This window comes from Carassius carassius, chromosome 43, assembly GCF_963082965.1.
Source record: "Carassius carassius chromosome 43, fCarCar2.1, whole genome shotgun sequence".
NCBI classification, from domain to species: domain Eukaryota; kingdom Metazoa; phylum Chordata; class Actinopteri; order Cypriniformes; family Cyprinidae; genus Carassius; species Carassius carassius.
Window position 1 is genome coordinate 8,231,257 of NC_081797.1, and position 72,089 is coordinate 8,303,345.

Consider the following 72,089-nt stretch of genomic DNA (forward strand, 5'->3'; position numbering starts at 1 on the left):
CTGGTTGCAGGCCCAGGAAACTCAATAGAGGTGGGCGTTTAAAACCGTGAGCATCAAACCTCAGATCCGAGTATATATAACATCACACTGGGGAAGTATTTGAAGTGTGAAGCAGACTCTAATACACAAATTTTTCTCCAAAAGCAAATTCAGATCATAAACCATGAGAACGTCTTGTGTTCTGGCGTTCGGACTGGTACTGCTGATCGCCTGGATTTCTGAGAATCAAAGTAAGTTTAAAAGAATTATTTGCATATTTATTAAGGTGTACACAATTTACAATAACACAAAAATAGCGTTGTTCTACCAAGAAATCAATAATTTTTAGTATAAAATATGTTGTTTTTTGTTTAACCAACAGCTCAAGCTTCTCCAGTCTCTGAAAGGTGTCATTTCATGTTCATAGATTATACATTCATTGACTATATATATATATATATATATATATATATATATATATATATATATTATTTTTTTTACCATATTTTGTCACAAAAATTTTAACAAATAGTAAATGTGAAACTTTTCCTTCAGGGTTTCAACATCTATAGGCAAATTTTGTGTACAACTAGACAGTGCTCTGAGAAACATTAGCTTTATCATTGAAAATGCAGCATTTGTATCCAAAACAACGTTTAATATTCAGAACCATTTCCTTTCTAACTAGTTCCATTTTTGTTTTATTTCATTGCTGACAGAGATAATGTGACGAGACTGGCAAAATATCCAAATCTCCAAAATATATCCTGGCAAACCACCCAACCAGCCCTCTGCTAACACCCATGTCAGCCAATAACCACCAACAAGCGCCCTACCGAAGAAAACAGATCTGTTCCCAAAGACGAACACCCTAATGAAGAAAACAGATCTGTTCCCAAAGACGAACACCCTAATGAAGAAAACAGATCTGTTCCCAAAGACGAACACCCTACCGAAGAAAACAGATCTGTTCCCAAAGACGAACACCCTAACGAAGAAAACAGATCTGTTCCCAAAGACGAACACCCTAATGAAGAAAACAGATCTGTTCCCAAAGACGAACACCCTAACGAAGAAAACAGATCTGTTCCCAAACACGAACACCCTAATGAAGAAAACAGATCTGTTCCCAAAGACGAACACCCTAATGAAGAAAACAGATCTGTTCCCAAAGACGAACACCCTAATGAAGAAAACAGATCTGTTCCCAAAGACGAACACCCTAATGAAGAAAACAGATCCTACCCCAAAAACGAACACCCTAATGAAGAAAACAGATCCTACCCCAAAAACGAACACCCTACCGAAGAAAACAGATCTGTTCCCAAAGACGAACACCCTAACGAAGAAAACAGATCCTACCCCAAAGACGAACACCCTAACGAAGAAAACAGATTCGTCCCCGAAGGAAGCCACACTCCCAAACAATTCATCAATAGTGGGGTGTTTATGTAAGTTCTGTTCTCCAAGCATGGTTCTAGATCAGAAAATGGTTCATTATAAGTGTGAAGTGTTACAAAGAACCGTAAGAACCTTCTGCTGTTTTCTGAAGGAGCTGAGTTGTTGTTTTGTTATATTTGTCAAGTATGGTTTTATGCTCAAGTTTTTAGTATCAAGAAAAAAATAAAACACATTTAACAACCTCAAAAACAGTGTTGGACCACTGATAATACTGATAAGAACACATGACAACACGACCAGTATCAGCATAACATCTCATGTTTAATATTGTACAGTTAGGCAGAAAGAATAACAGTTGAAGATATAAACATGAAACAGAAAATTGTATACATATACAAACAACAATAATAAGAAAACAAACATGTCTAGAGCCATGTTCAGGTCTACCGTTAAAAAGGAAAAGTGATGAGTGGTTAATGAAAAATTTTGTAAATTCTTTTTCCCAGAATACTGTTCTACTAAAACCTTAAACGAAACGTACTTCAGAGCATCTGTGTGGATTAGCATTCCACGACAGGAAGAACGGAGTGTTTTCAAACTTGCATATTGACAAACCGGCAAAATATATAATAGTGTGTGATCACATGAGGCATACAGGGACTCTTTATTGTCCTTTGCATCGAGAGTTTTGTGCACGTTGCTGTCTATATACGCTGTTTGGCATGTGTTAGACCTGGAGCCTGCGTGTTATAACTCTAAACCATCCGACAGAAACTAAAGAGCTCTTCCATTCTCATTTCTATTTGGAATGTAAAGCAGGTTTATTATAAAGGGTAATCTGGCTAAGTATGGCTAAAATAACATCGGTTTAGATATACTGAACTCACTCAGGTTAAAAACTGACCATCAAGCCCTGATCTAGGACCAGCCATAACAACTAAAAATCCAAGTCCCAACTATTAAAATGAAACAAACTGGTCTCAGATCAGTTTAGGAATAGGTTGAGGGACATCTGACATAATCGGTTCACAATAAAAAAAGAAAACAAAACGAGCAGAAACAGTCTGCAATTTTAAGGCAGAATGTTCGAGCAACATCCTATAATATTATTGTAATTATTTTATATCCACCCATATCAAAAAATGACTATTGTTATTATTTATGTTGACAATCATGACATTTTGTATTACACCATCTATGGTAGGGACACAATTATCTACGTACACAGCCAGGAAATGGATTTTAAAAACATTGAAAACTGTTATTGTCATAATTTAGCTGTGCAATAATGTTAAAACAAGTCTTTAAATGTTTATGACCCCAAAGAAACACACAAGTCACACACACTAGCTGAAATCAAAGACCATAAACCATCTATCCTTAGCGTTGCTTTTCAACACATGCATGCTTAGCTCTGTAAAAACTCGTTGCACTTGCTTCCGTCCGTCTGAGTCATCCTCCATCGCACCCATCCAAACCTACCACGAGACCTTCTTCACACTAAGATGTGTTGAAAATGTCAGAAATGATCCCAAACATTAAGTATTGTTTGTAATGACCAGAATATAAGGTTTCAAAGGAATGTTGGTTGATATTCTCATTCTAATCAAAAGGTTGAGAACATGCACTTGACATACTGGGCATGTGGTATAATGTTATAGTCATCCAGAAGAGGGCGGTACATTTGTGTGTGGATGTGACTATAAAAATACCCTATATTTTCATAGCTTTCATTCATGCAAAGTGTACCATAGCACTCCTGCTTGTGTTTCTTATGGGGTCATAGAACATTACAGCCTAAGAAGAGATGCAAGGAGTTTCTGGTTTTATAAGGAATGGAGCTTCATGATGCCTTAAAAGATTTTTCCTTTTTTCTTGTTCTTTTCCATAGTCCTGATAAACACAAAAAGACAAAAACATTGGTCAAGAAATTTAATAAAATAGTATATTGTTAGTTATAGATGCTGAAATGTAATTATTAATATTTTTACATTACTGGTACTTATTTTTTTTTTTTAAACATGAATACTTTTCTTTTTATGCCACCACTCTTATGCTTTGCAGAAATATACACTACTATTTACAAGTTTAGAGTTTTAAATAAACAAATGCTTTATCAAAAGTGACAGTAAAAGACATCTATAATGTTACGAAAATAGATATTTTAAATAATTGCTGTTCTTTTGAACTTTTTGAAAAATCCTGAAAAGCAAAAACATACAGACCACAAACTTTTAAATGGTAGTTTAATGTAAAAACTGAAAGTTTATTAAGACATAATCCATAATATGCAGACTGTCTTGAATATCTCTTAGGGAATTTATTAAACCATACCTGTAATTAAAATAACATTGTTTAAAAAAAGTATTCATTCATTTTAAATACACTAAAATCACTATATTAATTTTGTATTACACTTTTTTAGAATGCAAAAATTCTGAATTCGGATGTAAGAGACAAATGCGACAGTCAGCTTGCTTGAATCTACTGCATGAGTGCTGTATTTATAAAAACAAAAACAAAAAAATCATTTACTGAATAATTTAGGGGCAGAATAATACAGAGAGCAACAGAAAGACTATTTTAAGAGAAAGCACTGAGGAAATGAGAGTCTCACTTTGATGCATCAAGTTTCTGCTGCTCCAGGATGCGTTGCTGGGCCTCCCAGTTGGCTTTTTCATCCTCAAACTGGCGCCTCTTCTCCTCCAGCTCTTTATACTGAGCTTCTAGATTCTTCTTCATCTGTTCGTGACGCCGCTCCAACTGCATCAAAGATGCCCAAGGATATTTGTGATATTAGTCATGACAGAGTGCAACGGGGATAAATGCGGAACTAGAAACCAAACGCAAGTGTCCTCACATACACACCTCTGCCTCAGAGTCCTTCAGTTTTTGCTTCTTTTCTTTGACCTTCATCTCAAAGACCTGCTCCATCTCTGTCTCCATCTTCTTCATCTTCATCACATGCTCCCTCCTCTCCTCCTCCATCTGGGCCAGGGGACTCCTACAAGAGACATCTCAACAAATTTAGCATTACATAAGTCTAACCATTAGATCCTCTGCAGTGAATGGGTGCCGTCAGAGTGGGTGAATGGGTGCCGTCTCTAAACAGCTAATAAAAACTTCACAATAATCCACATTCAAAGGGCTCATTTTTTTTTACTTGGAAACAACAGTTAAAGGTTAAAATTGACAATGATGGATTTGTTTCTTACAAAACATGGAGCTTTTGATTTACAAGATGTTAACCGTGGACTTGATTGTTTTTATGAACTCTCATTCTGACGGCACCCATTCATTGCAGAGAGGTAAATACATTGAAACCTGTTCTGATGAAGAAACTAACTTATCTACATCTTGGATGGCCCGAGGGTGAGTAAACTTTCAGAAGATGTTAATTTTTGGGTGAACTACTCCTTGAAGATGAGACTTTTTAAGAATTTTTAACCACTAAACGACACAGTTTGCAGGTTTGATCCCATGAAAGGGTGATTCAGGATCTCAATAAAACTGTTCAAAACATTGAACTAAAAACAGAACTGTTCTCCTACTTTGTGAGCTGGCCCTTGTTCTTGGTGGCATCAACCCCGTTGCAGGTGACGGCTGCTAGTTTCTTGCTCCGGTAGTTTTCATAGTGAACATTATTGGTCACGTCCTTCAGGTCCTGCATGTGAGTCCTGCAAAGGATTGTTTGATGACAGGTTAAACTTTGATTAAAACTTTAATTCAGTTTTTCACTTTCAATAACTTGATTCTGGACACTTGTCAGACCGACCCTGAATAGAACAAAGTGTTAATTCATAGTTTTCTCATGTAACACGTCACATTGTCTCTCACCTGATTAGCATATTCCTCAGGACCGTGAAGTCACAGTGCTCACCATTCTCCACTGAAACAGGAAGAAACTGATGTTTTAAGCTCTGTAATATCACACTGACTTTCAAACCCTTCAAAACTTTCAAATCTATAATATTAAATCTCCAGCTTTCGTTTAAAAATGTCAAAATGTAATCTTTAAAGCATCTAAACAAGAACTACTTGAATATTGATATGCAGGGCTACAACATATGCTGTAAAACTGTTAATTGTAACAATAAATGTTGACACGAAAATGCATTATTTTTGTGGATGTATGCAGTTATGATAGACACTTAATATGAGATTGGACCTCTATTTTAATAAAATATGCAGTCAGAAACAAATGTTAATAGGGATGCATGATTTATCAATAACATATCAGTTATCAGCTGACTTTTTTATTTTGTATTTACCAGTATTGGTCAATATTAGAAATGTAATTTTTCATGCTCATTTCACTCTATTTTTACATTTACATAACCTTTGCATCTATAGTAAATCTGTAAAGTCATAATTATGAATCATTATTAGGGTTTCCAAATGGGTGGATCATTTCTGATAAATTTCCAGAAACTTTCCAAAAGTCCCTGGAATATTCCAAAAAATCCTGGAAAGTTTCCACATTTTTTTCCAAACTAGTAGTTTGTAACTCTAGTAGTAGAATACCATACTATTTTTTTATTTGAAGAATACTAAAAGCTAAAACAAAGTTTAAAGTGCTTCAGTTAAATTATAAATAATGTTGATGCTTAATTTAACTTAAGCATTTTAAACTTTATTTTAGCTTTTAGTATTTATTCTTCATTTATTTCGATAAAATAGAATGGAATTCTACTACTAGATATTTATTAATTATTGGTCATAACACAATGAGTAAGTTTATACAGTATTCTTAGTTTACTTAGACTAAATAGTGCACAATTATACCTCTAGCCATTTATCAATTATGGGCCATAACATAACATAATTAATGGGCTGATCATATCAGAGAGAATTTGAGTATCAGTGCATCCCTAATAAAAAAAAACATTTAAAAACAAACATAATACAGTGTCAAATTACACATTTACAAGCAAACAGGATCAGACATTGAGGTTGTTGACGGAACAAAATTAATCAGGTAACAATATCAGACAAACAAAAAATCAAAAGACACAGGTCAGGTGGTTGTCAAATTAAACGAAAAACATAATTTAGTAGTTAAACATCAAAATGGTTAAACTGTCACAAAAATAAACAGCAGGTTAGCAGCAGTTCAGACCGCTGTTATGTGATCATACACAGGTGTGTATGATCAAACACGGTTGTAATCACATGGTATTCTGGAAAAGGAAAGTTTTCTGAAAGATGGTTAAAGGATGAAATGTTTTCTGCAAGTCTAACCTGCACCGTTACAGCAGTTATAGAGCCCTACGATGCTTACCAAGTGAGCATCTTACCTATAAGGAGAACTCATGCTGATTGACCGCCCCACATGTCAATCATCTGCTACAACCACCTACCTGTGAGAGAGCAGTTGGAAGGGCGGGACTAAAGTCTCTCCTGAGGGAACGCCCACACCAACCTGTGATTCATGGGCTACTACGACTAAAAATGGTGTGTTGTAGGAAGGGTTAGATGGCATAGCGATGACAAGCAGAGAGACCAGCCAAATGGAGCTAGGAGGAGGAGCAGGGGAAGGGGATGGAGTCAAACATCTAAAGGGATCATGGGATTTGTAGTTTCCTCTTTGATGGGACAGCAAACTCCTGATGCTGACAGGTATTGATGGTGCCTCCCTTACATTGGGTCGTATGTTAAGACAACGTTGATCAGAGGTTAGAATGGAAACATTAGCACTCAGCCAACCCCGCATCAGAGTTCTGAGGCAAAAATGCGTATAAATGATGATGTCAATGTACTATAAAATTAAATTATCTATGTAAAGGGAAAAAAAAATGTTTTGACCTCAGGGGAACATTTTGTATCCCTCAACGTAATTAAATCCAAAATGGGGGTTGGAAAGAAGTCATGGGATGCATGCATGTCTGGATGCAAGGTTTTGTTTAAACATATGAGTAGGGCTGGGTGATATATCAAATATTTATGATGTATTTGCAATGATTTTGTTGGAAAAAACAAATTAAGCAACATCATAAATATTAAGGTCATCATATATATATATATATATAAATTTTTTTTTTTTTTTTTTTTTTTGTGGCCATTTAGAAGAAAAAAAATCATCCTCTTTTATAAAAACTATATTTCCAAACTAAAAACTATACATGTTTTTATTATATTTTTTATTATTGTATGAAGTTATTTGTAATCATGCACATGCACACACACTTTATAAACATTACAAATTACATTATGTAACGATATACAATAAAATAATTTGAGTCCTTGGAAAAAATGAAGTATACGTGATATAAAATTACATTATTTGTATTATATATTACGGAAGTTCTAAGCGGCCATGCATTATAATTTTTTTTCCTTTTTGTTTTCTCGTTATAACGACTTAATTTTCTCGTTATCTCGACATAACGAAAGTTGTTTTCTCGTTATAACGACTTATTTTTCTCGTTATCTCGACATAACGAATGTTTGTTTTCTCTTTATAATGACATGACAGTTTAACTGTTGCTATAGTAACGAACTCAACTTTGACAGGCATCTGATGGACAACCATGCAGGTGCTCTTACTGTAGCATATATTTCAGCAAATTTTGCTTCGCCTAGGTAATAACGTCTACAATAATGTACATAAATAAAGGCTGATCAATCACTGTTGATTTTTCCAGAGACAGTACACCAAACGTTTTGTTTTTGTAATTAACATGTTTAAATGGCAACACCACAAACACAGACGGAGTGTCTTCAAAAGGATGCAGAACTATTCTAAGATCTTGAGCTGCTTGGATTAAACTCACTTTTAATTTTCCATTTATTTGATATAAAATTATATATAATTTGTCATTTTTATTAGTCATTATATGCTGTGGCAGATATCATGTGCGTTACAAGCTTCTGTTTGAAAAGATCGTTCATGTGCAGTGTATGTGTGTGTGCAGAAAAAAAACGATTACAACATTATAGAACAAAACTGAATTAAATTAGCCAATGCATTTTACATATACATCACATTTCTCATCAATATGGTTAACAATAAAGATTAATAAGGAAAAAAAGCACATCACAAATAGCCTACATCGTTAAATCCTGTCCTACTGTAGATAAACAGAACATTCCCGCTTATTAACTACCTAATCATGTGCCTAAAAGAAGCACAAATAAAGATATAGGTGCAAACAGAATACAGTGACATCAACCTTGGTTTTGGTAAGCAGTTATTTTATGACCCAGAACGCGTTGGTGAAACTCATGCATCTAGCAAGAACTTAATACACAAAATAATCATGTTGATTAAAGCATTTAACATTTATGAATTAATTAAATGTCAGTAATGAACAAGACTGCACAAATTATAGCGATCACGAGGAAGGTCCGCGTACAGTAAAGTGAACAGTGTACAACACCCCATCAGTTATACTCAGGTCTATAGTGCCACCTGCTGGCGCAGTTTTGTAACTTATTAGAGAAAATTAAGTCGTTATAACGAGTAAACGACTTTCGTTATGTCGAGATAACGAGAAAATTAAGACGTTATAAAGAGAAAACGGCTTTCGTTATGTCGAGATAACGAGAAAATGAAGTTGTTATAACGAGAAAACGACTTTCGTTATGTCGAGATAACGAGAAAATTAAGTCATTATAACGAGAGAACGAGTACTGCGTCTTAGCTAAGACGCTACGGGAAAAGTCTCTTTTCACGAAATACTGAAGCAAAAAATTATCCTTAATTTTGTATTTTTGTAAAGCGCATTTGCAGCAGTACACAGCCATAGGCGAGACGGCTCGTTCGCTCATTGGCTTGTTCTGCGGCAACTGCACAGCCTATCGAGCGCGGGCTGATGCAACATCAGACCAATAAGGGCGCTTCGCGCCCTTCTTGCCACTTCCCGCCGAAACGGGTGTGGCCCAACCTATAAAAGGAGCTCGAAAAGGCTGACTCACCTGATTTATTTCATCGCCGAAGCGAACCAGAGTGAATCGTACGCACGGCAGAGAACGCAGTACTCGTTCGCTCTTCTAGAGAGAACCGAGGTTACGTTTAGTAACCGAGTACGTTCTCTTACGAGAGCTCTCTCGTACTGCGTCTTAGCTAAGACGCTACGGGAACCCGATGTAAAACGCCGTGCGCGCAGGGATCACACACCGATAAACCTGAAGCAACGCCCAGGATTTACAGTGCACAGTCACCTGAGGGACTCACAGAGAGTCCGGGACAGAAAAAAAAAAAGGGGGAAAAACCCTCCGTCCCATATCTAGCAGCATCCGTAGATGCGGCAATATGACATCACACAGCCGAGGCAAGGCCTGACCAATGTGGCAATGCGGGTCTTACGCAATACTGCCCATATAACAGTCGGCAGCGCCTAGCGCTCATGAATTCAGAATTCCCCTCAGGGCCCTGATTCTTCTATACCGACAGCAGCCTTGCTTGCAAGGCGGGAACCTCCAGGTTATAGAACCTGATAAATGTAGACGGCGAGGCCCAACCCGCCGCCATACATATATCCTGCAAGGAGATCCCAGTAGACCACGCCCACGACGAGGCGACGCCTCTTGTGGAGTGTGCTCTGACGCCCAACGGGCACTGAAGGCCCCTGGAAGCGTAAGCTAACGCTATGGCGTCAACTATCCATCTGGATAGAGTCCGTCTCGAAACAGTCATTCCTTTGGAACGTCCACCGAACGAGACAAATAGCTGCTCCGTCTGCCGAGAGGCAGCAGAGCGAGACACATAAGCTCTTAAAACCCTGACAGGGCAAAGAAGACTCGAGTCTCCATCCTCCCCTGACACCGGCAGGGCAGACAGGGCAATAACCTGAGCCCGAAACGGTGTGTTGAGGGATTTCGGCACATAACCGTGCCTAGGTTTGAGTATGACCCTTGAGTCATTGGGCCCAAACTCCAAGCACGACCGGCTCACCGAGAGCGCGTGCAAATCACCCACACGCTTCACAGAAGCGAGAGCCAACAAGAATACTGTCTTGAACGACAGATGCTGAAGGCTAACCGATTGGATAGGCTCAAAAGGGGGACCCTTCAAGGCCTCCAAAACCGCCGCGAGGTCCCACATAGGGACTGACGGATGTCTGGGAGGATTCAGCCTCCTAGCTCCTCTGAGGAACCGGATGACTAAATCGTTCCTTCCTATTGACTGACCGGACGCCGTTTCAGAAAACGCCGCGATGGCCGCCACATAAACTTTGAGCGTGGATGGGGCTCTGCCCTTATCCAACAGCTCCTGTAGGAAGGAGAGGACCTCCGTCACCTCACAATTAAGGGGTGAATAACCTCGAGCTGTGCACCAGCTGGAGAACACCGACCACTTCGAGGCATACAGACGTCGTGTCGACGGAGCTCTAGCCTGAGTGATGGTATTTAGCACTCCCCCTGCGAGATCAGCGGGTAACCGTTGAGTGCCCATACATGGAGGGACCACAACTCCGGTCGAGGGTGCCAAATCGAGCCCCTGGCCTGCGAGAGGAGATCTCTCCTCAACGGTACCGGCCATGGGGCGACATCTGCTAATTGCATCAAATCTGGGAACCATGGATGGTTCTTCCAAAGAGGTGCCACAAGCAGTATTGAACATCTCGTTTCTCTCACCCGTTCTATCACCTGCGGAAGGAGGGAGACGGGAGGGAACGCATAAAGCGGGCAGCACGGCCATTTCCGTGACAGCGCGCTTTCGTTCTTGGAAAAGAATGTGGGGCAGTGAGCGTTTCCGTGGGACGCAAAGAGGTCCACCTCCGCCATGCCAAATCTCTCCCACAACAGCCGAACTGTTTGCGGGTGTAGAGACCATTCTCCCGTAGGGACATTGCCTCTGGACAGCCTGTCTGGACCCAGATTCTGCAGTCCAGGCACATGCACCGCTCTCAGCGAGCGCACGTTGCGTTGAGCCCAAATCAGGAGGCGTTCCGTCAGCCTGTACAGGTTTCGGGACCCGAGACCGCCCTGGCGATTTATGTAGGACACCACGGACATGTTGTCCGAACGGACTACGACGTGGTGATCCTTGATATGGGGACAAAAGCGCGTCAGCGCATTCTCCACTGCCAGCATTTCCAGGCAGTTGATATGATGGAGCTTTTCCCGTTCTGACCATAGGCCAAAGGACGGTCTGCCTTCGAGCAGCGCTCCCCATCCCGAAGTGGAGGCGTCCGTCGACACCATTTTCACACTTTGGGGAAGTCCCCAGGCTTACACCTGATCGGTACCAGCCGTTCGCTGTCCAAGGTGCTAGAGCCGCAACACAGCTCTGATCGACCTTGAAATGCAGCCGGCCAGACGCCCACGCTCTGCGCGGCACCCGAGCCTTCAGCCAGAACTGCAGGGGGCGCATGCGGAGCAGGCCCAGCCGCAGAACCGGAGATGCTGAGGCCATGAAACCCAGCATCTTTTGACAGTGTTTGAGCGACACAGTCGCGCCACAGCGGAAAGAACTCGCTGCACGCTGAATGCCCATCGCGCGCTGTGGTGACAGCCTTGCGTCATGGAACACGAGTTCAGAACTATACCCAGAAACAGGATCGTCTGACTGGGGTTCAGCGAACTCTTCACCCAATTGACACTGAGGCCGAGCTTCTCGAGGTGATCGAGTAAAACGGCTCTGTGGTCCATGAGCTCCGCTCATGATCGGGCCAGAACCAGCCAGTCGTCCAAATAATTCAGCACTCGTGTGCCTCTGAGTCTAAGAGGAGCGAGCGCTGCATCCATGCACCTCGTAAGCGTACGAGGAGCTACGGACAAGCCGAATGGCAGGACTGCAATCTGGTATGCCTGGCCCTCGAAGGCGAATCTCAAATATCGCCTGTGGTTTGACGCTATCTGTATTTGAAAATACGCATCCTTCAGATCTATTGACATGAACCAGTCCCCTCTGCGAATCTGCGCGAGGAGCTTCCTGGTCGTGAACATTTTGAAACTGTGTTTCATCAATGCCTGTTCAGCTGTCTTAGATCCAGTATGGGCCGGAGACCCCCGTCTCTCTTGGGCACCAGAAAGTATCTGCTGTACAGCCCCCCCTCGCTTTGAGACACAGGTTCTACAGCCCCTTTGCTCAACAGTTTTGATATTTCGGCCCGAAGTATGTGTGCTACTTCTGTTTTGACCGTAGTTTCGACGCGCGCTGAAAAGCACGGTGGGCGTCGAGAAAACTGTAGCGAGTAGCCTCTCTTTATAATGCCTAGCACCCAATCCGAAACCCCTGGAAGCACTGACCATGCATCTGCATGAATGGCTAAGGGCTGGATGCGAAACGCGCTCTGTTGACTGGGCAACGGCGGCGCTCGAGTGTGCTGCGCATCTGAGGCGGGGAGCGCGCTGATCACAGCGGGCAGCGGGCTTAACCGACTGGAGGGAGGCTGAGCGGGTCCCGTGGGACTCGATATATCTGCGAGTAACCGTGGGCTGCATGTGTGCACTTTTACCACTTTCAACTCGCTGTCTGCCTGTGCAGAATGTACGTGCACGGGTCTCATTTTTACAGAAGCCCCGCGCCGTATGTGACATAGTGTATGTGGGCACTGGGAAGTGGGCACGTTTACTATGCGGCGCGCTCGACCGATCTGTGTCGATCTTATGTGCGCTAGCCCTGTGTGCAGGGCTGTGCTTACATGTGGAGATGGGCACTGGGTAGTGGGCATCGTCACTGCATTTATAGCACCATCGGCCGTGGCCGGACGAGCATGCACGGGTTTCGTTTTTACAGAAACCACATGACGTGTGTGACATAGTAATTGTGGGCACTGAGGGGTGGGCACGTTTACTATGCAGTGTGCGCGACCGACTTGAGTCGACATTATGGGCGCAGGCCCTGTGTGCAGGGCTATGCTTACATGTGGAGATGGGCACTGAGGAGTGGGCATCGTCACTACATTTATAGCACCATCGGCCGTGGCCGGACGAACGTGCATGGGTTTCGTTTTTACAGAAACCACATGACGCGTGCGACATAGTGATTGTGGGCACTGAGGAGTGGGCACGTCTACTATGTAGTGCGCGTGATCGACTTGAGTCGCTTTTATAGGCGCGAGCCCTGTGTGAAGGGCTGTGCTTATATGCGGAGATGGGCACTGAGCAGTGGGCATCGTCACTACATTTATAGCACCATCGGCCGTGGCCGGGACACCAGAAATTACACCTTTTTCGGGAAATATCTGGGTAGCCGTGATAACGGTTTTCGTGTGCAGGCAAGCGGGCAACCGTACAGGCTTGCGCATTGCAAACAACGCTGAAACAGTCACAATCTCTGGAAACTGAAACAGCGGCGCGCTTCGGTGACAGCCCGGCCGCAGCGGAACTCGTACACCGGCGCTTCGATGAAGCAGCCATCGTGTGTAGTGCCGACGCAGCGTCATGCAGCATGCGTAGATGGCTTTCCCAGGATGGCTTCGGGGCTCCCGGCCTCACCGTAATCCTCTGCCGCGGTCCCCGCGGCGCGGGGCGACGGCCAGTAGAGCGAGAACGGGGGTCTCAAGCTGCGTTGCTGAAGCTGTTGTGATAACGGCTTTTGTGTGCAGGCAAGCGGGCAACTGTGCAGGCTTGCGCATTGCAGAAAACGCTGAGACAGTCACAATTCCTGGAACTGAAACAGCGGCGCGCTTGGGTGAGAGCTCGGCCACAGCGGAACTCGTACACCTGCGCTTCGATGAAGCAGCCATCGTTAGTAGTGCCGACGCAGCGTCACACAGGAGGCTTTAGATGGCAACACCGCTTTTGCCGCCGTCCAGCAGAGGGCGGACAAAGGTGCGTCGCTATCGCCTGTTCCACCGGCGGAAGTGAGTGGTAGTTCCTGTTTTTAGCATCATCAGTGTGGAGAATGCTAGTGAGACAGACGAACGAGTTCGTGCTGAATATGGAGCGTTCCAAGCCTTCGCCACCTCTTCGTGAAGCTCAGGAAGAAATGAGGCGGGCTTTGAGAAGTACGCTCATCCGAAAGGGAAATACCATCCAGCCGGGAACGAGAGGGGGGGCGCTGGTGCAAACCACTCGCGGCCGAGACACATCGCGGCCAACACGAGCATTCGCCCCGGCTCCTTCTCGATGTCAGCTCGTCTGCTGGGCTTCTGAGCAGAAGGCGCGAGATCCTCGGAGCTCGCCCAGCCATCACTGCCCGAAGCCAGCAGAGAGCGCGTGTCCTCTTCCCCCGACGCGGCCCTGAGATCGACTTCCTCGGACGACGCGCCGGCAAACAGCGGGCGCTGCCCACCGGGAAGCGATGCAGGGGGGGCCGGTGAAGCAGGGCGAACCGGCGAGCTCGGTTGAGCTGAAGACGGTTCCGGAATCCGCTGGAAGCGATGCTTTTACGGCGCCTCAGCGCAGCGGAGAATGCAGGCTCAGAGAAAAAGGCCAGGCGAGTCCTCAGAGTCACCATGGCAACAGCTCGCAGTGGGGGCATCCGCCGTCAGCGAGCGAGCGCTGCATGATCTTCACCCAGGCAGGAGACACAGATGACGTACCGGTCTCCCTCGCTGAGTGGGGCTCTGACGAGCCGCAGGAAGGCATCTTAAAAAAGACGCGAGCTCTTTTACGAGTGTGTGTCGCAGGGCGAGCACACACACACACATAAAGAACAGCTTGTATATAACAGGATTGAAAGGATATAGGCGCCGGATAGCGCAGCAGGAACGGCAATGGAAGGCGGCGATGCCAGCAGCTTCAGAATGGCTCGTCCTGCTGATGTGCTTTCTCAGACGGCGCTTGCTTCCTCCGTGATCCAGCGATGCGTGAGCTTCGCTGAAGAGATGAAAAATCAGGTGAGTCAGCCTTTTCGAGCTCCTTTTATAGGTTGGGCCACACCCGTTTCGGCGGGAAGTGGCAAGAAGGGCGCGAAGCGCCCTTATTGGTCTGATGTTGCATCAGCCCGCGCTCGATAGGCTGTGCAGTTGCCGCAGAACAAGCCAATGAGCGAACGAGCCGTCTCGCCTATGGCTGTGTACTGCTGCAAATGCGCTTTACAAAAATACAAAATTAAGGATAATTTTTTGCTTCAGTATTTCGTGAAAAGAGACTTTTCCCGTAGCGTCTTAGCTAAGACGCAGTACGAGAGAGCTCTCGTAAGAGAACAAAAAGGAAAAAAATTATAAAGCATGGCCGCTTAGAACTTCGGTAATATATATATATATATATATATATATATTATATATTTTTTTTTTTACTTTAACTTTAATTACTAAATTATACTTTTTATTAAATCAGAAACATTTATTACCTATTGGTCTCTCACACTCACATATATACATACATTATATATATATATATATGTATGTATATTATATACCTACACACGCCCACATATACGGTAGTTTTCAAAAGCTCAGATTAAAATATATTATGCAATAACACATTTAAAATGTTTATTTTTTGTAATGTATACTAAATTATTATTTTTTTAAACCTCAACAAAAGTATGCAAATTTTTGTCTCGCACTTTGACGCATTTGTACATATCAAATATTAGCAAAACTCCATCTCAAATTTTGAGCTGTATTTTTCAAGCTATATCATCCAGCCCAACATAGAGGGTGATTAAGAATCTATAAACATGTTAGAGAGCAGTGTTGCTCTATGTTCTATGGGGGCTGCATCTTACAGGTTTCTCCATTTCTCAAAAGATTCCGAGCAGCAAAAAGGTGAAAGAGGAAGGAGAGGGAGAGGCCTTAACGAAGAGCGTATAAATGAAAAATGGTTTTGTTTACCAATAATGCCCTCTGTCAGTCATGGAAAAGAGCAGACAGAAAGAAAAAAAAGAGAAAAGAAAGAATGACACGTAAACAACCGAGGGAAAAAAGACACACTCGCTCACCACACAACAACATTTCCAAATGAAAAAGCTTTCAGGGAGGTGAGCTTTGTAAAGAAAGAAATGTGGGGGAAGTAAAACCACAACAACAAGTCATTTGTGGCCTATGATGAAAAGAGGGGTGGAGGGCATTTTTTTCTCTGGAAAACCTAACACCTCATCGACCTCCCTTTTTCAGAACCCCTCAGGTTGGACATTCGACCTGAGAGACAAATTGTCCAGCAAGCCCATGCACTTGTTTCACACGCTCTGGAACACCCCTGTTCTCTTTAGAAATGGTACAAACTCATATGGGTCATGCTGATGCGGCACGTACCTTCTGCCACACCCCAGGGGTACTGACGCCCTCTAACCTTCCTGCCATTAACTTCGATCACCACGTTGCTACCAACCACGGCCAGAGGCATCTTCTCCTGTTGGTACAAACCACAGTTAATTAAAGTGAGCCGGTATCGACCGCACACTGAAAGTGAACAGACACAGGGGGTCTGCAAGTAGATTCAGACAGGTCAGTCACTGGTTCTGCAGCAGTTTGCATGTTGTCAATAATAACCTATATATATATATATATATATATATATATATATATATATGGATTGACTCTTTACCTTTATCTTTCGGATCAGTTTGCTGTCCTCATCGTCCTCTGTGTCGGGAAACTCGTAGATCTTGATTTTGTGCTCCTGGATCTCCTTCATGATCTAATGATGAGAGAACAGTAGTATTTGTAGTACTTGAGAAAAATTGTAACATGCAAATCATCAGCTGTAAAATGTAATAATCACACACCTGTTTCTTGAACAGCTGGCACTCCTCTGGCGTGAGAGTATCGGCCTTGGCGATGAGAGGGATAACGTTGACTTTGTCATGAAGACGCTTCATAAACTCTATATCAAGAGGCTTCAGTCTGAAAAAAAGATTCAGAATACAAGTGATTTGTGTCTAACAGTTTACACTTGTTTTGGTGCACATTATTATTATTTAGATTACTTAATTATTTTCAGCAAGGTACTGTTACAGTAAATAAAGTGCAGTTCAAAATGGCAAATCTATACTACGACAATATAATATTTTTATTTAAAATATTCATCTTTTAATGTTGATACAACTACTGATTTACTACTTAATAATGAAAGTCAAGTAAAATAAATAAATGCATTTAAATAAAGGGTAAATAAACAATGAGTAAATAAAAAATAAAAGTTAAAGTATAAATAAATAAATGAATTAGTGCTGGGCAAGTTAACGTGTTACCGCGTTAATGCATTAATTGATTAATGCCAACAATTATTTTAAATCACGCGTTAACGCAGTTCTTAATTATTATAAGTCCGTTGCTCACTGGCTGCGAATACACATAAAGACAAATCATGGGTCACAGGAGGGGATGCTCCCGATCAAATTATTTAGGCTAACCATCAACATTCACAAACCATTGTCCACTGTTATTTTTAACAAGAAAAGAATGCAACGAGCTCATAATCATGACTTTATAAGTTCGAAAAAGGAAGTTTCCGTTTCCGATAGCACGTTAAGACAGCAGAGAAGTGTTGAATCATTGTTAACTTTGTGGATTATTATTTTGAGTCGTATGGGACGCATTAACAAATGCTTTACAGATCTATCGCTTTTGCCACTCAGAAATATTCACGCAATAATGTTGCAAGTATCAGAAGATCTGCACTTCAATGCAATTAATTGTGATTAAATCACATACAACAATGCAATTAATCGTGATAAAACAGTTTAATTGTTGCCCAGCACTAAAATTAATAAATAAACGGATGACTATTCCAGTTTTCTCTTAGGGGTATAAATGTATATGCATAGCATATATGACATAGCATATAGAATACAGTATAGACAAATATAAAGTGGTTTATGATAATATAGGTTACTGTAGTATAGTGCATTATTGAAATAATTTTAGAACTGAGTGAATACATAATCCTGAAAAGTCTTAAAAAGCAAAAGCAGAGAGACCACGAAAACATGGAACAATAGGGAGAAAAAAAAACATACTAAAGCATACGTTTTCACATAGTTTTGCACATGGGTAATATAAATATAATAAACAATGACAGTAACGCTAAGGAGAAGTAAAACATTGGAGAAGTCTGCATAGCTTACACATAAACCAAACATAAAAATGATCTGTGTCCTTTGAAGTGATGCAATAGAACTGAAACACTGAAGAACTGAAGGCACTAGAAATGGGCATGAATAAACAGACCAGAGCAGAGGTACAGAGCCGCCGCCACCACACAGCACTGAACGTTTTCTCATCGTTTCCTTCCAAACCAGATGAATTATGTCATGGAGGGAATGAGGGCTTCACTCTGTCTCCCTTTGCATCACTTTCGTTTGGGATTCCAGACAAAGAAGCTGTTCTCACACTAAGCAGGGCTTGTGTGTGTGTGTTTTTTTTGTGGCTTTGGGGGCCAGCTGAGGGGCTGTTTATACATTTCAGGAATGTCAAGATTGAGGATGCAACACAAAGGTCACAGAGATATGAATGTTGCTTCATGGTGGCGTCTCAAAAAGAGAATGCAAGAAAATAGCTGTTTGTAGACATAAGGCCACGAGGTCACACTATACTGTATGTAAATATGGAAGTACAGTGCTTCGTTTGTCTATTCAGAGAAAATAGATGATAAATTACAAACTCAGTGTAAGTTTCTTTCTCATGTTGAACACAAAAGAGGATATTCTGAAGAATTTTGAAGGACCACAGAGTTGTTGGTCCCCATTGACTTCCATAGTAGGGAAATAAATACTATGGAAGTCAATGGGAACCACTAAATGTTTAAGTGATTACCAGCATTCTTCAAAATATCTTCTTTTACATTCAACATAAGAAAGGTTTGGAACAACATAACGGTAAGTAAATGATGACAAAATTTTCATTTTTAGGTGAACTATTCCTTTAAATCCACAAAACAACAGACAACTGCATTAAGAAGATAAATAAAAAACACCCACTATGACAAAAAAAAACAAAAAAACGCTGTAATAAATTTCCCACCTCAGTAAATTTAATTACAAATCTAATTTCTGATATTAAAATATTTAATAAAGTAAAATAAAAAAATCATACCTTTTTTTAGCAAAAATTAGCCAAATAAGCGAATCATTTTGAAAAATAAACGAGTCAATGCCTATCAAACGTCAAGCCCATTTTAGTAGGCATTATGTAAGGCTTTTGGATCTGGGGGTGGGTAGTATGCATCTCCATCTGTGTTCACATGTCCTCTGTCTCTCCATTTCACCAATTAATGCATTTCTTTCAATGCACGGTCTGATGCTCTGATGCCTTCATTGTACCACAGTTGTACGGTATTCATGCACAAAATTCCAACATCATCCCACTCCTGAGCAAAGTGCAAAATGTGTAAATCAGGACGTGTGTGTGTGTGTGGTGTTTCTATTTTAAGCTGGTTGATTCATTCCAGGCTTCGTTTGTACATGGTGCAGTACCCACCCGTGACCAGAGGGGGCGATGAAGTACAAGCAGCAGTGCACCCTGTTGTCAGGCATTTGCCTCCTGTTTACCCGGGATTCAGCATTGAGGAAGTCTTCAAACTTACTGTCGATGTAGTTGATGACGGGTTGCCAGCTGGAAGAATTGATGAAAAGCAAAGGCAGATGCAAAGATTGAGAAGTCATTGCATCACAACAGATTTAACATAATCTTATCTTTTGACTACATCTAAGATTCTGAAATGCCCCCAAAATTCTTAAACTCACCAGTTGCTGTTGTCCACCGCATCTCCAAAGCCTGGTGTGTCGACGATGGTCAGCGTCAGCTGGACGCCCCCCTCCTTTATCAGCACTTTAGACTGTTCGACCTGAAAGCAGGACCACAAGTTGTCACCACAGGATATGTGAGTTAGCCTGGGACAGCAACCTTGCCTGTTTGTTCCAAATTCATGTCACAGGCACAACATCATTGCTAACTAACTCAAACCACAAACATGTAAGTGGAAAGATTGGTTAATACTGGTTCGCGCAAACAAATTTGTACTTTTGCACCTGCATAAAACCTAAAGGTCACAGATGACCCTAGAACATAAACATTGATTAATGTTAGCTGTATGTCATACAAAAGATTCTAATAACAACTAAGCATTTACAAGGTAACATGGTCAGCTAGTTTACTGTATTAAAAGGTGCATCTTAAAATTCACCGCTGCTGCAACATACAGACATGTTCGTGTTTTTAAAATGACGTCAAGTTATAAATCATCATCCTTCCCCTTGCTAGCAACAGATGTTATCTCGCGAGAGTTTCTGCGTCATCATCTACATTAGTTGCATTCGAGGTTAGGTCAGTGTCAGGCACCAAGGTGAGACACTGAAATAGTCATCTCCAATGTCACTATGATTCAGCTTCATCATCTCCTGAAGTTATTTCAGCTGCTTTCAGTAAAAAACGGCTTATTCTAACAGGTCTGGTTTTTTTTGGCTGACCTTCTTTTTCTAAAACTGCACATACATTAACACATGCACTTTCTCGCTAACAAAAAACAACAATCATAACCTTTTTTTAGTTCTTCAAAAAGAGGAGAGAGTGCGAGAGAGAAAATGGAGACTTGAGGAGAAGAGGGTGAGAGAAAGTGAAAATGAGGGTAATGGAAGTGGAGTGAACCTTAATAAAGCTCTTCCATCCTTGCTTGTGCTACGATGTTTATGAGGCACATCGGGCCACTTCAGTTTGCAACAAGACAGAAAAATAAATGTAGAAACACAAAGCCACAAAAATGTCAAGACTTTCATTAGACACAACTAGAGTGGCCCTTGTGTGGCAGCTATGACAAACACTGCAGATTGTTTTGGAATATAAATATGCTCGCCGCTGACTCTATGTCCTGCCTGATGTGACCACAGAGGACTAGACAGCCACACATCACCACATGGCCCTTGGCCAGGCTGACAAATTTATACCACGGGCATTCATTGTGGAACAGCTCAAGACAAAGTGTATGGCAGAAATTATCTTGCCCCCAGGGAAAACGCCAGAGAAGGTTAAATAGGGTCTGAAGAGGAAAGAAAATTTTCAAATGTCAGATTTCATTTGTGAGATCCAGGTAAAACTATGTCAAGTGGTGAGATCAAATCTAAAATCTCTAGTGGTTTTGTGGTAAAAAAAAAAGTGCCCTCTAAGATGAATCTTCCACCAAATTCCAGTGCGAAGGAGCAATGTCCCTTGGTTTAACATCACCTCTCCAAACAAGAATGGATTTGTTTAGATGTTGGGTGACAGATGCCACAAAAGCTGGATTCAAACTGTAAGATGATGTGGAGGCTCTGTTTGATTGATTTCTGCACAGCTGTGAGAAAAGCAAATAACCCTAAAATAAGCAACACCCAGAACTTGATCCATGTGAATAGATACAATATGCTGAAAACACAGGCTTCTCATATAAAAAGAAGAGTGGAAATAAAGTCACATTTGAAGCCGTGTTCACGGTCCCGTGTATGTGAAGTCCGTGAGGCTGTAGGGTGTCCCATTTGTCATTTTAGGTTTCAAAAGGGATCTCAAAAGTGTGTTCAATGATGCTGTATTGACAGCTGATTTGTATTCAACAGTCTATGTGGCATTACATCATTAATGTGTGGACTTGGAGGAGGACCGTATGGACTTAGGATGTCACTGGGGACAGGGTTTTACACCGCGGCTGCAAGAGACAAATACGTACATTTGCTGGACCAGTTATGATCAGATTTTATTGGTGATTTGATGCCTAATTCTGCTCCTGGAGGGCCAATGTCCTGCAGAGTTTAGCTCTAACACACTTGATCGTAAATTTCTAGTAATCCAGAAGACCTTGATTAGCCAGCTAAGGTGATTTAATTAAAATTGGAGCTAAACTGGAGAGTAACTTGGAGCAGGAGAGTGGCATGTTAGGAGCAGAACAGGACATCCATGTGTTATTGCAAAATAAGTATGGCAGACAAGTTCTTAATTTCAATCTTTGCCCATTCAAGTAGACAGGAGATGTACATGAATGGATAGCTTTTTTAAGTTGGACACAAAGTGAAATAACTTGTCTCAGAAAGGACATGTCATGTCATCCAAGCTTGACCAAGGTCCAAAACAACTTGGATCCAAACCTCAGCAGTGAACTTAACTTACTCATGATGTCAACAAAGACAGAGTTTGTTCATCAAGATAAAGGAGAACCGAGAGTGTCTGCACTAAAAACTCCAGAAAGGGCCGGGCCGCCTCGGAATATGTCCCATCTCAAGGGTGGTGGGAAAGTCATTGCCGGGTGTTGGGTTTCGTGGGAAAATTCTTGACCTTGTACTGAACCCTACTTGCCTCCAGAGGAATCTAGACCCCTCCCATCCTCTTCAAAAAACACTCCAATTGAGTCACTCCATCATACTGCAAGCTCTTTTTTGTGTATCCTCCCCCATTTCTGATGTTCCAGCCTCAGCATCTGTCTGTGCCTTGTTTATCGAATCCATATAAGGTCAAACCTCTGCTGTCTCTTTCTTCTGGGAAGTCTGGGAGCATTTGCTCTGGCCTGGGACCTTCAGTAGGCAGGAATCAGGAATTTGTGATTGCTTGAGCCTGCTTGGTGCTCTGCATTCTAGCTGTCTCAATGCACTTGCATGTTGGTTGACTTGAAATTTCCAAGACAAAAAGCAATTGAGTGCGTGAGTGTGATTAATGCAATAAGGCCCAATCTTTCCTCATAGTCATGCAGCTAATCTAACAAAAAGCACACAAAAAATACATTTATCAAAACTATGTTGCTCAGCTAAGTAGAGCAGTGGGTCCCAACTGCATGTGTAACCTCTGGATAACGCAGAGTGGATTTCTTTTCTTCCTCAACTTGCTGATAGCACCCCATAGGCCAGTTTCGACAACAAAATCCCCTCATACAGACCAGAATTGGTTACTGCAGCACAAAAGCTGAGGCGTACAAGAAAAAAGTATTGGTATTCTGTGTTATACAAAAGGTTACATAGTAGCACAGTTCATCTCAAATGGTACACTTTGTTCACAACAAAAAAGGTTGCCAACTCCTGGTCCAAGGTAAGAATAAGAAATCGGACCTCAGATGCCTCCCTGTAACATCGAGGCTTCTATCTCTCACATCTGGCTGAAAGGCAGTGGAAGATAATGGTGGCTGGAGATAAAGGGTCAAAGGTATGGGAAGAAAGACAGAGAAAACTAACAGAGCTAGTGTTAGATAAAGGGAAGACCACAGGACCAGTATAAGGAGTCAAAGTTCAGTTAAAGAGGACATACCTGAACAGTCTTCTTGATCCTTTGAGATGGGCCAGGGTAGTCTTTGGAGTACAGGTCTGTCAGAAAGAGGGAATTGATAAGCGTGGATTTGCCCAGTCCAGACTCACCTAGAACAGAAAAGCGGCAAACAAAAAATGTTAAGTGGCTGTGCTTAACTTGTGCCAAAATGAAATGCCAAATGCAAGACAGATGGAGACACCCATACTTAAAACAGGAGGTGATGAATATGAGATTCTCTACAGATCCTCACAAGCTTTCTCACATCCAACCACCCACACAGAAAGACACAATTAGTTTGTTGTTTTTGAGCCAACCAATGGCACATGTGGGACACTAGCCAGAACTTCTTGAAGACAGTAATCAAATGACAGCAGATTCATGGGTATATTGGGAAAGCATTGTGGACAAAGTGGAAGACTGAGAGAGAGAGTGCTCTTTTATTCTAAAGTAATAATACAACATTGATAGCTCCATTCCCTCTAGCCAACTCCTCACTTCTCTTTACAATTGATGAGCAAGAGGCTGTGTCATTCTGAACATCTCTTGAACTGGGGGAAGGGAACGCTTGGGCTCATCTGGCAGAAAATACCACCAATGTACACCATCTTCACCTAGTCAAATACACATTCTCACTCCAAGTTTTTGACACAAAGCTTGATCCTAGGCTTCGAAAGGGGGTGTTGAAAGCTCCTTCTCTCAATAAACAATCTTCCCACTGACAATCCTCTGCTACTGAACCTACATATCTTGCCTTATTAATTTACTACACCAAGCCTAATGTGGATATTTACCAACTGTAATAAGAAACCAATATTCAGTAGTAAATAATTTGTTTTGTTCATTGATATCTGAATGGAATATTAGGATTGATTAGAACAGCAAGCAAATTTGCCAAAGTATGAGCAGTTACCAGTGTGTCCTATGGAGCCAAAATGGTTCAACATTTGGACACATACACACTTAAGATTCTCTGTGCTATGCCAGAGATAACACACAGACACCAAACCCACCCTCTGTCTTCTAAGTAAATTTATGCCTCCTTGCCTCTGGCTAAAAAGACTTTTTACCAAACAAGACAGAGGACCTGGACTGTGAGAACATCTATGTGTGTGTGGTTGGGGGGCAAGATGAGAGGACATAAGTAACCTGAAACTGAGGTGACCAGTGGAAGAGAAGGAAAGGGGGGGGGGGGGGGGGGGAGACGGAGTAGTGTTAGTGTCTGTCTGCACTTACACTGGCATTTTAATGGAAGCCATATACCAGCAACAAGACCATTGGGAAACAACAATTTTTTCCCCCCACTAACATATGCAGGATATAATATGTTACCCAACGATGACTGTTGAATACATTTCAAACTTAAACTGATTGGTTTATCATGTACAGCAAGTTCCCTATATTCAAGATGTACATGATTAACTAGAGTTATTTTTAAAGATTTATTTTTGGTGTTTTGTATTTATTATGATATGACAGTGTCAGGTCCTCGAGCTGGAATTCGAACTCAGGACACCCGTAACATAACGACATTATTTGTGGACGCACTGCCCACTAGGCTGTTTTTTTATTATAATTTATATAGGCTACTATTATATTGTTTATAAATATTACAAAATAGATTATATATTTTCAGTTTAAATTTTGTTGTGTGCTCGCAATTTTTTTTATATTTCTATTAAGTTTTAGTATTCATTTCAGTTAGTTACTAAAGCAAATTTTCTAATTTTAAGATTATCAAATATTTATATATTTTTCAGATGTATTTCATTTATCAAAAACTATGTTTTATAGTTACATTTAATGATAAATCAATGGGTTAAAATGGTAAAAGTTAGATATAGTCGGAAAACTAAGACAAAAATAAATTTTACAACCAGACACAAAAATACTTTTCATAAATATAATAATAAATTGCTATATAATAAATAATTGTTATTGTTGCAGTTTACTTTTGATTGCATAACTGATTGGTTAAAACCACATAAAATGTTTCTGAAAACATAAATCAAAATAAATAGCAGATTTGTTTGCTCAAACAAAGGTTAGGTTTACAGAGGTTAGTTTAGGCTAGTAAAAGCTTGTGCTTTACAGAAACCACGCACTAGTATTAGTAGACACCCTTGCAGCAGATGCATTCATGAAATCCCAACGCCACTGCTTTAACGGGCGTGAATAAGTAGATTAGCCTCCAGCTCCATATATCTCTAACGCCATTTCTCCCTCTCTTTCCCTCTCACCACCTAAGGGCAAAACCGGACCCAATTAGCCTCATCCCCTCTTTTAATTAAATATCGGTCCGCATGATCTCTGAAAACGAGATGCTTCAGTCACACAGCAAGGATCCAGGTCTAGTTCACAGTTGGCTGACCTTTATCAGACTCACGGATGAATGGAGTGAACTCACCTCCCTGTCTCGTTTTGGACCCTTTAACGTCTTTCTTTTTCTACTCCAGTCAAAAGAGATACAGCACATGTGCTTCTCCAGCGAAGATAAACAGAGACACTGGAAAACCATTAAACAGAGGAAAAAGTCTAGCATTGCTAATAGAGCGGATCAACCACATAGTCCAGATAAATAGACCACATTTGCACACTGGCTTTACGCTGAACTACACCAATACAGGCTATATGGGGAAGAGACATTTCAGAATAAAAGGGGCATGCTAGCATCATTTCCTGACTCCGTTTAACACAGTTTGCATTTAGCTTGAAAAAGTGGGGGGCGAATGGTATTCAAAACTATTTTAAAATCACCAACATTTCATGCAGTATGTTAATAAAATGTTTTTTAAAAACAAAATAGCATTAAAATTCTGTCACCATTTACTCATTCTCATGTTGTTTCAAAGTAAAATGATTAAAATATATAGTAAAATATGCTTAAAAAAATTAAAGAACTGTTAAAAAAAAAATTTACTTTCAAAATTATTAAGTTAAATAGAAATAGAAAAAAAGACATAAATGCATTACAAAAATTACTAAAATTTCAAATGAAAAATAATATAACTTTTTAATTAATGTGGTTTGGTTTCCAACATTCTTCAAAGTATCTTTTGTGTTCAACAAAAAAAGAAAGAAAAATACATACATGAAGGGGAGTAAATGATGACATTTTAATTTTGTGGTAAACTATCCATTTACTAATTTAGAAAAGTGTTTTAACATGGATTGTTAATAATGATACTTAATTGATAATCAATTAATCAAACTTCCCTATTTAGATTGAAAGATTACTTCTCTACTCTTATTAGTTGCTACTACCCTAAATCAGTGGTTCCCAATCCTGGTCCTGTAGCACCCCCAACACTGCACATTTTAGATGTCTCCCTATTCCAACACACCTGTTTCAAATCATCAGCTCATTAGCGAAGACTCCAAGAACTCAAATGTGTGAGTCAGATAAGAGAGACACCAAAAAACGTGCAGTGTTGGGGGTTCTCCAGGATCAGGATTGGGAACCACTGCCCTAAATGGATGGGTGGGTGGGAGGACTGGGAGGAACAAACCTTCCAAGAGATTCTGCACATTCTTCTTGACTTTAATTTTTAACCTTTTCCTGTCCTCACACTCTGGGCCAGAAAGCACCCCAGGGCCCATTACTGGGCTCAGATATCCTGACGATTCCCCACCTCCTCCTCTTTTCCACTGCCCTGCCCCCATCCAATCCCAGCAATCCCATCTCTTGCTGTCTTTTCTGCACGCTCACTCACTCACTCTTTTCCCCTCATAAAAGGGGCTCAAGCACTGCTGCCATACATTTGCTGAGCATTTTAACAAACAGATAGTGGACAGAGAGCGAAATAGACGCCCCACTACCCCAACACATAAACAAAGTTGAATTGCTTGAGCAAATAAACAGCAGGAAAAAGTATTTTCATTTGAACAAGCCAGAACAAATTAGAGCTTTGGGATCAAGTATTTAGTACAGTTACTGAATGTAAAGGACGTGAGAATGCAAGTGTGATAGCAAGTGTGTGTTTAACTGGTTTTCAGAGAGGGGCTCCTGTAGTGATAAGATCCATTGTTCGGCAACAAAGGTCAGAGTTCATCTCCGAACAGCCTGAGATAACAATCAGCAATGCTTTGAAAAAAAACTCCCATGGACACACACAAACACACACACACACACACACACACACACACAAAGTAACTTTAAATAGGAAAATCAATCTGACCTACATAGAAAATAAGATCCATGAGATGACACGTGTGATGTTATACACTGCACATGCACACTCACATTTACATTTAATCACATGCAGATATGGTGGAAATGAGTTAGATGTTCCCCACCGGCAATGCAAGACTCTTAAACACACATAATTCTGCCCTAAGCTATATGGACTGTTTCTGCCACATGCATCAATTTCTGTTTTGAATCTGTAAAATTATATACAACCGCTTAAAGAAATGCTTCAGATGGTCAAGTAATGGTTGTCCAAAAGCCACTCTTCTCATTCATAGCAGCCTTCACACAATTAAACGTCAGTATGTTAACCACATGGACCCTGCTTAATCACAATGCAATGGATAACTGGCAAATCAGAGCACACCTTGCTTTTCAGACCGATGAGTTTTGTAAAAATCGGCACGTTTCAGAAAGGCGGGGCATAGAGGAGAAACAATAATGTACAGTCTTACATCTTAAACTGCATAAACATTGCATTACACCAAATACACAAAATGACCCCTCAAAGCTTCATTTTCATAATAATTAGCAAAGTGGACTGCACTGGATTACGGTCCAATACGGTCAAAGGTCTCTCCAACTCATGATGCTCATCAATGGCTTCTGTAGAGTTAGAGACGATTTGCATAATGGTGTTACTCATACACTCATAGCCATCGAGAGCTGAGAACCTCAGAAGTCCTGCGCAAGAGACATCAACTTAAAATATCCCCCTTTTCAACTTGAACGAAACTATAAAAGTGTTTATTTGAAAATCCAGAGATACGCCAGTGTTTGTTTGTGCGCTGGCGGATACATTAGCATGTGTGGGCTAAGACTGTCTGACAGGCTTAGCTCTGTGACCGGGTTGTTAGATGACCTGTTGGCAGGCCAGAGAGAGGAAGCTTTGGCTTCATAATCCAGGGATTAAAATCTCCTCCCTGTGTGTGTCCGTGTTTCAGGCAGGGACCTACCTTTTATACGGACGTAGAGCATGCTAATGTATGAGAAAAGTGGCAGCTCTTACCAGTAGCTACACTAGTGCAGCCACACCAGACAAATTCTGCGGTGTTGTTGAAAATATCTCTGGATGACTTGGAATTCAATGAAATGTCAGATTTTAAAGGGATAGTTCACCCAAAAATAAAAATTCTGTCATTAATTGCTCACCCTCATGTAATTTCAAACCCGTAAGACCTTTATTCATCTTTGGAACACAAATTAAGATATTTTTGATGGAATCTGAGAGCTGTCTGACCCTGCATAGACAGCAACGCAACTGAAATGTTCCCAAGTCCAGAAACGTAGCAAGGAGATCTGTAAAATAATTCATGTTACATCGGTTGTTAATCCACAATTATATGTAGCTACGAGAATAAGAAAAGAAAAAGACTTTGTTCAACAATTTGTCTTCTCCGCATGACCCTGGTGTGATTTTGGAGAATATCTGCTGGACGTAGGCCGTTTTGTGTAAGCTGCGTCACGCCAGATCCGTTTGCTATGTTGTTGTGATTTGATCTGAACGGAAACAGCGTATTGACTTGACGATGAACGAAGGTCTTACGGGTTTGAAACGACATGAGGGTGAGTAATTAATAACAGAATTTTCATTTGTGAAAACTCATCACTTAAAACATCTCAAGTTTTGTCCAAACACAGCTGTTGGAGTTGTTACTGTGAAGGAATGCAAACAGCGCAATTAACGATTTTTTTTCTATCTATTGCTTGTACAGGTGTCAATTCTACCACACAGACTGAGTAACAGTTAATAAAACAGACTAAACCATATTCTTAAAACTTCAAGGTTTCATTTCACTCCGTGAATCTTTTTGTGGCCTGTTCTTACACCTCAAACACGCCTCAGATAACTCAATTTGAAAAACGAACCTCTAAAACTCTTCACATTTTCCAACGGTTTCTCCCTGAAGAAACATTTTGCCAGCTGGTTTGAGAGGGAAAGCTCAAGAAAGGAAATGCTTGTGAAAAAAAAAAAAAAAAAAAAAAACACACACAAGGGGGAGAGAGAGAGAGAGAGAGAGGACAAGAAGCAGATTTTTTCCTCCCTGAAATTTTGGAGGGAAAAATGGAGTCCACAGCCAAAGCACAGTGGTGTGTGTCAGGATGAGTGACAAGAGAACAAGATGACAGTTTTCAGTTCTGTCCTTTAAAAGGCCACTGACTCGCCTGAAGACAGTTTTAAGTAGATACAAAACCCCCATTAAGTGTATTACACACTTAGATAGTTAGACTACATCACATTTTCAGCCCAGTTTGTGGAACATATATACAAAATCCTGTTTAGGCAGAATTTATGTGGAGAGGGAAACTTGTTTCTGAAGTAAAATGTGGCATTTCAATATTAGTGAAAGAGAAACACTTAAAAGACAGATGCTTATACTTGCTAGATTTGCATTTATAAAGATCAGTAGAGCTATTCAGTGTGTAAATACACTACCGTTCCAAAATGTTTGGTGTCAGTAAAATATTTTGTGGTTGTTCAGCTGCAGTTCAGCATATTATAACGATTTCTGAAGGATCATGTGACAATGAAGGCTGGCGTAATGATGCTGAACATTCAGCTTTATCATCACAATAATTAATTTAATTATAAAATATATGAAAATGGAAAATAGTTACTTTAACTGTAAAAATATTTAAAAATATTACTGTTTTTACAGTATTTTATACTGTATTTTTACCGCAAGACCAATCGCAAGTCTGTATGCAAATATTGTTGGTTCATTTTATAAAATGTCAAACTGTAATCTTAAATGATTACAAAACAAAAACCGATAGACCAGGAAAAGACTAGATTGTCAACAAAACAGTCGGGATAAAAGTTAGGTCGCATTTAACTGAAGCTCAGCTACATTTTGCGAATAAACTCGTCATTTCATGCGAGTTCGAAAAAAAATCCTCATGCAGATTTTGTTAATCTTCAAGATGGTCACACAATTTCACCGTAATGACGAACAGAAAGCTGCTTGGTTTGAAAGTTACTTTGCTACTGTAATGACAATGGACCATTTTAACCAGTAAAATTTCGCTAAAATATGTGACCACACATTTACGCTTGAGAGCACTGTAAATTTAGTTAACTGGACCACACATCTTCAAGGAAACACAAATAGCTTTCTACTCCTGAAACCAGTACAAGTATCTCAAAAGGCCGGTTTACCATACAGGAAAACACAAACTAGACAACTAGCCTATATAACAGAGGAAGGGAAGGAGTGAGAGACAAAGACACAGAATGAGTAACAACTTGGAAGAGGAATAGAGGAACAGAAAAAATAAAGAGATTATTTCACCCTAGAGCTGGAAAGCAATCCCTCTGCAAGTGCTAACAGACCCAAAGCCGTTACTATGGCAAAGCGCTCCGCAGTAGTTATGTCACTGAGATCCATATTTACAGCTTTAATCACAGCATCCAAACCACAGAGAGTGTGTGATGGTGACAACAGTATTGATCATCCGAACGTTTCTCATCTATCTACTCTTGTATGTGGGAATTTAATCAGCAAAAAAAAAAAATCACTTTCATGCAAAGCCACAGACAGATTATTAAATTAAAGCAAACTACAAACCACAGCAATCTCATTTTGTGTGTTATTTTACAAAACAAGTTTAATTTGGGTTCCTCATGTATAAAGAGAGACTTTTTCAAATAATCAACGATGTCAAGTTTACTATATATTTTTTGTTACAATTTTATTTATTTTTTCTCATTTTTATGCAGTTTTAGGTCTGTACTTATCAAATTTATTCAATTTTACCAGCAAATTTTAGATAAAATATACTTGGAATCAAAAGCCAGCTTTTTAGAGCTGAAACAACGAATCGATTTAATCGATTAAAATCGATTATTAAAATAGTTGTCAACTAATTTAGTCAACGATTCGTTGCTAAATAACTTATTTGCCGTAAGCGGCTCATTTCTTGCATATTTCAAATCCGCGGTGACCAAAGTGTGGCAGTAGTGAGGCACCGGAGGTTTTACTCAGCCAGTACAGCAGGAGAAGTAGCAAATAGCCAATAGCTGGCCTCGTTTTATGTCACGTGCTTCCCGAACAGCGTCTCTGAGTCTGCAGCATTCAGCGTGATGTGGGAGTACTATACGTTGAGCCTTCAAAAAAGGGGACGTTCACATATCTCGTCTTTTGCGTGCTCAAGTTCGTTATTTCCAACACCGCACCGCATCGAGTTAAAAACATTTAAACTTTTCAGAATGCAGCAAGCGCACCGCGGGTCATGTGACAAGAACTAACCAATCGGCTTCATCCTTCCCTGTAACAACGTTAAAAGCTCAGTCAAGATGAAAGGAACAGCTGATCATAGTTGTATATGGATTTCCATTTTGAAATAAATTTAGTAGCAGAGCTACTGCAAGCGATATTTTGAGCTGCAAATCCATTTATCCTTTGTTGAAATTTCCGCATCTTCAAGGAGAGAGCACGTCATGGTTACTTAGCAAAGGCAGACGCCTCAGGGGCGCAACTGCACGAGCGCTTTGGAAAGAAGGAGAAAGCGGTGCGCCTAGCGTTTTCCACGCGTTTTTAGGCGCGATTTGTGAACGGCCCCTAAGACTTTCATTTGTGCAGATTCTCCAGTACAATGTTGTTTGCAAATGTTTAGTCGTAAAAGCTGATAACATTGCTTTTTAACAGTTAACATTTAAAGCTTTACAAACATGTTCTGTGATCAGTTTGTCGTTTACCAGTTCAAAATTCAGTCGTGCAGCCTAATTATGACTGAATGAGAGAGGTAAATGTTTAAAGATATTTGAAATTGACTTTTTTTCTAAGTATTCACTGCTCTTTTTCACACAGCAGGTTTTTTGTGTGTGTCCAATTTTTTTTTTCTGGACAACCTTCTGATGGATTTTACTTTCAATTGTGAGTTCCATTCAGGTTTCATGCCATTGGCACTTTTTTCGAAGGATTGTTTACAATTTCACAGCAAAAGCTATAAAGCTGTTTCCAAGTAAATAATAAAATACAATGCACTGCAATTTTATTCTGTTTTATCCTTATTCTTCGTGAAAATATGTTCTGAAAGATTCCTTAATAAGCTTTGTTCGGGATGTTAAATTACTTTAGGAGCTCTAAGGACTGCCATGGTGAAAACATTATTTGAAATCTGCTTGTGAAATTTGCTAGAGTATGGGTCAGTGTTCTGATTGCAGAAGAGTTTGACAAAGGATTACTAACACAATAAAACAACTCCAGGTATATTTTTGATGAGGATATGACAGTGCAAAATGGTTAAAATCTCTTAAAAATCTATGCTGAAGGATAAAGACCATTTATTAATAATTTACTTGGGGAAAAAAATTGAAAAAACTAAAATATAAGCACATAAACCGATTAATCGATTAATCGTAAAAATAATCGACAGATTAATCGATTATCAAAATAATCGTTAGTTGCAGCCCTACAGCTTTTTGTCGTTGTGTTTTTTTTTTTTTTTTTTGTGTATGGTTTATTAAAAACATTTCACATTTAACAACTTCAAATTTTGTGTCCCAGGTTATGCACAACCCAGTTACCATCATATTTGACCTCTTTGTTTTAAAATGATGAACTACCATAACTAAAAAATTAAAAAAATGTAATTATGACATCGCCATCATTCCAATATGTGAATGGGAACACGAACAAAAAAAAACAAACATATTCTTTTGTTTTAATCTTTTCATGTCAGTAGTATTATAAAAGTTTAACTATCTTGCCATGATTACATCATAAATAATAGATGCAAATAGAACTAAATGTATAAAAATTTATACATTTTCAGCATTAAATTAATAATAAAAATGATATTATGAATGTTTCCTGAATGTTTTTCTAATAGGCACAACGAGATCCAGTTTTTGTTTAAAAAGAAAAAAATCAGCATCAACATTCATTTTTAAGAAACATGCTGTAGTTTCGCAAACACGATTCTTGAAAATTAAGCTGCAAACGTGTCAAAACTATTAATGTCAACAGGAAATTATCTTTTTAATTACATCCAAACTTAATTTAGCTGGAAATGGAAGCACAATGTTTACTTGTTATAGGTCTAAAACCTTATAAAAAAATTATCTGCAAACATCTGACCTTGTCAGAGGTGAGCAACTTACCGACAACCATGAGTGTGAACTCAAACCCCCTCTTCACGGACTTCCTGTACACCTGGTTTGGGAGGTTGGCGAAGCCGACATAACCCTCCAGATTCCTCTGCTGGAAGAGAACACAGCTTTACTCCACATTCCACTGATTATAGAGCAGAGGCTCCTCCATTACTGTTATCGCTCTCAAAACTGGGCTCAAGAAGACTTCAGAGGAAAGATTTAAAGGCTATGCTAATATTAACATTAGTTACACTGGATAATGACTTAGCGACTCCTAATCTCCCATGCAGGGATACCACAACAAAGCATAACATGGAATTCTGCTAATTTGAGGATAAGATCTGTTAAGCACATATAAAGGTAACACACCAAAACAGCTGCAGGCCAACAAGGAGGTTGAGCGCTTTTCTAGCACAAACACAAACTTTGGGAAACCAAGAAGCTGGGGAAGGGAGGACACATGGGATGAGGTGAAGCCCACATGCTCGTTTACATTTCGTATCATATCCATCATGAACTCAATGTCGTCATGTAGACAGTGGATTTTGCTCCAGATCACAGCCAGTGCCTTGTCCAGCTGTAAGTCCTTCTCGGGCTCCTCCATCCCTTTCTCTCTGTCGCTTTCCATCTCTTGTAATCTCATGCTATCGGAAGCACAGCGCTGAAGCACATGCTAGGCAAGGCAAACACAATTGATTGCTCTGCTTTAGCTTCACTGAGCTTCTCATGCATGGCAGGCCAATGAAAAACTAACTAGTAGGGGTCATACTGATCATTTAGAGAGAGATATTTTGAATGGGGAGGGCTACAGTTTTCAGGACGACTTAACTCTTTTGGGCCTAACCACAGATGTACCAAACCAATCTCAACCAAAACTAACCCCATAGATTCTTTGGGAAACAGTTTATTTCCTAGTTCACACAAAAATGAAAATTGTGTTAGAATTCGTAGTAAGAAAATTATTATACCAATAAATTAGAAAGATTTTTGGCTGATAACATGCATCCCTGAAGATATATTTAAAGAATGAATCATCTTATTTTCCCTGTTTTATATTTATATTACCTTTTCCATTATTTAATGAAAATAATCTTTAAACACTAATTTATTAACACTGCTAAATTGCAATATTTAGAAAACTATTAAAAAGTATTATGTTGTACATTACAAAAATGTAAAAAAAGAAAAGAAAAAAAAGAAGCATACTTGGATAGAAAATCATTATGATGCATGACACATTGGTATCATATTGGTTATCAGCAATACCAATAAATTAGAAAAATTATCGGTCGATAACCGATATGGTACTGATGTAACATTTCTGATGATTATTTTATCAGGAATAAATCATCTTATTTTCCCTGTTTTTAGAACATTATAGAACATTTTCTAACATTTATATTACATTTTCCATTATATAGGCTAATGCTCACTTAAAGTTAATCTTTAAACACTAATTTAATAATATAGTCAAATGCAATCTTTAGAAATATATACAAAAGTATTTTTTTCATATTGTACATTACAATGTTGCAATGGAAATTGTTGTATTTTATCTTTCATTTAGACATAATGCATGCATTTAAACAAAACACACACACAAAAAAAGCATATTTGGAAAGAAAATTATTAGAGATCCATGATACATCTATACCATATCAATGCAACATGCATCTCTAATAAATCTTCAGAAAAATAGCTATAAAGTATTAACTATCTATATTGTATATTATAATGTTGCAATGCCAAAATGTAAAACAAAAAAAGTTTTCTTTTTAATTTATTTAGACAAGTAAATATTTCTCATTATTTTCTATATTGTACATAATAATATTGCAACAGCAACATTGTAATATACAATATGACAAAAAAATAAATAATGCACAATATGAAAAAAGTTATTTAATTATGGAAAAAGCACAAACAGCAAAACCATTTATTATTTATTGGCCATAACATAATTATCAAAAAAATTGTCATATGGTATTGGCTAGAATTTGAATATCGGTGCATCCCTAAAACTCATACAGCCTTGGAAAAACATGAATAAATAGATGACGACGATTTTATTTGTGTGTGAACTATCCCTTTAAAAGACCAAAATATAAAAATTGATCTGATTATGAAACTCTAAAAGTTTATGGATACTTGAAGTGCAAAATGCAACAGCATCTTCTTCAAAACCATTCTATATAATTCATACAGCACTCTATAAATAGCCTTGCTCTTGTGAACAGCTCAGGGCATTTTCCATGCTTCCACTCTTCAAGTGCTCTTACATAACTGTAAGATTGATGTCATTGATGCCAAACATGTCAAAACAACAAAACATCTGACCAAATGGGTGAATCAAATCATTGATTATCGAACCCCTGCTACAATCTCAATTCATTCGTGCAGTGTAGAGAACAGGACAGATTGAACGACGCAGATAGGTGGGAAACAATGTAGGTGTTCACAAGCTTACTATTCAATTCATCCTTTGAAGGATGCATAGCACAGCTGATATAGTGGCCCCAAAAAGCACTTAGAGCATTAAAAGTTATATACGTATATAATATCAATTGGCATCTGCAAAGAATGAGCTATTTTTGTATTTATTCTTAACCAAAGCGCCCCATTTTGATTTTAAGCAGACACTTTCCTTTAAGTTCACACAAATGGGATTGTGATATATGCTTGGTGACAGTTTTTGGCTGCTGTTCTCTCTAACCCCATTGAAATGCATCTCCACTCACTGCTCTCTGCAAGAGCTGTGCATCGTGCATAGAGCCTGTCATTCTCATTTGCTCCAAATAGCTATTAACAGCCCAACTATTGAACTCCAAAAATACATTTGTATGCATCTGCAATCACAATCACATCTGTCTTGAGGTCAATGGTGTGGTAATCAGCATATTCAGCATATCAGTATGTGTACTACCACAATAGTTTTTTAGTTTCATATGGTTTGGATAAAAATACAACATTTTAATAAATGAGCGAAGGCACATGTGACATAATTCACTTTATCAATAGTTGTTTATCAATAAAATACAGGTTTGGATCAAGTTTATGGATCCCTGATTATGGCAAGCATTTTTACATTTATTTCATAAAAACAGCTAGTATCTACTTTAAGGTAACTAGTACTTATTTTTCCATTTCTAAAAAGTAATCCAATAGAAAAGCCATTTGTTTTTTATTTAAGCTACTAGTGCTTATTCCTTTACTAGTCAAGTTTACTTTGCTTTGACAAGTTGCAAATATTAGCTATTAACTTTCATGGGAATCTGTATTGTATACAGCAATGGTTGTTGTTACCTTTTTACTAGTACTACAAATAATTACCACACATTACCACAGAATTTGCAATGTGTTATAATTAACAGAGAAATAGTGACTTGGTACTGAGAATAATGACTAGCAGAAAAGAACAGATGTATGTAATGAAAGAGTACTAGTTACTACTTGAATATATAGCCTAATTGATAACAATGGAAAAAGTATTAGCATTTTTTTTAATAGTTATTGGTGAAAGTAGTAGGCTAACAGAAATAGATGCGAGTTAGTTTTAATGTGAAAACGGCTTGCCATAACATGATTAGAGGGACAGTCACGCTAGGAATCAATTCGCCCACCACTGTGCAAATCCATGAATCCATAAGCCAGATGTGCCTTAAATATATTTTCTGGACAGAATTGGGTAAATGTATGAAAATTGTACTCACTGCAACGCTGGAAACAGCTGAGTCGGGTCTCTCGATCATTGTCCTGTGACAACACCCACTCTGAATCCCAACAGATCAGGCATAAAAAGATGAGTGGACTCAAAAAGGGTGGAGTGCAGAAGCGATGAAGAACTCTAACGGCTGATTCGGATTTGGACGAAATGAATGGATTTTTAAAGGAAGTAAATGTGCACAGAACAATAACAAGCATGTGAGCATCGGCAGGGGGAAAATTTTTACAATGCTGCGAGCATGAAAGGCGATTGTCCTCCTCCTTGAGGATGCAAACCCTATTGGTCAGCGACTGGCCGCTTGATGTGATGTCATAGAATCCCGCCCACCCTCGATTTTCATTGGATCACTGGATTTTTACAAAGGATTGTGGTATTTGTAGTGATGGGCAAAGATGCCGCGTGAAGTTGCCTCTGGAGAAGCATACGCAAACACACCCACACACACACACACACACACACACACACACACACACACACACACACACACACACACTTATGTCAATACTGGGATCTCATAAATAAATAAATAAATGGGGAAATATTTTTTAATTATTAAAAGACTCGGGAAAACAGATTATGAGGCGATTTATGTGATCTGTAATGAAGTAGGCCTACGTCTGCCCTCTAGAGGAATATTCCAAACGTAGTAACTTACAAGGTGTCCTATTTATCATAATAATAATATACTATTCTATTTCCTTTAGAACGGGAATGTTAAAATGTTTGATAACCTTTTGTTCATAAAACATAAATAAAATAAAAAAAACATATCACTTGCTGCCCGACTGGGCGTGGTTTATCTTACAGATGGAGTTTAAGTTTCTTTCCACTGCCATCAATTTATACACATCACAGTAGTAACTCTCTTAAATGTTACAATTCAATACCTTTTTTTCTTCAGTTTTACTTATTTATTCAAATATGTGTGTATCTGTATAAATTTCTACATTTAAATTTAGATTTGTAGAAAGTTTCATTCAATTTCAATCGCGTTTCTTGTCTAAGTACTTAATGGCCTGTTGGACCCACTTATATTCAAGGTCCATACAGAATAGATTCTTCTGAATCTCTTCTTTCTTCTGTTTCTTGGAATCTGGAACTGTTACAAATCTAGAGCAGATTACAGACAAAAGCATAAAACTACACGGACGTGAAGTAAATACTGAAGATCAGTCACAATATAAGTGTACATCTAAACATATTAAGACATATAAGACTCCAGCTGTTTCAGAGGTATTATGATATTGATTTCATTAAAGCAGCAGATACTGTTAACATTCATTATTGCTTTAGTGCCTGAAAAAGTGAAGTTACAATGTGATTCAACATGTTTTTAAATGTTTTTACTATCCAGGTTTTTAAAAAACAGAGTAAATAAGGGATATACAACATTTTCAGAAAGAAATAACTAATAACTATTTTAGATTGTTTAAATGAAATTTCCAGAAAAGTTTCAGTCTGAAGCCTGAAATGCTTTACATCCAGTTCCCATGACAGAGAACAAATATGTCAAACACAGACTGAAATATTAAGCTGCAGAGCATAGCACAGTATCAGAAACAGTGAAGAAGTCTTTATGAAGGTCTTCATACAGTGTTCCTGTTGCTCAATTGGTAGAACATTGCACTATCAAGAAATGGGAACACATGATACACATGATTCCCTGGGAACACATGATAGGTAAAAATTGATAGCCTGAATGCACTGTAAGTCGCTTTGGATAAAAGCGTCTGCTAAATGTATTAATTTAATTTAATTTTCATTCTCCAGGTATGATACAGCACACAAGAAACAGCGAGAGTGAGAATATGTGGTGAACTGCCAACAGCCATTTATATAGAGACTGTGAAATAGTTTAATGTAAAAGGAAAGAGCAGCATGTCAATATCAATGTCTATTCCAATGTCACTTTATTTGTAAACCAGTATTTATTACAACAGCTGTTGACCAATGTGCTGTACATAAACTTATAATATAATAAATAATAATGAAATTATTAGAAAGAAAAGAAAAAAATATATATACACATACATACACATATATATATATATATATATATATATATGTAAAGTATTTTTAATGTTAAACGTATTGAACGTAAAAGTACAAGTAAATGCAAAATGTTAAAGGAACAAATAAATATTTAAAAATGTGAATATACATTTAAAGCAGCAAGATTGTATTCAGTTTGAACCCTTTCTTCCATTTGATATCTTTTGGGTAAGCACAAGAGGCACTTTCATTCCAACATAAGAAAACATTTCTGGAATTTGCATCTGAAGTGGCATATAGATCTGTTTAATCATGTAACTTAGAGGGGACATGAATGCATTTAACCTGCAACTAAAATGCATAAAAACATAGCCCAAACTTTTTAAACACTATGAACACATACAAATCGTCACGTGAATAACAATCAAATATCATAATTCTCTACAGAAATCATAGACATTAAACAAACACTCTCCCCTAAAACACAACATTTAAACTCAATGAAGTCCATCCATTTTAAGTTAATACGGCTTTGTCCACAAAATGATATCTGGTTTCTAGACTAGGCCTCCCACCAACCTGTCAGCACTGTTTTGTCTGGTTCACAAAAGCAGTTAACAGCAAGTTTGGCAACCAAAAACCAGTGATTTACTGTAAGCTGTTTTATCAAGTAGAAGAGCAGAAAGAGGAGATTAAGCCATTGTAAAATTATTATTATTATTTTTTTTTTTTGAGTTTATTAAGATAATCTGGGCTGTGTTTAAATGCACAGTCAACTTCGTATGTCCAGCAAGTGGTATAGCCCTCCACAATCAATGAAGAAATACTACTTTACAAAATCTTCTCTTGACATTACCTTTAGATGAAGCCGTTTTCTTATAGCCAACAGTTTGAGGCATCTGTAATGATGTACATGTGCCCTCTAGTGGAATAGTCAAAAAGTTGTTGTGTCCTATTTTCATAAAATAACAATAAATACAATAACAATAATAATAATAATAATAATAAAAATAATGACTTTAGAATATTACAATATTCAGTATTCTTTTGTTCATAAAATTAAAAAAAAAATTTAACAAAAAATATTTACAAGATGCTTTTTAGAAAAATTACTTGGAAACAATATTGTGTATCAATGGAAAAATAAATCAAATACCTAAAATATAGATATAATTAAAACATAAGTAAATACTATTTACACAAAAACTGCTACTTGACACAAAATCCAATAAAACGGTAATCTAAACTGAATAGCTGGTAAAAGGCAGATAATATTCAGCAAGGGAAATAATATTTGAATAATGTCCAATAACAGCACTCTGAAATGTTTCTCTTAAAATTCTAATCAGACAATATCTTCCAAGTTTCATTTTGCTGAATTTGAAGCCTTTTTCTTGTCTACGTGCTTTATGGCCCGCTTGACCCAGGCACTCCCAGGGTTTGCACAGAATTGTTTCTTCTTAATTGTTATGAACCTAAAAAAGATTCCAGACAAAAGCATTAGAACAACATGAATGTGAGTAAATAATAAATATCAGAGGTTGCATATTATTTTACAGTACATGCACATGAGGGATACTCACACAACGTGTTTGCGGGGGCAAATACTACTTGTCCAGAAATAAGACTGCAGCTGTCTCAGAGGTATTGGACTGGTTTCATTAAAGCAGCAGATACTGTTTGCCAAGTCAACCGACATTGTGCCTGAAAAGGTTTTTAAAATACAGAATAAATACAGGTCATCCAATATTCTCAGAAAGAGATTTAAAAACTGTTTTAGTTTGTTCAAATGAAGCCTCCTCTTTAAAAGATTAAATCTGAAGCCTGAAACTTTTACATTCTATGACAGAAACAGACACTCACCAGCTGAGGTAAGCTGTAGAACACAGCACAGCGTCAGAAACAGTGATGAAATCTTCATGAAGGTCTTCATTCTCAAGGCAGCATATGAGAGACAGGGAGAGTGAACGCATGTGGTGAACTGTCAGTCCATTTATAGTGACAGTGAATTAGTATTCATGTTGAAAGAAATACCCTACGCTTATTCTCAGGACCAGTGACACAGCCTTTTCCAAGTACAAAACCACACCGTCTTTAAACCTTCTTCCTCTTTATGCACGTGGTTTTTAAACGTGCTAAAAGGATGCATTTAAAAGTAAATACCCTACTTCTCTCGTCACAAAAGTCATAAAACTCATAAAATGATGTTGCATTAAAGGGGTCATATGATGCTTTTTTAAAGATCATTTTTTGTGAATTTGGTGTAACAGAATATGTTGACATGCTTTAATGTTCAAAACACATTATTTTTCAAATATTGTACATTATTTTACAGGTAGGTCGAGTGACAGACACAGTGATGAAGCTCGTATGTGTTTGCAGTACACAAGCCACAGACAGTTAAGACAACTGACTCCACTGTGTGACCCTTTCTCTTTCTCTGTCACACACTCGTGCACACACACACACACACACACACACACAATGATTCCTAAATGCATCTTGTTTCGGAAGGCCAAATAAAAGGCCAGATAAAGTGCTTTTGCTTTCGCCTAGATACACACAGCATCTCCCTGACATGACTGCTTCAACACTAACTGTGGTTACTTTAATTCTGATATATGTATTATATTACTTTGACTGTATAACACATAAAGCATCCCTCTTTAACACCACCACAGTCGTTTAAAGTCGTAGAAATCTGTTGATGTTTCAAATATGCTTAATGGACTGCTATATACCTTTTTTCATAAAGGATATCGTTGTTTTAATGATGGCCTAAACAGCTCATAAAAGTTTCAAACATTTGCCTGTTTCAGAAGAAACTAGATGAAAGTATTGTATTATGATGCAGATTGTAAATAATGACCATAACAGATCAATCACTGTTTTTCATTCTAATATGAACTGACTGGAAAAACAACCTTAAAGAACAAAACTCACAAGTAATTAGTCAATTAAAAGGTATACTTTAATAATGGACAATAAAACAAAGGAAATCTTACACATGCTAACTTAAATGCAGTATTCTCTAGATTTAAAAAGGCACTGCTATGGTCATGGTCTTAACTTAAGAAAATAGGATCTTGAACATTCTAAAAAATTACTTTCGCTCTTTTCATAAAAAACGTATTCTGAGAAGACATTTCAGATCATGCACAGAATAACTTCTTATAGCCTGCTGACTATAAGAGATATCCCTCCAACAGATGTTCAAGTAAATGCATTACTGAGCAATGATGTAATTACTTCTCCTCAGGAAGGATGTAATTTATGTTCCCTCTTAGTTATCTTACTCAGAATTAACTTGTCTGAATATGTCACTGGGTCAAATATTCTGAGAAAGAGAGACGTAAGGCCAACATCTCAGATATTCATGAAATTACACTATAATCTCATGAGAATGTATATGGTTTTTTCATAAAATGGTTCTACAGAATGTACAATTACTTATCTTTGCAAAGAAACTTACAATTCTGAAGTATTTACAGCATCTAAACAATACAATACTGACTTATTGACAACACCTAAAACATACAGTAAATTATAAATAACTTTACAGACTTACAAATCCTTACGAATGTTCAGTTGGCATACCAATGGCTTTATGTTTTTATCTGCATTTATTAAGCTATATGAAATGTATTAATAATACTTAATATGAAATGAGAACATTTGGTTATGTTCTATATGAGTTCTGCTGCTTGTTTCGAAGAATGCATAATGTACACTTGGCTACACTTTAAACCCTGCAAATTAATAACCTTTATGCAATCATTTAACCCATTAACACTGACATTAATCGTTTTAAACTTGACTCTTCTACACTGGTTAATCTCAAATATTAGTATTTTTGCCCATAACAGTTTTTCTTCACATTTCTATTTTGCAGCCCTTACAAAAATTAACCATGGCTCTATTATATTAGAAGTCAAGTATTGATTATTTATTATGCATACTGATTACCATTATAACCATAGTTTTACTACAAATACTTACTTTACTTACTATGGTTATAATGGCATTTACTACAAAATACAATGGTTAAATTGGTTAGTGTAGCAAACTATAGTAGGTTTAACAATAGAAACCATAGTTTTGGCTTTATTTGTAGTAAAACCATGGTTAATTTTCGTAAGGGAGACACTTCTCCTAACTCCAAATGAGGCAGTTCCACCATCATGTAACTTTCTTAATCTGAAAATAAACATTTTACCCACTCAGTTTTTAGAAGCTGCAATAAGAAAGAAGGAACCAGATTTATTGTAAATGGAATTAACACTGTTGTTGCACTATGTATGGTTTTAAAATCACCCACTCAGCATTTTCCACCATTTGTATTGCATCACATTTGTATTGTACTGTGCTGCAACAGACAGACTGAACATTTTGCTCTAGACTGGCCTTGATCGTCTCATTTAAGCGTGAATTTTAAGCACTGAACATGAAATGTCTCTTTACAGTAATAGACCAGTTTTCTTCACTTTTAGTGTGTAACTGTCTTTTTAAAACATTTACAGTCATATAAATTACTAGTATCTTATGAGGAGTCGATATGGATGCAGAGCACTGCAGTTATTTTTATATTCATTGGATTTTTATATCTATTTTTTTCATGTATCTTTACTACTGTCTTTAAAAAAATAGATTTTTTATTAATTGGTGAGAAACCATTGGGTAGCACACAAAGCATATTACAAATCAGGATCACAACAGAAAAGCCAATAATAATAATACTAATAACAACAACAATATTAACAGAAGTAACAAAATCATATCAAAAGAAAAAAAAGAGAGAAAACATACAGAATATTAATCATAACACATAATCACATAACAGAAAACAAAAACAACCATGTCCAATTTATATCGCCATATTTATTTTAACTAAATAAATATAGGGTTAAGTAGATTCATATTAATTTTTTCATATTATGGGTAACATGCTGGGATCTTCACCAACCCCCAAAGATCTTTATGGTACTTCCCACATTCTGTTAAATAACATACGTTTACCCATATGAAAGAATCTTAATTTTTCTAGGGATATAAAGTCTTTTATCATAAATACCCTTTCCCTATTTAAGGGAGGGCTATCTCCAACCCGTTTATTCATAATGGCTTTCCTTGCCAGCATCAACAAAGAATGAAAATGTCTTTATGTTCCTGTTAAGGAGGAGGCAAAATGCAGATGAACACATAACTTTACAAACTTTTGAAAAGGCCTCACAAATTAATGTCTAAAAAATGTCCAACTTCTTACATTGCCACAGACAAAGTAAGGGATTTTTTACACTTCATACAGTTAGGTGACAGTTGTTTGTTAAATTTGCTATATCTATATGGTGACACATGTGCTTGATGTACTATATAAAACTGCATTTCTCTAAGTTTACTACGAACAGAAATAGCAACAGAGTTTAAGAAAGTTTTCCCATGAAGCATCATATCCAATGTTTTTACTCCAAGATTTCTGAAGATCAATAAGCTTGTTCTGCCTATGCTCATAATTTCTTGAGTGTCTGAACTACAAAGAAAAACTTTCTCCCCCCAAAAAAGATCATTATTTCTGATAGGCAAAGATCAGACGAAAATTATATAACAGGCAAATATCAAGACACAAGTAAAAAGACTAAGAACAAGGCTAAACTAGATTCAGGGATTTAGAATGGCTAAACAATACTCAGCCTTGAATGGTGGTGTGAAACTGATTTATATAGTGTGTGTTATTGGTAGCAGCTGTGTGAGATTGGTTTCAGGTGAACTTGTGATTAGTGCAATGGAGCATGGGAAATGTAGTCCAGGGTGATGTGTAACAGTCAGAGTAGTGTGAGAGTCCATGTGGAGAGCGGGTGACCTCTGGTGATGAGTGAACAAAATTTTATAGACCGGATTTGTGACATATAATGTCTAACTTGTAAATATTTCGAAGTCTTTTTGCACAATATGTAAGTGAGACATAATCTTATTAAATGTCATAAATTTACTTTTGTAGAATAGACCATATATGTGATTTAAACCAACTTGCTTCCATGAGACAAAAATATGCTGCCATTTTAGGACACAAACCAGATGTTTCCACCAGTGATGAAAGAATAGATAAGGGGCTTTTATAATGAAGAAATCTTTTAATAGCAGACAAAGCTTGCAAAGTTACAAATATAAGAGAAAAAATCTACAATTCAGAAGGAACTGATATCTTATCATCTAAGAGATTCACTAATTCAGAAGTGCCATCTGAGCCATTTCTATTTAAGCATCAGGAGGTTTATGAATCCAGCTCATAATTATTTGTGCTTGTATTGCCCAAGCTTACAATTTTAAGTTTTGCATTGCCCATCCACCTTTACCTGTTGTAAAACATCCAATTTAATCTTAGATTTCCTTCCTGCCCATATACATTTTGATATTACTTCATTTATTAATTTAAGATAGTTTAAAGAAATTGAAGAAAGGACATGGAACGAATATATATGATTGTGGGAAGGGTAATCATTTTAATTACATTTATCATTCCTAAGAAAGAAACAGGAAGAGTAGACCAGCGTGTCAAATCTTTCTTAACCTGTACTATCAAAGGTTTTATATTTGATGGATATAGTGTGTTAATGGACATGATGATTTTGCAATTGTACTGTCTTGATTATTGCTTAATTTGCTTAAACTAAACTAAACTAAACTTTCTACTAAGTAGTATTAATGCTCAATTAATTAATGAAACCCAATAATTAATGCTGTATTGAAAATGTATTGTGTGATTTCACTACCATTAAGAAAACTGCTTGCTTGCATTAAATGTATGTATTGACTGATTTAGAGTAGAAAGCACTTATGTATTAGAAATAGTTTTCATGATACATGGACAATGTAGTAGTTAAGGTGTATGCAACAGACGGTTAAGAGGAAATAGAAGAGGAAAAGGGCTCAAAGAACGGAAAGCACAGTAAACAACTGAAAGTCTTGGCAGAGGATTTGGCAGCACTCCAGGTGATGACATCAGAAGAACCAGCGTTCGATGTCTACGTATAAAAGACTGAGTGAGAGTACCTGAGAATAATAAACCTGAGAATAATTACCTACCTGAGAATAATAAATAAATAGGTAAAAGGTGTATAGATAAAGGAGACACCATAAAACAAGTGATACAAGTTTCTGTGGTCTCTCAGCCCATGCTGTCAACAAATCATTGAATAAAATCCTACTGTCTTCATGTGTTATACAGTCAAAGTAATATAATACATATATCAGAATTAAAGTAACCACAGTTAGTGTTGAAGCAGTCATGTCAGGGAGATGCTGTGTGTATCTAGGTGAAAGCAAAAGCACTTTATCTGGCCTTTATTTGGACTTCCGAAAGAAGATGCATTTAGGAATCATTGTGTGTGTGTGTGTGTGTGTGTGCACGTGTGTGACAGAGAGAGAGAAAGGGTCACACAGTGGAGTCAGTTGTCTTAACTGTCTGTGGCTTGTGTACTGCAAACACATCCTACCTACGACAGAGAGTCGACGCAATCGTTAGCCTATTTTTACAAAAACTGTTTCTACGGGGCCATAATGTAAATAAAAGGTAATGGAGCCTTTTTATACATATATGGAGTCTTTAAACACCTCAGATGTAAAGTTATTCGCTGTCAAAGTGACGCCAAAATGAATGGGAGTCAATGGGATGCTAACGCAATTGAAGTTCTGCTACAAGATGGCGGCACGCGGCCGACTTCAACTTCCGGTCGACTTCCTTCCCTCCTGGTAGAATTACGTCACCTCCACAAGCGACGCAGTGGTTCGGACAAACGTTCATCTTTTTAATTTATTTTGGTAAAATTTTCATTTTGTATTATTAATTGTTATATATGTATAAAGGGTGTTTTGCAATTAATGTCACCTCTTTGTACGTAATGTTGATATTTTCTGTCCTTTTATCTTTGTTACTTTTACCTAGTAGAAATGATATGAAAAATAACTAACATAATCTTTTACGTTTTATGACACAAGGGCGCATTTATATAGCGCTTTCTACAGACCCCATGGCCATCCAAAAGCACTTTACAAGTTGCCTCACATTCACCCATTCGCTCACTCATTCATCCATACACCGACTGTGGTGTCAGCCATTCAAGGTGCCATCCAGCTCGTCGGGAGCAGCTGGGGTTAGGCGTCTTGCTCAAGGACACCTCGACACTTGGTCTGGTGGAGCCGGGAATTGAACCACCAACCTTCCGGCTTGTAGACACACATGAACCAGTGAGCCACTGCCGCCCTCTAATTGTAGTGCCCAATTTGCACTACAGACATAAAAAAATCCATATTTTGAGGGCCTCTGCCTTTTGTTCATGCATGTTCAATGTACATCTGCCAATGTAACATTTCATACATTTTAGAAAGTAAACCTTATGTTTGTGATATTTAGCAGTGAACAATAAATGAAATATTAAATAAATTAGTAAAATAATACCTCAACCTGAATTTTAATTAAAAATAACAACATATACAAATAAACCACAGTAAAATAATGACAAATAATTTCCACAATTTAACTTGTTTTAATTGTTTCTGAGTAATAATAATAATAATAAACACATCTTACACTATATTGAAAACACATGAACTGCAAGTGACCATAATTGTTACAGTAAAAACACAATGCATGCGCACGCACACACATTTCACTCTTCAAGACCTCCATCGTCTGTAAAGCAATCCCAGCTACAGTAGCCAGAGTGGTCATCTGAGGAGTAAAACCCCAAAAACACTCCCTGTTGTCCATTTCCCTGGTGACCAGACCCACAGTCTTTGTGAAGCTGCACTGTAGACGACTGCACCTAGAGATGCTGTACGGCTTTCTGTACTTTTGATAGTGTCCCTTTGAATATCTTCACATCACCTGTTCAGTATCAAAAAAAAAAAAAAGAGATTTATTTTTATATCTAATATTTTTATTATTCCAAATAAAGTAGCTATGTGGAGAAAAATGATAATAATATAGAAGTGACCAACTTATTAAAGCCTGTTTATGAAAACAAGATAAAGATAAAGGTATTTTAGAAATGTCTAAGTTGCAGCGCAATAAAAAAAAGTGTAAACCTCCAGCAGAATTAAATATATTATTTGGAATACAATTCCAACAGGATATGGGGTTGTTTAAAAATGTTTTTATCCATTTAACATTAAGTGAATTATTAAGTTATTATTAACTCAAACCCCCCCATAGCCTGATCAGCTAACATAACAGTTTTTGTAATGAAGTGAGTTTTAGAATAACAAACAAAGTGGACTATAATTTTGTCCAGCATTCCACAAATTTGTACAGAAACATGATCCAGTACCATTGCAGGATAGATGCCTTAGAAAGTAACACTCATTGACAGGTCACGCTGTAACCAAGAATTTAATTTGTGTCAAATAGAGAGAATAAGAGGTTCAAAATTAAGCTTTGATCTCTTTTTCTGATCTTTACATATAATTATACCTACATGAGGAATTGGAAAAGAAACAACACCTTTCAGAGACTGGAAGATTTTGAGCTATTTGCATCTGAATTTGCATCTGAAGTGGCATATAGATCTGTTTAATCATGTAACTTAGAGGGGACATGAATGCATTTAACCTGCAACTAAAATGCATAAAAACATAGCCCAAAACTTTTTAAACACTATGAACACATACAAATAGTCACGTGAATAACAATCAAATATCATAATTCTCTACAGAAATCATAGACATTAAACAAACACTCTCCCCTAAAACACAACATTTAAACTCAATGAAGTCCATCCATTTTAAGTTAATAGGGCTTTGTCCACAAAATGATATCTGGTTTCTAGACTCGGCCTCCCACCAACCTGTCAGCACTGTTTTGTCTGGTTCACAAAAGCAGTTAACAGCAAGTTTGGCAACCAAAAACCAGTGATTTACTGTAAGCTGTTTTATCAAGTAGAAGAGAAGAAAGAGGAGACGAAGCCATTGTAAAATTATTAGAGTTTATTAAGATAATCTGGGCTGTGTATAAATGCAGCAAGTGGTATAGCCCTCCACAATCAATGAAAAAATACTACTTTACAAAATCTTCTCTTGACATTACCTTTAGATGAAGCCGTTTTCTTATAGCCAACAGTTTGAGGCATCTGTAATGATGTACATGTGCCCTCTAGTGGAATAGTCAAAAAGTTGTTGTGTCCTATTTTCATATAATAACAACAGTAACAATAACAATAATAATAATATAAATAATGACTTTAGAATATTACAATATTCAGTATTCTTTGTTAATAAATACAATTTAAACAAAAATATTTACAAGACGCTTTTTAGAAAAATTACTTGGAAACTATATCAATGGAAAAATAAATCAAAGACCTATAATATATATATCATATATATAAAACATAAGTAAATACTATTTGCACAAAAACTGCTACTTGACACAAAATCCAATAAAACGGTAAACTAATCTAAGCTGAATAGCTGGTAAATGGCAGATACTTAGATAATATTCAGCAAGGGAAATAATATTTGAATAATGTCCAATAACAGCACTCTGAAATGTTTCTCTTAAAATTCTAATCAGACAATATCTTCCAAGTTTCATTTTGCTGAATTTGAAGCCTTTTTCTTGTCTACGTGCTTTATGGCCCGCTTGACCCAGGCACTCTCAGGGTTTGCACAGAATTGTTTCTTCTTAATTGTTACGAACCTAAAAAAGATTCCAGACAAAAGCATTAGAACAACATGAATGTGAGCAAATAATAAATATCAGAGGTTGCATATTATTTTACAGTACATGCACATAGAAAGTACTGGCTAATATAATTACATGGGTTATGATTAGGTTTAGGTTCATGGTTAGTACTTAATTATTACCCAGTTATAGAAATTATTATGATAAGTACATAGTATTTACATATGGAATGGGACTGTAATTAAATGCTATCATTTTAATAATACAGGTGTACATCTAAACATGAGGGATACTCACACAACGTGTTTGAGGGGGCAAATACTACTTGTCCAGAAATAAGACTGCAGCTGTCTCAGAGGTATTGGACTGGTTTCATTAAAGCAGCAGATACTGTTTGCCAAGTCAACCGACATTGTGCCTGAAAAGGTTTTTAAAATACAGAATAAAAACAGGTCATCCAATATTCTCAGAAAGAGATTTAAAAACTGTTTTAGTTTGTTCAAATGAAGCCTTCTCTTTAAAAGATTAAATCTGAAGCCTGAAACTTTTACATTCTATGACAGAAACAGACACTCACCAGCTGAGGTAAGCTGTAGAACACAGCACAGCGTCAGAAACAGTGATGAAATCTTCATGAAGGTCTTCATTCTCAAGGCAGCATATGAGAGACAGGGAGAGTGAACGCATGTGGTGAACTGTCAGTCCATTTATAGTGACAGTGAATTAGTATTCATGTTGAAAGAAATACCCTACGCTTATTCTCAGGACCAGTGACACAGCCTTTTCCAAGTACAAAACCACACTGTCTTTAAACCTTCTTCCTCTTTATGCACATGGTTTTTAAACGTGCTAAAAGGATGCATTTAAAAGTAAATACCCTACTTCTCTCGTCACAAAAGTCATAAAACTCATAAAATGATGTTGCATTAAAGGGGTCATATGATGCTTTTTTAAAGATCATTTTTTGTGAATTTGGTGTAACAGAATATGTTGACATGCTTTAATGTTCAAAACACATTATTTTTCAAATATTGTACATTATTTTACAGGTAGGTCGAGTGACAGACACAGTGATGAAGCTCGTATGTGTTTGCAGTACACAAGCCACACACACACACACACACACACACACACACACACACACACACACACACACAAACACCCCATTTGATCATTCAATAGCAAATACTTAAACTAATAACAAAACATACTTGCAGTAGCTGATTCAGAAGCGTCAGATTGTCGTAGCAAAGTCAGAATGACCTCCTCTTGAAATTGCATCATATGACCCCTTTACATTCGGCCTATTGTTCTGCTGTTGAACCTTTACTGTTCATTCATTAGCATTTGCTTGGATATAAGTGAAAATACATGCTCTGAGTTTAACTTTAATTCTGATATATGTATTATATTACTTTGACTGTATAACACCGGAAGCATTCCTCTTTAACACCACCACAGTCGTTTAAATTGCATAGAAATCTGTTGATGTTTCAAATATGCTTAATGGACTGCTATAGTCATTTTTTCATAAAGGATATAATTGTTTTAATGATGGCCTAAACAGCTCATAAAAGTTTCAAACATTTGCCTGTTTCAGAAGAAACTAGATGAAAGTATTGTATTATGATGCAGATTGTAAATAATGACCATAACAGATCAATCACTGTTTTTCATTCTAATATGAACTGACTGGAAAAACAACCTTAAAAGACCACAAAACTCACAAGTAATTAGTAAATTAAAAGGTATACTTTAATAATGGACAATAAAACAAAGGAAATCTTACACATGCTAACTTAAATGCAGTATTCTCTATATTTAAAAATGCAATAATAAAATATCTAATTTAAAGTTTAAATCAGATCAGTAAGGCTTACTGACATAATGATCGCGAGACCAACACATTTATAGAGGCATACATTACAATGGTTGCTATGGAACGTGGCAGTCAATGAAAGCGCACAACAGAGAGTATAAATTAAATAGTTTTAAATATCAGCATTCCAGAGAACACCACACTTTTGCATTGAATTAATGAGACTCCGGGTGAACAGCATAACTAATCAGACCACTTAGGAAAACTAGGTCACAGGCCAAGGAAAACGAAACTGAAAATATTGTGAAACTTCTTTCCTCTCCAAAACAGTAGGAAGTAAAATTAAATGAAATGTGAAAAAGTGAAGTGTCATACAGCCAAATATGGTGACTCAGAATTCATGCTCTGCATTTAACCCATCCAAAGTGCACACACACATCAATTAACACACACACACACACACACACACACACACACACACACCCGGAGCAGTGGGCAGCCACTTATGCTGCGGCACCCGAGGAGCAGTCGGGGGTTCGAGGCATTGCTCAAGGGCACCCAAGTTGTGGTACTGCCGGCCCGAGTTTCAAACCCACAACCTTAAGGTTAAGAGTCAAACTCTCGAACCACTAGGCCACAACTTCCCCCAGAAAATCCAATGTCTGGAAAAGAAGCAACATTAACCTCCCGGGTTTGAACCCACAGCCTCAGAAGTTTAGAACCAGCGGTTTAGCAGAGTGCACCACTCAGTCGATTTAGTGGAGGATGTTAACTGTGACAAATTGATTGACAGGCCAGTTTCCAGTGACAGGGTATATGTAACAGGGGCAACAGGCAGGCTTTTGGCAGGATGGGCATGGAATTTGAGGGGTGGTGGAGACTGGTAGGGATTAGTGAGGTGGATTGTTGGAATGAAGTAGGTCTATCTATAGTGGGGAGTGAAGGAGGGTCGATTGTGGTGAGCATTGTTTTCCTGTCACACCAGCTCTGTCAAAGTGGACATTTAAAAAAAATCATTTAAACAATATCATTCTGGCGACATGTTGCATTTTCAATGAAGAAGCTCACGTTATTGTCTTTCACGAGTTCACCCTTACATCTAATCTGAAGGCGAATATTAGGCATATTTTGGCGTGCTGTCCTGGGGGAGGGGTCCGGGCCCGGAGCAAAGCCTGAACCCAAATAACTCCCCCTATCCCTAATATGGGATAAATAGATTAGAAGTGAGGAGTTGGGGTGGAGGAGGGATGCCGAAAAACTGTCATGGGACAGGAGGTAGGAAGACTGGATATATATGCTTGTGTGCTAGTTAAGATGATTAGCTAAACGAGATGCACCTGTGCCAAATTGGATGATTATCTGATCGTGCTCCTCCCGAACTTTGTTAATAAAACCACATTTCACGAGTTCACCCTTACATCTAATCTGAAGGCGAATAGTAGGCATATTTTGGCGTGCTGTCCTGGGGGAGGGGTCCGGGCCCGGAGCATAGCCCGAACCCAAATAACTCCCCAAAAGAAGCTTAAAAGGCATAGGACAGCAGCCAGAGAGATAAATTTAATTGCCCCCCAAAATATGCATTTTGGGAAGAAAAATGCAGAGCGACCGGGAGAGCCCCTGCAGTGTTCGACGAGAGCTGCGGCTCGCAACGTCTTACCGATGAGCCCTCTGTGCCGCTTATGAGAGGAGCACGATGCCGGATATCAAAAAATTAGGGACTCTTCCTGCCTCCGAAGGGAGCTGCAGCTCTGCTGCACCGGAAGAGAGAGTCCCTCTTGCGGTGAAGTACGAGGCGGTTTGTTGCATCTGATGGAGGGCTCTCACTGCGACTGAAGGGAGCCAGCGGCTGTACCCCATCGGGAGGGAGATCCCTGGCCGACATCGAGTATGCAACATAACTCGGATGGGGGGTTCACACTGCGACCGAAGGGAGCCATGGGTCTGCTGCACCAGAAGGGAGAGCCCCGTCAGATGCTGAATAGGCAATGATATTCCAGCCGAGGTTTGGCGCGTCGGATGAAGGGCTCCTAATGCAACCGAAGGGAGCCAGCGGCTGTACCCCATTGGGAGGGAGATCCCTAGCCACCGTTGAGCATGCAACATAACTCCGATGGGGGGTTAACACTGCAACCGTAGGGAGCTGTGGGTCTACTGCATTGGAAGAGGAACCCTAGTCCGATGCTGAGAAGGCAAATAGACGTGACTGATGGAGGGACTCCTGCTGCATCCGAAGGGAGCTGCGGCTCTGCTGCGCCGGAAGGGGGAGTCCCCCATTGTGGGTTTATGTGAGGCACGGTTTTTCGCCTCGGAGGGTTCTCCCAGCCTCCGTATGGGGTTCGCAACTCTGCAGCGGGAGTGCTACCCCGGAGGGGAGAGCCCTGATTGATGCTAACTGGAATACGACTGTTGGAGGGACTCTTGCTGCGTCCGAAGGGAGCTGCGGCTCTGCTGCACCGGAAAGGGTAGTCCCCCTTGCGATGCGAGGCATGGTTTGATGCGTCTGATGGAGGGCTCTCACTGCGACCGAAGGGAGCCAACAAATCTATTCCACCGGGAGGGAGAACCCTGTCTGCCCTTGAGCAAGCAACATAACTCAGACGGGGGGAGGGAGGGAGAGCCCCGTCAGATGCAGAATAGGCAAGAAGATTCGAGGTACGGTTTGATGCATCGGATGGAGGGCTCCTGCTGCGACCGAAGGGAGCCAGCGGCTCTATTCCCCCGGGAGGGAGATCCCTGTCCACCATTGAGCATGCAACATAACTCAGACGGGGGGGTTCACCCGGCGACCGAAGGGAGCCGTGGGTCCGCTGCACCGGTAGGGGAGCCCCATCCGATGCAGAGTAGGCAAGAAGACGCGACTGATGGAGGGACTCTCACTGCATCCGAAGGGAGCTGCGGCTCTGCTGCACCGGGAGGGAGATCCCCCGTCCACCGCCGAGCATGCATCATACTCAAAACGACAGACTTGACCCTGAAGACTTGACAGAAGAATGACCCTGCAACCGAAGGGAGCCGATGGGTCTGCTGCACCGGGAGGGGAGCCCCGTCCGATGCGGAGTAGGCAAGAAAACGCGACTGACGGGGGGACTATCGCTGCGTCCGAAGGGAGCTGCGGCTCTGCTGCACCGGAAGGGAGAGTCCCCCTTGCGACTGTATACGAGTCGTAATTTGATGCATCGGATGGAGGGCTGTCACAATGACCGAAGGGGTCTGTGGCTCTGCTGCACCGGGAGGGAGAACCCCGTCCACTGCTGAGCGCGCAGCGCAACTCAATGACAGACGAATTAATCAAAATAGGTCATTGCACTTACATCAAATCACAATATGGACTAATATCTGTAAATATTAAGCCGGAACAGTCTATTTAAATGTAAATCCTGCATATTCTGTGTGTCTCTGTTAATGAATGGAGCAGAAGCGCGACTTCCTTTATCACACACACTGAAGTGCGCATGACGCTCGCGGTAATTTCTGTGTCTACTGTCTCTACTGATTCGCACATCAATATCGCATCAATATAATTAAGCAAAAACACATTTTATCCTATTACTCGATTAATCGATGGAATTTTTGGTAGAATACTCGATTACAAAATTTTTTGAACCAAAGTCATTGATGAAGAGAGGGTCCAGCGCGAATTTAGATTGAGGGTTCCGGAGTTGGACATAAAAGCGAGCCTGATGAGGTTGAATTGGAGAATGGACATAAAATTATTATTATTATTTTTGTAATTTTTTTTAGGCTCTTGCGGGAGCGAGAACTGCTGCGGCAGTTGGGAAGGATGGAAAAGGCTCCTGCAGGGGCGGGTACTGCTGGGATGGCTGAATTGAGGATTGACCGTTATAGACAGATAGGGCATGTTAGGAGAGTTAGCTATGGTAGATAAGGAGTTTGAGTGAAAGGGGATGGGCTGGCGTTAGAGGGGTTGGCTGAAGAGGGTTCGGTTAAATTTATTTATATATATATATATATATATATATATATATATATATAAAATTGGTCTGACCACTAATAGGACTTGGTACCCTCTGCCTTCTAGCAAATCTGGAGCTGGAGGCCACTGAAAAGAAAAATGGTTAGTAGGAAGAGCGGAAGAGTTGAGGGCGTGTTTAAAAAATATATTGCAGTATATTGGAAAATATCATGTAATATATTAGGCATATATTCTTATATATGGGATTTAATATTTTTTTTTTCCAATATATTGCAATATATTGAAAGCGGCAATCATTTGTATATTTTGCAATATATTATATAATATATGTATCATCAATATATTATTAAATGTATTCAAATATATAATATATTAGAAAATAAAAAGGGAAAATAATATATTACAATATATTTTAAGGAATATATTGGTAAATACTGTATATTTTCCTTTCGCAAGGGTCCTGCCAGAATAATAGCATGAAACTTATGTCTGTATCATCTCAGTGAGGTTTAAACATGCACAGTAAAGCAAATGTAATGTCTTTAGACATTTCAGTGTGGATGACAACTCTGGAAAAATGCCTTTGCTTCGTGGTTAAAAAGTGGCATCTTCATCCGACCGAGATAAGTCATAACGTCGTTTAACAAACTTTAGCGTCTTCATAATCGCATTCTATATATAAAGTCTATTTAATTTGTTCAGATGAGCAAAGCACAATGTTTTCTTGCATAATTAGCATGTTAATTGTTTGGTCAGACAGTTCATATATTGGTCTATATATTCACGTTCATGAATCGGGGATTAAACGTGGAATTATGTTTTGTATGCTTAATATGTAAACAAGCATATGTACACAGTACCTATAACTGCGCTTTGCATTTTGCAAGATTGACATGCTAAATGGCTAACTCACCTGGTTTACTCTCATCTATTTTGTTAAGATAAGATATGTACCAGTTCATGGCATTTACGAACCACATGTATCCGTTTAATCAATTCGACACGTGTACCGGTTCAGTCCTTTCATTCACGAATGAGAGCTCTCGATCTCTTTCATACTCATATGAAACTCGCTCAGTGTGGATGACTACTCTGGAAAACTCTTCATTAATGAGAGTAAACCGAGAACGATTCGTTCACCTAAAAGATTCGTTCCAAAAAAAATAAAAAATTCTTTCACGAATGACACATCACTACAACGCACTGTCTTCGCCGCTAGTGGAGGCAGCATCGAACTGCGCCACAGCCAAAAAAAGCGAGAGAGGCTTGCTGCGGTGAGAACTGGGGCACGGCCCGGGCTGGTTGAAAGCCTGCTGCTGGTGCGATCCAGCATTATAAGAGAGCCCGGTCCTGGCGGGACAATCGTGTGGTCAAGTGAGGCGAGCTCGGGGATTTGCACGATCTTTTGGCCACAACGTGTGGCTTGGCGAGCAGAGCAGCTGATGCGATGACGCCTGTTGGTGTTCAGCGGCCGTGTTTGGCGGGGTAGGAGTGCAAAAAGCGGCAGATCTGAAAAATCCCCGGTATAGATATCTTCGTCGGAAGGAAAATTGGGCCTGTGATATGATGACAGACAGAGCGAACCGAATGCTGACAGACAGAGCGAACCGAATGCTGACAGACAGAGCAAACCGAATGCTGACAAACCGCCCATGCCGAAAAACTGTCGTGGGACAGGAGATAGGAAGACTGGATATATATACGCTTGTGTGCTAGTTAAGCCTGGTTCACACGGCAGGATAATTAGGCCGATTTTAGCCCCGATTGACACCTTCCGACAATCTTAAGGATGCTCCGATTATCGTAAAATAATCTGATCAGATATTCCTGCCGTGTGTGGTGTGTTAAGTCTGCTCTCCTCTGCTCGGAAGGACGTCGGGACCGCTCCGATCTCTTTTATTTGGCCCGATTTCTTCTCGTGTGTGGTGTCCCCCGAGGACAAACGACCACGCAGCCTGTGGACTGTGGCGTGTAGCCAATCAGAAAGCGAGGTGACGAGGCGACGAGGAAGTACCGAGAAACAAAATCAAAACAGCCGGCGGCATGGTGCACCAGAAAGGCCGGTGGACGTCGGAAATGGAGAACTTTGTCTCCACTTCTTTGACCATCGCCTTTTCTTGTTTTTCTTATGTTTTTTTTTTTTTCGGTTACAAACAAAGCACAAACTATGGCCACTGCATCCTCTTCGTCAGCCATGATTGTTTACTCTGAAGTCACGTTTGAAATCACGATTTGATTTCCCGTCTGACCTGGGAATGCTCGGGAGTCAAATCGGTTCGTGTGTGATGTGTTGATTTTGCCGTGTGGCTGCACACCACACACTGTATGACCAAAACTGTTAGACCCGTGATTTTTTATCGCCGTGTGGGGGGTCTCTCAGGTTTGGAAAATCGGCCGACAATTTTAAAATCGTCCCGTGTGAACCAGGCTTCAAGAAGATTAGGTAAACGAGATGCACCTGTGCCAAATTGGATGATTATCTGATCGTGCTCCTCCGAACTTAATAAAACCACATTTATCCAAGACATGTCTGGTTTCTCACAAAATTTACTTTTAGGTGTCATAATCCTGAGGGAAAACATTTTTGTTTAAAGGGCTTGCATGAAATCTGCATTAAAATATAATGATATATGAGGAATTGGAAATTGAAACAACACCTTTCAGAGACTGGAAGAATTTGATCTGCTGGTGAAACAAAATGTAATATTTTACAAATAGAATTTTACAAATACTCAAAGACAAGATTGTGCTTCAGAAGACAGATTTTACAGCACAGTGTCAGCCACATATCACTCTAGTAATGCCCTATAGTGTGTGGAACAACACATTTGGATTGTATCCTGCTATTAAAATATAAACAGACATCAAACAGAGAAGGTGAATTCGTTTCATATTGATTCTCTGAGGCAGTAACACAATCTTTTCGTAGAGAAGTAGAAAGCAGTCTGTTTCTGAACGCTCCATTTCCTCTTTATTTTGTGTAGCTGTTAGGTGCTTAAAATGCATAAGAGAAAATGCAGCATTTCACACCAGAAACACCCTGCTTCTTAATTAAACTAAGCCTAGTGGTGTGTTTCCAAACCCTATCGTTGGACCAACCAACAGACAAAGGAGCCTCACCCTAACTGTGGTGGATACGGTGAATAGGCTAAAGCCCCAAAAAGTCAGCGTACTCCTTTAACTTGCACTTACAGTATATTGCTCATTTTGTAACATGTTTTATGTTAACAATTTAAAACATAGAACATTTAAAGTATTTAGGACCGATTGAATGAGATAGCACTTTGAATGTTAAGTTAGAAGATGGTTAAGAAGTTAGTTTAACCTTGTGATGCGGTTTAAAAACACATTTTTAGTCAACTGAACGTACTTTATTAAGTCAAGTGAAAATATCATTAAAAGTTAAAATTACATAACAAAAGTTTTTTTAACTATAAAAACTCAATCAGCTGAACAAAAGATTTTAAGTTGGGAGACATGTGACCTTACTCAGTGAATTGAGTTAAGTGAACTAATTCGTTTAAAAGTTGAGTAAACTCAAAAAAGCTGTGCAGCAAATTACCTAGTAATTTTAAGTTAAGTCAACTTTTCTTTTTTTACAGTGTAGGATTGTTCATTTGTTACCATCTTCTAACTTAACATAAATAAAACATTTGATGAAAGTGAAAGTGTTTTTCTATGAGAGTGAATTGTGTGAAGTGCAGGCAGCTACACCTTGAAAGGAAATTAAAATGATTTATATTTTTTATCCACTTGCAGTTTTACCAAGGTTATGCAAGATTGTCACATGAATATAACCAAAACAAACAAACTAACTAAACACAACAGAAACCAACACAGAATTTGTAATGGTTTTACTGGTTATAATGGGAGCTGAATTGGTTTTAATATTGGTTTTCTCTAGGTTTTTTTGTCATTGTTAAAACTATTGGAATATGGCTCAAAACACACCACAGGAAACAATTAATGGTTTTACTAGTTAATAGATGATTGTTTGTAATGTCTGTAACGGTATTAATAGGGGAAACCATTAGAATATCTATGATCTAGATCTTTCCATGTACTTACAGGCAGCTTAATCCATGTCAAAGTTTCTGTTAAAGTAGCAGTTTTGGTTAAAATTTCGGCCATCTACGCAAAACTACTACTCTTACTATTTTGAATTGCACTTTGATGTCTAGGTCCACGGTGCTGTGATTCTCAATGGCTGCTGTGTACCTTTAGGATACCAATATTGACCCTTTAGGTAAGGTGTGAATCCACAAACTCATCCTTCTTATAATAATAGCTGCTGTATATGTTTAAGACTGAGAGAGAAATTAGTAGGCGTGATAAACACTGCACTAATTAAATAATTGATATGTTAGCAATGTATATAATACTTAAACATTATTACTAATGGAAAATATTGATAATTCATATACTGGAAAACCTGCTTTTGTCGTTTTGTAATTCGAAGTATCGTATTATAATGCATATTGTACATTATGACCACAACAGATCATTCACTATTTTTGAATTATACAACAGATTTTTTATAAAACGTTTAAAATATATCCTCAAATATGAACTTGAAAACAAATGCTCATTATCAGAGTCAGCTAAGATGGAATACGTATTATTATTATTATGAAAGCTCTTCAAGATCAGAAACTTTAGAAATTCACTTTTATTATAAAAAAGACACGTTAAAGTCCACAAAACACAACAATGCATCTTGCTACATCACATCACAATAGCTGATCTGGGACAGTTTCTTCCGGTCCAGTAAAAAGTCACCACTAGGGCTGTCACTTTTAGTTCAAAAATCGATTGCACAATCGATCGGAACAACCAAAAAAAGTTTCGAAAATGAAAATAGGCAATCGATTTTAACCAAATATGTACACTATTAATTTTAAAACAATTAAACTATTAAAAAATATAGATGTAACAAAACTCACAAACAAGCAGAAAAGGAAAATTAATTCCGAAAGTGCAGTATGCGTTGCGAAAGCTAGACAGAAAATACCAGACCCAGTGACGTCGAAAGCGACCTCACACCAAACAAACGCGAATAGAGCGTCTGGCGCGAATTATTTCAATTTCAAGTCAATGTAAAGACCAAAGTCCCTGGGACATCAGTGTGGTCGGAGCGCGTCTTCTCAACAGCTGGGCATATAGTGAATAAAAAACGTTCTGCTCTGGACCCCGAAAATTTTGATCGACTTGTTTTCCCGTCCAATAAATTTGTAATGGCCCTAGTTGTTTTGTGCATTTCATTATGCCTGCCTAGTGCCGCCTAGCCTGTCGGTTACGTTCAATTAAAAAAAAACACACATGGCCTATTCTCAAGTCCATTTGAAGTTTCATTTTTTTGAACCGTTGTTTGAAATGGATTGAATCATTATTTAAAATAATCTTGGAGATTTTTGAATTGCCTAAATCATAAATGCAGCCGGGTTGAAGCCTGCAGTGATGTTTTTCTTTTATGGCAGCCGTCCCCTCTGCACATATATTTTTTCGAGAATAGGCTACTCCTGTTGCTGTTTGTTATTCTGCTTGAAACTTCATGCCAATAAATAAGAAATATTGCTGACTTGAGCGTTTCCAGCGCTCTCTTTACGTTCGTCCGTTATTTGACGTTGAAAAAGGAAACGTCTTTTTTTTTAGACATGGATAATCGATTTTACAATCAATTCAATGAACACTTATGTCTTAAAAATCGAAAATTATTTTTTCATAAAAGTGACAGCCCTAGTCACCACCAGGTTCAAAGGAATTTTCTTTTTATAGAACTGGACACAGCATGATGACGTACTTCAAGTGCACGAGGAGCTGAAAATATTCATTACATATCACTTATATTATTAAATATAAGTGTCAACATGTTTACCTTTAAACTTAATCTACATTTATTTATTAAAGCACTCATTTACATCTTGCATGATAAGAGGATGAAAAAAATTTGAGCAAATTTTCATTTTTGAGTGAACTGTTTCATTAAAACACTGCTATGGTCATGGTCTTAACTTAAGAAAATAGGATCTTGAACATTCTAAAAAATTACCTTCGCTCTTTTCATAAAAAAAGTATTCTGAGAAGACATTTCAGATCATGCACAGAATAACTTCTTATAGCCTGCTGACTATAAGAGATATCCCTCCAACAGATGTTCAAGTAAATGCATTACTGAGACATATGATGAAATGACAGATTTTAACTTTATTTTTCTCATCCGCTTTCTACAGTTTTATTTCTCCTCAGTGTTATAAGGAAGGATGTAATTTGTGTTCCCTCTTAGTTGTCTTACTCAGAATTAACTTGTCTTAATATGTCACTGGGTCAAATATTCTGAGAAAGAGAGACGTAAGGCCAACGTCTCAGATATTCATGAAATTACACTATAATCTCATGAGAATGTATATGGTTTTTTCATAAAATGGTTCTACAGAATGTACAATTACTTATGTTTGCAAAGAATCTTACAATTCTGAAGTATTTACAACATCTAAACATACAATACTGACTTATTGACAACACCTAAAACATGACGTATGAATAACTTTACAGACTTACAAATCCTTACGAATGTTCAGTTGGCATACCAATGGCTTTGTTTTCATCTGCATTTATTAGCCTATATGAAATATACTATACTTAATATGAACTGAGAACATTTGGTTTTTCTTCACATTTCTTTTTTGCAGCCCTTACAAAAATTAACCATGGCTTTATTTTAGTAGAAATCAAGTAGGCTATTGATTATTTTTTATGCATATTGATTACCATTATTTTTACTAAAAATACTTACTTTACTTACTATGGTTATAATGGCATTTACTACAAAATACAATGGTTAAATTGGTTAGTGTAGCAAACTAAAGTAGGTTTAACAATAGAAACCATAGTTTTGGCTTTATTTGTAGTAAAACCATGGTTAATTTTCGTAAGGGAGACACTTCTCCTAACTCCAAATGAGGCAGTTCCACCATCATGTAACTTTCTTAATCTGAAAATAAACATTTTACCCACTCAGTTTTTAGATTCTGCAATAAGAAAGAAGGAACCAGATTTATTGTAAATGGAATTAACACTGTTGTTGCACTATGTATGGTTTTAAAATCACCCACTCAGCATTTTCCACCATTTGTATTGCATCACATTTGTATTGTAATGCGCCAGAACAGACAGACTGAACATTTTGCTCTAGACTGGCCTTGATCGTCTCATTTAAGCGTAAATTTTAAGTACTGAACATGAAATGTTTCTTTACAGTAATAGACCAGTTTTCTTCACTTTTAGTGTGTAACTGTCTTTTTGAAACATTTACAGTCATATAAATAAATAGTATCTTATGAGCAGTTGCTGTCCGCTCATAATGCAGAGCACTGCAGTTGTTTTTATATTTATTGGATTTTTATATCTATTTTTTTCATCTATCTTTACTACTGTCTTTAAAAAAATAGCTTTTTTATTAATTGGTGAGAAACCATTGGGTAGCACACAAAGCATATTACAAATCAGGATCACAACAGAAAAGCCAATAATAATAATACTAAAAACAACAACAATATTAACAGAAGTAACAAAATCATATCAAAAGAAAAAAAAGAGAGAAAACATACAGAATATTAATCATAACACATAATGGGCAAAAACAAAAACAACCATGTCCAATTTATATCGCCATTTTTATTTTAACTAAATAAATATAGGGTTAAGTAGATTTATATTTAATTTTTCATATTATGGGTAACATGCTGGGATCTTCACCAACCCCCAAAGATCTTTATGGTACTTCCCACATTCTGTTAAATAACATACGTTTACCCATATGACAGAATCTTAATTTTTCTAGGGATATAAAGTCTTTTATCATAAATACTCTTTCCCTATTTAAGGGAGGGCTATCTCCAACCCATTTATTCATAATGGCTTTCCTTGCCAGCATCAACAAAGAATGAAAATGTCTTTATGTTCCTGTTAAGGAGGAGGCAAAATGCAGATGAACACATAACTTTACAAACTTTTGAAAAGGCCTCACAAATTAATGTCTAAAAAATGTCCAACTTCTTACATTGCCACAGACAAAGTACCAAGGGAATTTTTACACTTCATACAGTTAGGTGACAGTTGTTTGTTAAATTTTCTATATCTATATGGTGACACATGTGCTTGATGTACTATATAAAACTGCATTTCTCTAAGTTTACTACACTACAAACAGAAATAGTAACAGAGTTTAAGAAAGTTTTCCCATGAAGCATCATATCCAATGTTTTTACTCCAAGATTTCTGGAGATCAATAAGCTTGTTCTGCCTATGCTCATAAGGAGTACATTTTTTATACAATTTCTTTAGTGTCTGAACTACAATGAAAAACTTTCTCCCCCCCAAAAAATCATTATTTCTGAGTCCACCATTCCTAACACTAAGATAATGTTATGGAGTGACGTGAGGATCCATTTGCAAAGCTTCTTTCTTAAATGAGGTCGAAACAGGCAAGGGTCAGACAATGGCACACAGATATATTGAGGGCAAGAGAAGAGTAATCCAAAACGGACGTGGTAGATCGGCGGCAAATAGTTAGATGTTCCACAAGCAACGCAGTGGTCTGGACAAACTTTTAAAACAGTTCATCTTTTTAATTTATTTTGTAAAAATTTTCATTTTGTATTATTAATTGTTATATATATATGTACTGTATAAAGGGTGTTTTGCAAGTAATGTCACCTCTTTGTACGTAATGTTGATATTTTCTATCCTTTATCTTTGTTACTTTTACCTAGTAGAAATAATACGAAAAAAATAACTAACGTAATATTTTACGTTTTATGACACGAGGGCGCTAAAGTCCCCCACCCCCTTCCCCCCCAGCAATTTGCACTACATCAATCAGACATCAAAAATCCATATTTTGAGGGCCTCTGCCATTTGTTCATGTTTGTTTTACCAATGTACATCTGCCAATGTAAAATTTCATACATTTTAGAAAGTAAACCTTATGTGTGTGATATTTAGCAGTGAACAATAAATTAAATGTTAAATAAATTAGTAAATTAATAATACCTCAACCTGAATTTTGTGTTGAATTTTGTATTTTAAGCAAAATAACAACATATACAAATAAACCACAGTAAAATAATGACGAATAATTTCCACAATTTAACTAGTTTTAATTGTTTTTGAGTAATAATAATAATAATAATAATAAACACATCTTACACTATATTGAAAACACATGAACTACAAGTGACCATGCGCACGCACACACATTTCACTCTTCAAGACCTCCATCATCTGTAAAGCAATCCCAGCTACAGTAGCCAGAGTGGTCATCTGGAGTAAACCCCCAAAAACACTCCCTGTTGTCCATTTCCCTGGTGACCAGACCCACAGTCTTTGTGAAGCTGCACTGTAGACGACTGCACCTAGAGATGCTGTACGGCTTTCTGTACTTTTGATAGTGTCCCTTTGAATATCTTCACAGCACCTGTTCAGTATCAAAAAAAAAAAAAAAAAAAAAAAGAGATTTATATCTAATATTTTTATTATTCCAAATAAAGTAGCTATGTGGAGAAAAATTATAATTATATATAAGTGACCAACTTATTAAAGCCTGTTTATGAAAACAAGGTATAGATAAAGGTATTTTAGAAATGTCTAAGTTGCAGCACAATAAAAAAGTGTAAACAGTTTTTGTAATGAAGTGAGTTTTAGAATTCCAAACAAAGTGGACTATAATTTTGTCCAGCATTCCACAAATTTGTACAGAAACATGATCCAGTACCATTGCAGGATAGATGCCTTAGAAAGTAACAGTCATTGACAGGTCACGCTGTAACCAAGAATTTAATTTGTGTCAAATAGAGAGAATAAGAGGTTCAAAATTAAGCTTTGATCTCTTTTTCTGATCTTTACATATAATTATACCTACATGAGGAATTGGAAAAGAAACAACACCTTTCAGAGACTGGAAGATTTTGAGCTACTGGTAAAATAAAAAATTATATTACTCTTGAATTTTACAAATACTCAAAGACAAGATTGTGTTTCAGAAGACAGATTTTACAGCACAGTGTCAGCCACATATCACTCTAGTAATGCCCTATAGTGTGTGGAACAACACATTTGGATTGCACGCTGCTATTAAAATAAACAGACATCAAACAGAGAAGGTGAATTCGTTTCATATTGATTCTCTGAGGCAGTAACACAATCTTTTCGTAGAGAAGTAGAAAGCATTCTGTTTCTGAACGCTCCATTTCCTCTTTATTCTGTGTAGCTGTTAGGTGCTAAAAATGCACAAGAGAAAATGCAGCATTTCACACCAGAAGCTTCCTGCTTCTTAATTAAACTAGGCCTAGTGGTGCGTTGCCAAACCCTAGGATTGTTCATTTGTTAGCGTCTTCTAACTTTTAACATAAAACGTTTGATGAAAGTGAAAGTGTTTTTCTATGAGAGTGAATTATGTGCAGCTACACCTTAAAAGGAAATTAAAATGATTTCTATTTTTTTATCCACTTGCAGTTTTACCAAGGATATGCAAGTTTGTCACATTAATGTAGCCAAAACAAACAAACTAACTAAAAACAACAAACCAACACAGAATTTGTAATGGTTTTACTGTTTATAATGGGAGCTGAATCGGTTTTATTGGTTTTAATATTGGTTTTCTCTAGTGGTTCCATTTTTTCCATTTCCAATTTCCACAAAATTGTACCTTTTAAGAAGTACCACCCCAGTGACAGAGTTTACATGAAAACCTAGATCATTATAAAATGATGTTTTATAATATATGAGAAGCTTTGATTTTGATGGACTTTTCTTTTCTTTTCTTTTTTTTGACCCACTGACATCCGTCTTTCTTTAATGTCTGAGAGTGAATCCACAAATACATCCTTCTTATAATAACAGCTGCTATATACTGTATTAAATGGAGGGATCCAAGCCATATCAAAAGAGTATAATAGAGATTTTGGAGAGAGGCTAAAATCATCACATTCTAGAAACCACCTAAACACCTATATTATTCATAACTACTGAAATAAATGATTTTTTCCACAACATTCTAATTTATTGAGATGCACCTGTATGTTTTAAGCCTGGCTCACACATATAGGATTTTTAGCTCGATTTAGTCCCAATTTCCCCCTCCTGAGAATTGGAGCAAACATCTTTTCAAAACACCTCGATCTGTCCCAATGTTCAGGGTGGATTATTTGGTATAATGTGAGGCGTTCACCGATCGGATCTTGCACCTCCCGATCTGCTTGCACACAAATCGGGGCAGCCCCTTTATTATCAGACATGTTTGATATTTAAAATTTAAATCAGGATAATGATGGCTAGGATGAATGTGGGACACTGCCTAATTTTGGACACTTAAGGTTTCTTGTTTGTAGCTCCACCATAAATACATGAATTCCAGTTACTACCCAAAGGTTAGTGACATAGAGTTTTGACAAACTTGATATTGAAAAGTAGAAATTGATTTTAAACAAAACAATCCTGCTACTTTTTGGCCTAATGTGCTTATTAAATGTTTGTCCATCATAAAATAGTATAACTTTGCATGTATAAACTATGTATTTCATATTTTAATCAAATTTCCTAGTGTCCCACTTTAAGAAATATGGTTTCGAAAAGTGTGACAGTATGATTAGCCTGGGCCATGGTTTGTGGGGCAAAATTATTATTTTCAAGGTTTAGGTGTTGTTATGAAATGCTGTTACTGTAGATGGGATTATAGATGATAATGGTGGTGTCTTAACATGCAAAGGACTGCTTGTTTTCAGAGATTTAATGAGTTAACCTCAGTAGGTTGTATTTATTCAGGTAGTTCTCAAGGTTTATGCAGGCTAGCTGTTAGAGGTTTTCAAAAAGACAGTTATGGTTGATTGTGTTTGTTTAGTAAAAAAGAAAGAATTAGGCAAATTGGTCTTAAATGTTTTTGACAGCAGTTCACTGCATGTTCATGAATTCTGAATCAGGGTTGATCTAGCCAAGGTTGATCTAAGTTAAACTTAACTTAACCTAAAGACTCAAATGTGGTTGTATATTTTGCCTTCAAATAGGCCTATATGTTATGCCTGCTGTGGTTGTATGTGTTTGTTGAACTAGAGAACAGTAAAGAATTATGTCTACTGTACATAGCAGGTCTATGAAAATAGTTGCTTGATGTCTTAATAAGTGTTATTTATTATAATTTTAATTATTTTATCCATCCATAACCAAGAGAAATACTAACTTTTAAGATTTGGCTATTCTACATGAAAGGTGATTTTGACCTTTTATCATAGACTTATTAGTGTCCCACATTAGGAACACATCTGTCCCACATTAGGAAGCTGCAGATGTTCTCAAACAACTTGCACTAAGAGCACTAATATGTCTATCATTTCTTTTATGAATGTGTTCTCTGCAGTTTCTCTTTTGATTTTTTTAGGACACATCCTAGGGTTTTTGAAATGGTTTTAGGTGTGGATTAAATTTTTTTGGCCACACATCTCAATATGTCACATATATCTGAAATGCAAAAAATGTCCCACATTAGGGCAAATCACCCAGTATGATTACGTCAGTACTTTTTCAGCCAATGCACATAACAGCCAATGTACAGCTTTGTTGGATGGTGGAGATAGAGGAAACTGTTTCTTGACATTTTGAAGTAACACGAGAGAATGAGAAGCGCTGGAGTGAAATCGCCTCAGTTTTAAATGCACTGGGTGAGTGCAGAAAGCTACTAACATGCTAAAAAAAAATCACATGCTAAAAAAAAATCAGTGACGATCTGCTGCATGAGATCACGGAGCTCCCTCTGGCATGATAATCTTAATGATATCTTGCAGTTTGTGATGTGGCACGATGTTCAAATCTTGTAGTAGGTGCATGTTTAATATTTGAGGGAAGATAATCTGCCAAGATTCTCCTTATGTGTGTCCTGCAACCAGATTTCAAAATCAGTTATCTGATTTTAAAACTCCTGTAGTGTGAGCTCGGCTTAAGACTCATTTATACTGAGAGAATTTGTTTTTTTTTAAGTGTGATAAGCACTACATTAATTGATATGTTAGCATTGTATATAATACTTAAAAACATTATTATTAATAGAAAATATAACTAATTCATATACTGGAAAACCCGCTTTTGTCAGTTTGTAATTCAAAGGTATAATGATGCAGATTTTGCATTACATGACCACAACAGATCAATCACTATTTTTGAAATATACAATACATTTTTATAAAACATTTAAAATACATTCTCATTGTCTGCCAAGAATCAGCCAAGATGGAAAATTACATATTATTATGAATGATCTCCATCAGAAGACAACTATAGATATTCCCTTTTATTATAAAAAGACATGTTAAAGTCCACAAAACACAAAAATCCAACTACACATTAATTTAAATTCACAGAAAACTGCTTTTGAATCAGCTTGTGTAAAATGAAATATAATTATATATATATAACAAATATAATTTGTTGAAATATAATTCAACAAATCAAATATTATCATTTATTTTAATAAAAGCATGATAAATAGTTGCTCTACAGAAATAATTATGAATTATGACTTTCCCCATTAAATACTGAAAAAGATGCAGTATTTATACTGTAGTGCTTAGAGTCTTTGCTGTAGCTGCTGTTGTTCTGCTGTTCACTTTCGCAATATGGCTGTTCACCCAGCTGTTGTCTGGATCTAAACAGAACTCCCTTCCAGCAGCTGTTCGAAACCTGGACCGAAATAAAACATCAAAACAACTTCTAAGTAAGAGATTTCACTAAACAGACTCATTCAGTTTGGCTCCGAAAATCTCTAGAGGACACTTACACAATAGCTGATCTGGGACAGTTGCTTCCGGTCAAAATGTCAAAAAGTTTACTGCTAAAATGCTGACAGGATTAATAGACTGAATTAAACACTGTCAAATGTTTCCTGAAATGAAATGCATTGAGTGGTCATTGCATTGAAGTACATAATGTCAAATCACTACCCACCACTTGAAGTCAGCTGAATAGAGCAGAACAGCACCAGCAGCAACAGAGACATCAGGATCCTAATTCTTCAGAGTATCTGCTCACACAAAATCTGGTCTAGAAATGTGTGCTGAATGATTTGCTTGGTCCCTGTTATATAGTGAGGGAGAGAGAAGTTCTTGGAGCAGACATTCACAGAACTTGAAGCAACACTGAGTGAGGATCACATCTGTTCCCTTTTTTGTTTTGTCTGTTACTACTTTTTTTATTGTATGAAATAATGTTTTTCCTAAAAAAAAAAAAAAAAAAACTACCATTTTGCTAGACATAAAATAGGGAGTTTGGTTATATAATTTGATAATATACGTAGTTTGGTAGTATAATTTGGTATATAATTATATATATTCAAATAATAATATAATTAATGCAAACACAAATTAATCAAATTAGTCATATTCAGAATGAAAAGGAACTGCATAAAGACATCCCAATCAGCTGCTTGAACTTTTATTCCGAAGGCACCCATTCACTACATAGTATACACTGGTAAGCAAGTGATGTAATTATGTAAAAATTATGTAAAAATTCAAGAAATAAACTCATACATTGGATAAGCTGGGGGGGGGGGGGGGGGGCATCCAATGTGTGAGTTTATTTCTTGAATTTTAGTATTACATCACATCATTTTAAAATAAAAGCAGCCGATTGGGATGTTTTTATCAGCTATTTAGACACTCATTCTGATGGCACCCATTTACTGCAGAGGATCCCGTGGTGAGAAAGCGATGTAATGCTAAATTTCTCCAAATATGTTGTGATGAGCAAACAAACCATTTACATCTTGCATGATGTGAGGATTTTGAGCAAAATTTCATTTTTGAGTGAACAGTTTCTTTAAAACATTGCCATGGTCATGGTCTTAACTTAAGAGGAATAGGATCTTGAACATTCTGAAATTTATTTTCCCTCTTTTAATAAAAGCTCTTTTTTATGTGACTTTTTTTTCTGCTGAGAAGACATTTCAGAGCATGCACAGAATAGCCTGCTGACTATAAGAGATATTTCTCCAACAGATATTCAAGTAAATGCATTACTGAGGATCAACATATGGTGAAATCACTGACTTAAACCATTTCTTTTTATCATCCATTTCTACTTCTGTTTTATTTCTCCTCAGTTTTTTAAGGAAGGATACAACTGATGTTTCCTTCAAGTTATCCTACTCCGCATTAACTCTCACAGGGTCAAATTCTATATTCGAGAAAGAGAGATGTAAGGCCTTGTCTCAGATATTCATGGAATTACAATGTGATCTTATGAGAATGTATATGTATTTTCATAAAATGTTTCTATAGTTCTGACGTATTTACAGCATCTAAACATACAATACTGACTTATTGACAACACCTAAAACATGACGTATGAATAACTTTACAGACTTACAAATGAATCCTTATGAATGTTCAGTTGTCATGCCAATGGCTTTGTTTTCATCTGCATTTAACAGCCTATATGAAATTTATTAATTTACTTTATATGAAATGAGAACATTTGGTTTTGTTCTCTGTGAGTTCTGTTGCTTGTTTCGAAGAATGCATAATGTACACTTAGGCTACACTTTAAACTCTTAAAATGAATAACCTTTCTGCAATCATTTAACCCATTAACACTGACATTATTCGTTTTAAACTTGACCTTCCTCCACTGCTTTATCTCAAATATTAGTATTTTTGGCCACAACAGTTTTTCTTTTTCTTCATTTACAGTACAGACCAAAAGTTTGGACACACCTTCTCATTCAAAGAGTTTTCTTTATTTTCATGACTATGAAAATTGTAGATTCACACTGAAGGCATCAAGGGCTATTTGACCAAGAAGGAGAGTGATGGGGTGCTGCGCCAGATGACCTGGCCTCCACAGTCACCGGACCTGAACCCAATCGAAATGGTTTAGTGGTGAGCTGGACCGCAGACAGAAGGCAAAACGGCCAACAAGTGCTAAGCATCTCTCGGGGAACTCCTTCAAGACTGTTGGAAGACCATTTCAGGTGACTACCTCTTGAAGCTCATCAAGAGAATGCCAAGAGTGTGCAAAGCAGTAATCAAAGCAAAAGGTGGCTACTTGAAGAACCTAGAATATGACATCTTTTTAGTTGTTTCACACTTTTTTGTTATGTATATAATTCCATATATAATTCCATATGTGTTAATTCATAGTTTTGATGCCTTCAGTGTGAATCTACAATTTTCCTATTCATGAAAATAAAGAAAACTC

General features: G+C 37.9%; 3 protein-coding genes across 4 annotated transcripts; all 3 read right to left on the reverse strand.

The window, feature by feature from the left end:
• Positions 1-1,682: 1,682 nt before the first annotated feature.
• Positions 1,683-37,696, reverse strand: LOC132125380 (septin-7-like). 2 transcript variants are annotated; one of them, XM_059536766.1, is made up of 13 exons: positions 37,414-37,696; positions 33,713-33,809; positions 23,421-23,527; positions 19,907-20,007; positions 19,641-19,775; positions 16,949-17,066; positions 16,768-16,860; positions 16,476-16,572; positions 5,218-5,269; positions 4,932-5,057; positions 4,249-4,384; positions 3,998-4,143; positions 1,683-3,273 (listed from the first exon to the last, which is right to left on the reverse strand). In XM_059536766.1, the coding sequence occupies exons 1-13, from the start codon at positions 37,450-37,452 to the stop codon at positions 3,234-3,236; spliced, it is 1,287 nt and encodes a 428-aa protein (XP_059392749.1). In that variant the 5' UTR covers positions 37,453-37,696; the 3' UTR covers positions 1,683-3,233. The 2 variants fall into 2 exon arrangements, with proteins under 2 accessions (XP_059392749.1, XP_059392748.1); XM_059536765.1 differs by having other exon boundaries at positions 33,713-33,812; positions 37,414-37,695.
• Positions 37,697-40,691: 2,995 nt separating this feature from the next.
• LOC132125506 (monocyte chemotactic protein 1B-like) lies at positions 40,692-41,400 on the reverse strand. The gene is made up of 3 exons (XM_059536950.1): positions 41,283-41,400; positions 41,003-41,123; positions 40,692-40,894 (listed from the first exon to the last, which is right to left on the reverse strand). Exons 1-3 carry the CDS (start codon positions 41,350-41,352, stop codon positions 40,786-40,788), a joined length of 300 nt encoding a protein of 99 aa, XP_059392933.1. The 5' UTR covers positions 41,353-41,400; the 3' UTR covers positions 40,692-40,785.
• Positions 41,401-49,807: 8,407 nt separating this feature from the next.
• On the reverse strand, positions 49,808-50,789 carry LOC132125219 (monocyte chemotactic protein 1B-like). Its single transcript, XM_059536504.1, has 3 exons — positions 50,672-50,789; positions 50,392-50,512; positions 49,808-50,109 (listed from the first exon to the last, which is right to left on the reverse strand). Exons 1-3 carry the CDS (start codon positions 50,739-50,741, stop codon positions 50,001-50,003), a joined length of 300 nt encoding a protein of 99 aa, XP_059392487.1. The 5' UTR covers positions 50,742-50,789; the 3' UTR covers positions 49,808-50,000.
• Between the last annotated feature and the right edge of the window lie 21,300 nt (positions 50,790-72,089).

Bases quoted from the DNA above. Each gene is read 5' to 3' on its own strand.
- LOC132125506 (XM_059536950.1), bottom strand. From the start codon at position 41,352: ATGAAGACCTTCATGAAGATTTCATCACTGTTTCTGACGCTGTGCTGT. The intron at 41,124-41,282 runs GTGAGTGTCTGT...AAACCTTTTCAG, and splicing joins TCTACAGCTTACCTCAGCTG to GCACAATGTCGGTTGACTTG. The intron at 40,895-41,002 runs GTGAGTATCCCT...AATCTTTTTTAG, and splicing joins TGCCCCCGCAAACACGTTGT to GTTCATAACAATTAAGAAGA.
- LOC132125380 (XM_059536765.1), bottom strand. From the start codon at position 37,452: ATGATCGAGAGACCCGACTCAGCTGTTTCCAGCGTTGCA. The intron at 23,528-33,712 runs GTAAGTTGCTCA...TTTCTGTTCTAG, and splicing joins GTTCACACTCATGGTTGTCG to GTGAGTCTGGACTGGGCAAA. The intron at 16,573-16,767 runs GTAAAGAGTCAA...TTGTACCAACAG, and splicing joins AACTGATCCGAAAGATAAAG to GAGAAGATGCCTCTGGCCGT.
- LOC132125219 (XM_059536504.1), bottom strand. From the start codon at position 50,741: ATGAAGACCTTCATGAAGATTTCATCACTGTTTCTGACGCTGTGCTGT. The intron at 50,513-50,671 runs GTGAGTGTCTGT...AAACCTTTTCAG, and splicing joins TCTACAGCTTACCTCAGCTG to GCACAATGTCGGTTGACTTG. The intron at 50,110-50,391 runs GTGAGTATCCCT...AATCTTTTTTAG, and splicing joins TGCCCCCTCAAACACGTTGT to GTTCGTAACAATTAAGAAGA.